Here is a 60948-nt window from a genome sequence, read left to right as displayed (position 1 = left end):
AGATATAACATATATTTACGTTCTAACTAATACAAATGCCCTTAGATCTCCGAGCAATATATAATCACGGTCATCACTTGGTAGTCATCTACTCACCTTCAAATCATCTTCATTTATTTACCATATTTACTCCCTTTGTTTTTTTTCTCTCTTTCAAATATGATAAATCCTCATGCTATTTGATTTTTCATTACAATAATTAAACTTTGTAAAATGTAAAAGAGTTTTATAAATTCTACTTAAGAGGTTAATAATGATCAAAAAGTTTATTCTTAAAAAAATGTAAAAGTATAATAAAATGAATAAATAAATATTTATTATTTTTATAACTTCGTCAAAGTGAAATAAATAAATAAATAAAATAATATAATTTATTTTATCATTTTCATGCAAACTAATTAATTTTATCACTCTTTTATGTTGGAGTTACTAAAGAATGAGGAGGGAAAATACTGAATTTATAAACTAAATTTAGATTTATCTGTTGAGATGATCTTAACTGATAATCTCAACTTGTCGACCTTGAAAAGTCAAATCGAGCTGCTAGGTTGTCAGAAAGATTAATGCTTCATATTATTGGGTCCGGAAGCAGAGTTTCTGAGTTAGGAGTCGGAAGTTGAGTCGAGAGTTAGAGTTGTCGAGTCAAGAAAGGAATTTGTCGAGGCTTGCGCTTAACACAGTTTTCTTAAAACAAATTTGCCCCGCCTCTGGTTGTGCTTTGAGATTCTCTTAGGTCATCTATTTCTCATGATACAACGGCAGAACCACACACACAACCAAGCACTGGTTGTTAGTGGCGATCGAGTGCTATCATGAGTAGTTCAGCTGAGCGGATGCACGAATGAGAAGAAAGAATCGAGGAACAAAGGTGAAGGAATTCTTTTGTTTTTGCTTCTGCTTCTCTATTTTTCTTCTTCTACTGCTCTTGCTCATGACCTCCTTTTATAGGAGGGCTCACCCATGGTTGCAATGAATGACCGAGTTATGGTCATTTAATGCTAGGTTTAATGTTGACTATTATTGGTGGAACATTATGAAATCTCTATTAACGTATTTAATGTCAGAGATTATTGTCAAGATGTTATGAAATAGTCATTAATGGGTTTAATGTTGGATATTATTGTCTAGACGTTATGAAATTACTATTAATGAGTTTAATATCAGACATTAATTTCATATTAATACTTTCATTACACTCTTGAGCAAGTAGCGAAAAGAGATTCAGGTGGTAAAACGTTGGTTCATTCGCTTGGATAAATTTTGCCTCAACCGATCTCACATTCGACGCTCGCAGGTAGTGTTTGCACACAAGTCAACTAATTCAGACCCTGGATTTGTACCCCCTTGCACACCCACGCGCGCGAGAGAGTTTTTCCCCATGCCTTTGTTCACATCATCAATGCATATGATATAAACCAACCATAGTGCCTTAAAACTTTAAACATGGGACTAAACTCATACACGAAGGAATCTCCTTCTTCCTTTTCACCTCCTTTTCTATTCACATTTCTAATAATCTTTCACATAAATGGAAACAGGGTAAGTGATAGCATTTAACAATTGAGTCAAGTGTAGGATTGGTAGGTTTTACCCTTTGAACTTTTTCTTGTGAATATATATTTGCTTACTGACTGATAATAGTAGGCACGTTACGTTGTCCTTGAACTGTTATGTCATCTATGTAAGCATTGACATATCTTATCCAAGACTCTCCTTAATACAACTTAGTTTTAATGAGTGTGTTCATTCTTGATGATGAACACGTCTGGTTCTGTAATAAGTTCTAAGAATTATGCCTACAATTCTCTTTAAAGTGGTCCGACTTCTTTCTTACATAGGTGATCTCTTAAAAATATTCCGTAGTACTCTACTAGATCATTAAAAGCCATATGCTTAACCCTTCATCCTTCACTAATCTATAGCGTCATTCCCCCATAGTGAGCATCTTTATCGGTGCAGTTAGGTTATTCCTTTGAACCTAGTTCTTGGGATCTCTAGTCTGCATAGGTTGGGTTTCCTTTACACTAATATTTCTCATCGGTCTCAAGTCATTCCTCGCGATGAACTTGCAACTAATTCTCTATTTAACCTTTTGGCTAACATATCTGCTAGATTATCTTTTAACTTCACATAATCAACAATGATAACTCCCGTTAAGAGTAGTTGTCTAATGGTATTATGTTTACAACATAAATGTCTAGACTTATCATTATACAAATGACTTTGTGCTCGGCCAATTACTGATTGACTATCATAATGTATGCAAATTACTGACACCTATTTCAGTCATCTAAGAATGTTCTCTAAGAATTATCATAGTCATTCAACCTCTTTTTCATATTTGTCAAGAGCTGCAAACTTAGATTCCATCATAGATCTAGTTATTACAGTATGATTAGAAGATTTTCATGAAATGACTACACCTTCCAGAGTAAATACATATCCACTCGTAGACTTAAAGTTTTTTTTATTAGATATTCAACTCGCATCACTGTATCTTTCAATCGTACTAAGATATCTTATATAATGTAGTTCATATTCATGAGTATACCTTAAGTACCTCAGTACCCTTGTTATTCCTTTTCAGTGTTCAACACCAAAATTACTCGTGTATCTATTCAGTTTATTTACTACTTAGACTAAGACTTTCAATTATTCAAGAATACTCTATCTGAAAGATACTTTCTCCTTAATTCTTCGATAGACGTTGACTCATGTCTATCGGCGTTCATGCCAACGTAGTATCATGTAATATGACTGAGTAGGAACAAGTCCTTCTGTTGTTCTATAAATTTTGACTCCTAGAATCATATCAGCTAGATCCATGTCTTTCATGTCAAATCTTAAGTTCAACATATCTTTAATAGATTTAATTATTTTATCATTGCTCTCAATGATAAGTATGTCATCTACATATAGACACAAGATGATAAAGTTATTCTCTCTGGCTTTCATGTAGACATATTTATCACATTCGTTGATTTTGAATTCACAATCCTTCATGACATTGTCAAATTTCTTATGTCATTGCTTTTGTGTTTGTTTCAAGTCGTACAAGGATTTTACTAATCTACAAATCTTATTTTCCTACCTTGTAACAGAAAATCTTTTAGGTTATTTCATGTAGATTTCTTCTTCTAAATCCATGTTTAAAAAGGTTGTCATTACATCCATTTGAAGTAATTCTATATTCTAAAGAATAGCGATATCTAATAATACTCTAATAGAAGTTAATCTCGACCCCAGAGAATACATATCAAAGTAATTAAGGTATTCTCGTTGTCGGTATCCTTTTTTTAATCAATCTGGCATTGTATTTATCAATCATGTCATCTGATTTGATTTTTCTTTTTAAAGATTCACTTGCAACCTAATGGTTTGCTCCTCTGAGGAACATCCACAAGCTCTCAGGTTAATTTTACAAGATAAAGTCTATCATAGATGTAATTACCTATTTCAAGTGATGTCCATCAAAAGAGTTTACTGCATTTGAGTAAATGTGGGAGTCACTTTCCAATATGAAAGTGATAAAATCCATTTCATAAGATTTTTTTCACCCAATCTCTTTTATTTCATCTGAGCTCAACCTCAACTGGTTCATTATCTTCTTCTTTTTCTTGTATTTCATATGTCTATTTTAAGGAGCTAGCTTCCTCTTGTGTCTTAAATGGAAACATATGCTTGAAAAATAAAATATTTCTTGATTATATTATTGAGTTCTTATGTATATTTGGTATTTGTGATTCATACAAATAAAATTGATACGCACTTCTATTATGTGCATATCCAATAAATATACAATCAATAATTTTTTGTCATATCTTATTCTTTTCGGATTAAACACAAAAAAATTAGCAAGACACCCCCACATTTACAAATATTTGTTGGATGATTGTTTTCCATTCCACAACTCATAAAGGCTTTTGTCTATTTTCTTTCAAGACATCTTATTTAAAAGGTTTAGTTGTTAACATAGCTTTTCACATATGAACTTTGACAGCTCAGAGCTTAATAGAAGAACATTCATCATCTCCTTTAAAGTGCAGTTCTTTTGCTCAGCAACTCTATTTTGTTGAGGAGTATAAAAAGTTGTCGTTTCGTATCTGATCACATGTTTAACACATAATTCAGCGAACGATGAAATATATTCACCATCTCGATCATTTCAACCCACCTAAATTTTTTATTAAATTAGTTTTCAACCTCATTCTTATAGAAAAAAAATCTCTATAACTTGATATTTTTTTATAAGATACACATAACAGTATTTTGTGATATAATTTACAAAAATGATAAAGTATTTATTCTTATCACGTGTCGATGTACCTTTGAGGTTGCACACATCGATGTGAATTAAGCCGAGTGGTTCACTGCTCCTTTTAACATGTTGAAATTAAAGGATGACTTTGTCATTTTCGCTTCAATACAAATTTCACACTTATATTTCAGATTAAGGTGGAATGTTAGTATGCTTTGTATGTTAATTGATATACGCAACACATCGTAATTAACATGTCCTAGTGTATCATCCTATAAATAAGCATATAAACAAAAGAGTTTACAATTTTATTAACTTTAGGCTTAATCGATATTACACTGAGCTTAGACAACCCATTGTTTACATAACCCTTTCCTAGAAATATTATATTTTTGGACAAAATAACTCTATCCGACTCAAAAATAATGTAAAAGTCATGCTTGCTTAATAATGATCCAAACAATAAATTCTTCTGAATCTCCAGAGCATACAACATATTGTTGAAAGTTAACTCCTTACCAGAGGTTAGCTTTAGCGCCACTTTTCCTTAATCTATTGTTAGGACCCTCAGAGGTCGGCTAGAGGGAGTGAATAGCTCCTACACAAATCAAGCAAAACAAACCTTCCTCGGAATTATAACTTAATTAAACTAAACACTTGTATAAAGAAAATAAGAGATAAACTAAAAAGACGAGGCTCACAGATTTGCTTGATTACAACCAGGGAGATTGTTAATCAAAGGAAATTAAATTCTACTAAAATTCTCCTTCAGACAGAGAAACCTCTTTACAATAATGGAAGCACAGAAATAGAAAGCTAAAAAAGAACAATGGACGTGTACAAGTGTTGTTTCACAATTTCTTATTATTGTTAGCTTTTGGGAGCATGACTGCTTATATAGCCTTGCTCGGGGCGCATGGAAGGGTTCTAGGCACCTGAAGTGGGATAGAACTTTATCCCCGATGCAACGATCAAAGGTCACGTCAAAACTGATAAAATTTGGATTATGGACTCCCCAAACTGCTCTGGGCGCCCGGCATGGTTTCGGGCGCCCCGAAGGGCAAAGTCAACATTTTGTTGACTTTCTCTCCGAGCCTCTAGTTTCGGCTCTGCTTGATTCGATCCGGGTCTTCCGCTCCGGCTCCGCTCGCTTGGGTGATTTCGGCCATCTGGAATAGGGCTCACCCGAACCCAACTTCCGGTCTTCTCCTCGAGCAAGCTTCCGCTCCAGCTTCTCGTCCCTCAGAATCGCAGCGTGCTTCCTTCTCGTCTGCCAGCGTACTCTTCCACAGCTTTTTGTCCCTCGGACAGCTGCGTCTTTTCCTCCTTGAACAATCTTCCTCTCCGGCTTCTCGCCCCTCGGAAACACCGCACACTCCCTTCTCATCAGCCGGTGTACTCTTCCACAACACCTCGTTCCTCAGACGCACTGAGTCCGTCAGCTCTCTCCCGTATCGTCCTTCTCGCTAGCTGCGTCTTTTGCTCGACTTCCTATGCTCCTAAGTTCCTGCACACTTATATACAGGGTTAAACATAATAGGACCTAACTTAACTTGTTTGATCACATCAAAATAACCTTGGGGGTACCAACAATCTCTCTCTTTTTGATGTGAACAACCCAAGTTAAGTTAGAGTATACAAACATAAAGTAAAAGAAATAAATTTTACAATAAAGTGGAAAAGTGAAAAAAAAATTAAAAACTATCCCCTAAACTTAATCTTCCCTTCTCCCCCTTTGATCACATAAAAAATAGGGTACAAAAAAAAACTTTAAGGGTAACTTTTCAAAAATAAGAAAGTTTTTTTAATTATATAAAAAAACCTCTGATTTTCCAATAAAAAAACTTATCAAGTTTTTGAAAAATTTTTAAAAAATTTTGAAAATAACTTTCAACGTAAATAATTTTAGAAACTTTAAGTTTTACAAAGTTAAGAAAGGGAGCCTTGGCGCAACGATTATGTTGTTGCCATGTGACCAAAATGTCACGGGTTCGAATCCTGGAAACAGTCTCTTGCAAAAAAGTAGGGTAAGACTGCGTACAATAGATCCTTCCCCGGGACCCTGCATGGCAGGAGCTTCGTGCACCTATTTTATTACCATACCACAACTTTAGAGGTTTTCTAAGACTGATGATGAAACTGATGAAATTAGTAACAAAAACTCACTACTTTTTAGTATCATCTCCACATAGAAAAATTGGGATATCGATTTTTTACTTTAGGCGTTGTATGGAAGGGAAGAGGGATGCCTTTGTTTCACGCTGCAATTCAGAATGTATTATGTGATAATTCACATTTTATGAATATGTTATATTCAATTTAGTTAAATGGGTAACTAACTTAAAATTGAATATAACATGGTCTTCAAAATGAATATAACATAGTCTTCAAAAAAAAAAAAAAAAAACTTTAATAGAAAAATAATTTAAAAATACTTTAAGTTTTTTTAAAAAAATTCTAAGTTGAAACACTGAAAAAATATTTGAGTAACTATTTAACGTATTATTTAATTATAATTAAATATTTTATCAGTTAGCCAATTAAACATTTTATTTCATTAATTGACTTCCAAACTGTAGCGAGAGACCTTCTTGGTTATTGGAGCAGCAACCACTTTTTAGACAAAACCTCTTAAGAAAATCAAACATTTAATTTTCTCGCTGAAAGCCCTAAGTCTAATTAAAGTTTAATTTATATAAGATTTGGGAACCTAATACAGGTTCCTTCCAACTGGATTAATTAGAAATATATTTTTAAAAAAAATTCTTAATTTATCCCTTATGGTAATTAAAATACCAGTTCAAATTATTATATTTTCTAATATTTTAATTTTTCACATTTAAGCATACACGATTTTTCAAGTCTTCTACTTGTATTTTCAATTTTTTATTTTTTAATTTTAATTTTTCAAAATCTTCTAATAGACAAGATTTGGCTAGAATTAACTTTAATTCTTTATTTTCTTTTTCTAGTTTGCAACAGTCTTTAGATAATAATTTAACAAATTTAAATAATTTATCGAGAGGAAGAGATCGTACCTAATTTACCTTGTCGATCTCGTTATCTGTAGCTCCCCCTGAACTGCTGCTTTCTTTCAATGTCGCTCCCCCTTCATCGATACTCTCGATGCTCATTTCGGACATGCTTGCTTCATTTTCGTCATCTTGATGACTCACCATTAACGCAAGTTCGGAGAAAGCCTCAATTTCTAATTCGGACGATGTTTCATCCCACGTCACCTTCAGGTTTTTGTGCTTGTTCATTTGGACGGGCTTCTTGTTCTTACCCTTGTCCTTATTCTTCAATTTAGGGTAGTTGTCTTTAACATGCCCTTCTTTATTGCAGCGGTAGCATCTGATTGTTCTTTTCTTTCTACCCTACAGATGGTTAGTTTTTCTAAATTTAAATAATTTTTTAAATTATCTTACCATCATTACAGTTTCGTCATCGTCGAGAGAAGATTCTAAATCTTGTTCATCCATTTTTGCCTTAAGGGTAATATTGTGCTTTGACTCCTTCTTCGTATCTGCACATCTTGTTTCATGAACTTCAAATATTGAAAATATTTCTTCTAAGGTGACTGATTCTAAATCTTTAGATATATAGTAAACATCTACTAATGATATCCACTCGGTAGTTCTAGGAAATGCATTAAGTGTGTACCTTAGCGAATCCCGATTGCTTACCTTTTCTCCGAGATTCGTGAGTCTGGTGATTAGTTCCTTCATTCTCGAGTGAAGATGTGCAACGGTTTCTTCTGCTTCCACTTTTATGTTGCTTAACTGATTCCTTAGCAGATCCCATCTTGCAAGCTTGGCTTCGGACGTCCCTTCATGTAGCTCAAGGAACTTCTCTCAAAGCTCCTTTGCTGAGTCATAGGCGCCGATCTGATTGACTTCTTGTGGTGGTAGGACGCTCAGCAGATGGAACTCTGCTTTGTGATCATTTTCCACGAAGTGGGTCTGCTCCTTCTTCGTCCACTAATATTCTTCCTTACATTCGGGTGCTACAAAATTGAATTTTATTATTAAAAGCAATTCAAAATCGGTTTTAAAGAATACCTCCATTTTCTTTTTCTTGCTCGCGAATTTTCCCTTGAACTTATGTGGATAGATGCTCGGTCTGACCATTTCGTGTGCTTCGTTCGACGATTAGTCTTTCTGAAGTGTCCTGACTCTGATACCACTTGTTAGGACCCTCGCAGGTCGGCTATAGGAGGTGAATAGCCCTTGCATAAATCAAGCAAAACAAACATTACTCGGACTTATAACTTAATTAAACTAAACACTTGCATAAACAAAATAAGAGATAAACTAAAAAGACGAGACTCACAGATTTACTTGGTTACAACCGAGGAGGTTGTTAATCCAAAGAAGTTAAAGTATACTAAAATTCTCCTTCAAGCGGAGAAGTTTCTTTACAGCAATGGAAGCAAGAAATAGAAAGCTAAAAAAGAACAGTGGATGTGTACAAGTGTTGTTTCATAATTTCTTATTGTTGTTAGATTCTGGGAGCAAGACTGCTTATATAGCCCTGCTCGAGGCGCCTGGAAGGGTTCTAAGCGCCTCAAGTGGGATAGAACTCTATCCTCGATGCAACGGTCAAAGGTCACATCGAAACTGATAAAACTTGGGTTCCGAGCGCCCAGAAGGGTTCTGAGCGCTCCGGACTGCTCCGGGCGCCCCGAAGGGGAAAGTCAACATTTTGTTGACTTTCTGTCCGGACCTCCAGCTTCGGCTCCACTTGCTTCGGTCTGGGTCTTCCGCTTCGGTTCCACTCGCTTGAGTGATTTCGACCATCCGAAATAGGGCTCACCCGAACCCAACTTCCGGCCTTCTCCTCGAGCAAGCTTCCGCTCCGGCTTCTTGTTCCTCGGAATCGCCACGTGCTTCCTTCTCGTCCGCCAACGTACTCTTCCACAGCTTTTCACCCATCCGTCGGTGTACTCTTCTGCAGTACCTCGTCCCTCAGACGCACCGAGCCCATCGGCTCTCTCCCTGCCGTCCTTCTCGCTAGCTGCGTCTTTTGCTCGACTTCCTGTGCTCCTAAGTTCCTACACACTTAAACACAGGGTTAAACACAGTAGGACCTAACTTAACTTGTTTGATTACATCAAAATAACCTTGGGGTACCAACACCTATAATGTCTAAGGTTGCTGAGTTCCCCATGAACAGTTGCTCTCCATCTTTAATATCTTCAAATTTATGGAGCAACTCCTTATTGCAGTAGATATATCTGGTGGTTCCAATATCGATCAACCATTGTTGCAAATTTGAACCCACTATATTCAGTTCGGAGACCTGGAACAGAGGTTGTTCATTTCTAGTCCCTTATTCAGGTCGGTCTCCTATTTCTTCTTTGGTTTCTTGCACTCCGAAGAATTGTAACCGACTTGACAATAGTTAAAGCACTTTCTAGAGAATTTCTTGCTTATACCTCCTTTGGGTCACATCTTGAAAGTTTTGGAGTTCTTCCATTTAGAGTTTTGACCGTGCTCGATTATGTTGGCTTTCACCATAGCCTGAGAGAATAGTTTTCTCTATGAAGTCTTGTTGTCTTCTTCAATTCGAAGTCTAACAATGAGTTCTTTCATGTTTATCTCCTTTCGCTTGTGCTTCAGGTAGTTCTTGAAGTCCTTGCAGCAATGATATATTTTCTTAATGATAGCAGTCACCTAGAAGGTTTCACTCAGAACAATACATTTCGAGTAGTTCTTGTGCAGGATCACTAAAAGCTCCTATACTTGACTAATCATCGTCTTGAAGTCAACCACCATCTTGTAGTCCAAGAATCAGTGCACAATGAATTTCTTAGCCCCCGTATCCTCCATCTTAGACTTCTTGTCTAATGACTACTACAACTCCTTAACCATTCTCTTTGTGCTATACACTGTGTACAGCGAGTCGATAAGGCAGTTGAGGATGTGGTTTCGGCAAAGAAAGTCATAATGAATTCATGCCTCCACTGCATTGAAAGTCTAAACATCAACATCTCAACATGCTTGGGAGGGTCCTCAGTCAAGAACTGAGCCAGATTGAGCGTGGTCAAGTATAAATGCATATTCTGCTGCCACCTCTTGAAGTTCAACCCAGTAAATTTCTCTGATCTTTCTCCATGATTGATTGGAATATTTCCAATCGGGAGCAGATAATCTCAAGTTGTGAGCCTTAAAAGTCAGGCCTAGTTACTAGGTTGTCAAGAAGATTGTTGTTTCGTATCGCCGAGTAATGGAGGAATTCTTTTGCTTTTGTTTTTACTTCTCTATTTTTCTTCTTCCGCACTTGCTCACTGCATCCTTTTATAGGAGGGTTCACCCATGGTTGTAATAAATGACTGACTTATGACCATTCAATGTTGGGTTTAATGTCCGCTATTATTATCGAGATATCATAGAATCATCATTAATGAATTTAATGTTGGATATTATTCGTTTGAACAAATTTTGTCTCGACCGGTCTGATATTCGACGCACACAGATCGTGCTCACATACGAGTCAACTTGATTCAGTATAAATTCAGACCTTAGATTTACATCTCCTATATATTCAAATATGAGAAAGAATCTCTCCCTATATATCTATTCACATCATCAATACATGTACAATAATCTAAATCAACCATAATACGTTAAAACTTTCAATATATAACTAAACTCTTATTTCATTCACATGTCTAACCTTTTATTTAGTGTCTCTGAGGAAACAAACTTGTTCCAAAAAAAACACAAAACTTCAGAAAATTCCGACTTGACAATGAGCATCCACGACCTAATTAAGCTAACGGTGGAGATCATTGTTACGGTAAAATCGCCACGATTTTGTCATGGCCTTGTGGTTAGGCGACCGCCAACATGCCATTACAAAATTATCAATGTCGTAAGTTCGTGAATTGACGGTCACAATTTTAGAATTGGTTGTGACTTGACCGGCTAGACGTACGGCCACAATTTTAGAGTTGGTTGCGACTTGGCCGTGATTTCATGGTCTGTCTCCTCTCTTATCCGTGATTTTATTTGTTTTTTAAATTTGAGTATAAAATATCGGAAAGAATCGCATTCAATAGACATTACCACGAGGACAAGAATTATTTCAATCGGGAAAAAGAGATGATGATGGTTTGTACAATTATTGCTCCAAATAATTTTAAGTCTACTCTTAACTGATCATGGGCCACTGAACGCAAACGTCACGTCACAACTTGCCTTACGATTATCTATTTGTAAAATTAATAGGATATTTTTTAAAAAAAATTATTATTTATTTTTAATATCATTAAAAAAACATTTCATTCTAAAAAATATTTTATATTTTTAAAAACGCCTAATTTAGAAATTAGTAAAGATGTTCTAAGTAATTTTGATTAATTATTTTACATTATAATAATTTTAATTTATATAATTTTAATTAAATTAGAACAATTTTAATTGATATTTAAATAATTTAAAATGTAATTATTTAATAATTTTAAGCAATCACTTTGGTTAAAACTATTACATCAAACATGCTCAAACCACATTGTTGTTTAGATATGATATTTTTTAAAAAATTTATTTTTAAATAGAGCACTATTTTTCTCGTAATAAAAATAAGTTATCCTGCCCGAAAACAATGAAGATAGTTGACTGAGATATGACTCCGCAGTTGATTATATGAAGACTTCGCTCTACTATGTAAAATCAAGAAGATCAGTGTCAGACTGGGGAAGGGGTCTCAACGTTGGTCTTTTGATGCTCAAGTCAGTCATTGAAATAGTAGAAAGACGGCAAAGAACTATAACAGCAACAAAAGTATAAATACAAATGGTGCATACCTTTGTCGGTGCATATCCCCCCTTCTTTATATAGTGCTCTAGTAGTCGACAAGCACGCTTCCCAAGATATGTACACGTTTTCCTAACTGTCCTGTGAAAAAACTATGTTGGAAAAGTGTCTCTGTCACTTTTCCTTAACAGAACGTACAAATCTCTAACATGACAGTGCAAACTTTTATCGTACAATTTGTCAGCTAACTATGCTCTGTTGTTAGCAACACTGACTCTCAGAAGGAAACGATGAGCCAAGTGAAGGGTCCCACTTTCTGGCCGAGTGAGGGCCCCGCTCGACCGTGATTCCCTGTCCGATCTATCTCGATTGTTCTTCTTCACGATCATTCAACTCTATAAGTTGTTCCTCGTGTGACCAGACATATGGTCCGGATAGACTAGCCCTTATAGGGTCATCATAATTATGAACATCTAATATCCTTTCTATAATCATCCCGACAAGATGAATGATCTGTCCCAATGATCCTCCGAGCCAATTGGACCCTTCAAATCCATTCGTCCAACTTTGATAATCTAACAATTTTCAATCTTTGACTGTTTTAATTTTGATCTTCATATCCACTGCTATTCTCATATTTAATTAATATTTAATGACTCCTTTTACCACCGCATTAATAAGAGTGAATATTTATTTGTTTTTTGTTAATATTTTTTAATGACTATTATCCCTAACGTTTTTAAATCACGGATGGTCCTACCTAAATTTAAGAGACTCATATCATGCTGAGTTGGATTGATTTGTGCCGACGGTGGTCTGACCTAATTTGTCACTTTTATTTTAATGCATGAAAAAATATATTAAAAAATTAAGTTAAATTCTTTTGAAATAAATTTAAATATACTCGAATGCGCAGTTAAATTATATTTGAAAAAAAACAAATTTGACGAATCTAATAATACTCTTATATATCTCAAATATTAATATTTGTATCCTTACAAATTTTAAAAAGGAGAAAATTAATATTTTATGTATTAAAAATGGAATGCATTTAACCCATTGAAGAATCCTCAATTTTAAGTTCACTTTTTAAAAAAAACTGCCTAATTATTCAAGCGTCGCGATCTCGTCCTTTTAAAATCGTGCATCTCGTGCCCATTATTTTAACAAAGTTAAATATTTTTCCCAATCACTAATGGCAGCCATTTTACGAAATGCCCATCAACATTTCAGCAATGTCAAACTACCCTCCTCCGAGTTCATTTTATGGGCAAAATACTACACAACAAGAACACGAGGTCAAAATTAACTCCATTGGTTCTTATTTTGGATAATGAACTTGTGTCTTTCGTATTTTAGTGGGTCAGTTTGCTAATTTTAAGTAATTTATCAAACCACACGTTCTAAATTTTTTAAATATTTAAATCAAATTTATTTTACTTTTATAAGTTATGCACGTATTTCCTCCATCTTATTCAACCAAAGTAGCAAAAGAAAAAAAAGAAGCAACAATTATTTAAAAAGGAGCGTGCCTAATTATCAAAATTGTTTTTAAAAATATATATTAATAATTACAGCTATAATAATTGTTACACGATATGTAATAATTACTCTGACATGATAAAAATAAACTGACTTAACATAGAATCCTTTATATCAAATTATTTTATTTTAAACTTCGTTAATTTTTTTGAAGTTGATAAAAAATATTTTAACTTAATTAAAATCACATCAAAACTATTATATAATTTATATCTCAACCTGTAGTGTAATAGTAAAGCATTCATAAAAAGATTAAGGTTTTAATTTCAAATGAGATGAATATATTAGAGGTTGATTTTTAAAGTAGGGATGAGTTGTATTTTAAATTTATCTGATACATAAATTAAAATAAGTTTAGATTATCAAAATAACTATTATATAATTGGTATAATACTTTTGAAATGATTTTAATAGAGTTAAAATATGTTTTCTTAATTTAACAATAAAGAGTATTTTATATATAATATTAATTTTATTAAAAGGACTGTTTCATCTACATGGAATGATATAACTATCCTTTAATAGTGTCCACATCCTACTTAAATCCTGAATGATTAAGTGTATTGTAGTAATTATGATCATAATTACTATATATTTATATATAGTAATAGAATTTCGTAGCTGCTCATATTTATTACAATATATAAATTTTTTAAGATAAATTATTCAGAATTTTTTTAAAAAAAATTAAATGATATTTCTTTAATATTCATAAAATAACCGCTATGAATACTATAATTACATAACAACTAAAAAAATCCCTTTAATTTCTTTTAACTTTTCTTCCTGATTAAATTAGAAGAATATTATTTTCCGTACCTTTCATAATGAAGTTGCACCAGTGCGTATGCCTTTCATAATAAAGTTGCACCAGTGCCTGCACTTCTTTCTGCAGGTAGTTAAAAAGGACCCAAAAAAAAAAACAGAAAAATTATTGGATCAGATTTAAAATCTTGAACTCCAGCCACTCTCCTTTAATATATAAAAAACTAAACTGTTTGACCTTTTCTGTCGATTGAAAATGAAAACGGAAACTTCAGGCCTATTTTGTAAAAAGAAAATTATCTTTCAGTAATATATTTCATTCTGTCTAAGAGTCGAGACCATGGATATTAGGAGCGTGATACTTTTATTGATCATTGGTGGACTTCTCATCAGTGAAACTTATAACCACAGCAATATTAGGAGCGTGATACTCTTATTGATCATTGGTGGACTTCTCATCAGTGAAACCTATAACCACAGCAATGTCAGTACTGAGCAGGAGAGGGATTCCCCGATGATGACCCTCCGATGCTTAAGTCAAACACCAACGATATAGAAAAAACAAAGAAGTAAAATGGCAAAGTTATTGTAGCTACAGTAGTGATTTCGCATACCGTCGTCGAAGCTTGAGGGTCTTTATATAGGACTCCCGGGGAGCGCATGTATGTTTCTCGAGGCGCACACACTCCTCAAAGTATACTCTGAAAAGACGTGTCAGAAAAGTATTTTGACACCATACCTTAACAACCCGAACATATATCTGACAAGACAGCGGAAGCTTCCGTCGTACGATCTTCTGTCTGACCATGCCGCCAAACATGCCGTTAGTTGGCGGCACAAGTTCCCATAAGGATATCCTCTGATCTTTCTTTTATCTGTTACAGGCCGAGCGGAAGACCCGCTCGGCCAGCTATCGGTTGTCCATGCGATCTTGTCCTCGGGCCGAGCGGAATGGTCGCTCGGCCAATATTCCACTGTCCGGACTCCGCTGCTATGCAGAACGGATCGAAGTTGATCTGAATGTAATCTGCTCGGTCGTCACTGTCTGCCGATGTGAGTCCGAGTGGGTTGACCGCTCGGCGCATACCTTGTTTGTGTGAGCACCAGAAGCTCGGTACATGACCGAGCTGTGCTAACATATGTTTCAAGCAGACTCGGCGATTCTTCCTCCCAATCGGAAAAGGAGGTTGTACGATCGGACGATAATACCAGAGCGTTCACCAATCTTAACTTTGACCTCTACCATATCATTGACCATCCTACTAAACGGGTCCCTCCTCATCACCGGATCGATATTCATTCTTTATTTTATTTTCAGTTTTTTTTTTCCATCTCTCTCCCCGCCGTAAGAAACACGCCTGAGCAAGAAACTTTAGAGGACCAAAATGCAAAAAAAAAAAAAAAAAAAAAAAAAAAAATTCTCCCTTTCAGTTTGAATTGCTTGACGTATGTTTTCGGGGGAAAATGTCAAGCTTGACGACAATTACAAGAGACAGGGGCTGTGCGGTTTACGTTTGATGAGCTGTAACCGTTATAAATACCGGCGTCATTGACACCTTCCTCTCTCCTCCTCGTTCCTCTTTTAGTTTATAAATTGCGGTTCTTTCCATTCTGTCTCCCTTCTCCATCGGAAATTAATCAGCGAGCGATAGAGCCGAGAAATCCCTGGAGGAGGAAGCCGGAAGGCGAGCATGGAGGGCGGAGAGAACGATCGGGCAGCGGCGGAGGTCAGGACGCCGCTTTTGGGGCCCGCCGGCCGGATGCCGCGCAAGAACTCGGTGACCTCAATGAGGGGCGAGTTCGTGTCCAGGCTGCCGGATAAGGTGAGGCGCGGCGTCGACTTGGAGAGGCCTTTCACGCTCGACGTCTCCCAAACCAGAGATCTCATTGAAGGTTATCGCTGTCTGCTCATCCACATACCGCCCTCTCAGATTTGCGATAAAAACGCTGATTTTTGAAGTTGCTTGGCGCTTATTATCTTAGTTTTCTTTGGTCTGTTCGTTTCCTCGTGTACCTTCTAAATCTATCTAGTTTTTCTATTTGTTTTTTTTTGCTCCTTTTTGAAGATCAGTGCAAGCTTTTTGCCTGCGGATGACGTTGATGGAAAAAGGCTAAAAATCGCTTTTGCCCCTTTCTGCCCGTAGAATATCTGGTCTTAAAGGGGAAAAGAAAACCATTACTTTAGCAACAAGTCTGCTATTTTTTTTAGCTTTCTTTATAATTAATAATGATCTAATTCAAGTATATATTTTTACAGTTTTTTCTTGTTGTTGTCTGTCAAATTGTTGTGTAGATTAGCATGCTGATCACCTACCAATGTTCCTTACACCTACAACATGCTTTTTGTGTCTTATTGGCTTCGAATCGTACCTATTTGCATATTCATAGTAACAAGATGTCCAACTATATCTTACTTTATGCTGAGAGTTCCACTCTTTTTCCTCAGAATGGATAATAGAAGCTGTGAACGTAGAACAAATTTTTGTGTTATGCGATTGAATGCTTATACTAACCATCATCTCATTTTGAATATCAGGGGAAAAAGAATACTACGAGAAACAATTTGCAACCCTGAGATCCTTTGAGGAAGTTGACTCCTTGCATACAAAAACCATTGACGAGGATAAAGATCTTGAAGAGCAAGCACAGAGTGAATTTGCCATAAAGATATCTAACTATGCAAACATTGCTCTCTTGGCACTAAAGGTGTTGATCTTTGTAGTCTGAATCTTTGCTGTTGTTGAACTTGTAGAAAAAGGAAAGTTATAGTTTTGTCTTACCAGGGCTATAAGTTAGTATTACCAGGACCCATTGACTAAGAAAATTTTCGATGGTAGTGTATATTGGTCAGTTTCATATACCTAAGCTAAAATTGAGGTGGATTTTGACTGTAGATTTATGCTACTATACGAAGTGGTTCAATAGCTATTGCTGCATCAACACTTGATTCGTTACTGGATCTTATGGCTGGTGGAATCCTCTGGTTTACACATTTGTCAATGAAAAGCATAAACATATACAAGTATCCTATTGGCAAGTTGCGTGTTCAGCCAGTTGGAATTATCATATTTGCTGCAGTTATGGCTACTCTAGGTACATATTTTCTGAAATATTGCTTGTGTTGTGACTTCGTAACATTCTTGTGCTTTTAAACTTGTTTAAAGGTTTAATTTGACTGGTGGATTTGATTTCCTTGCATGCTTCTGTTGCAATGAAATATATTTTCAGATCTTATTTGGTTGCTATTTGCTACAAGCTGAAGACAAATTATCATCCTTTTTTTCTGTATAACTTCACAGTGTCATATTCACACATATACTCTTTTCATCAGGATTTCAGGTTTTTGTTCAAGCTCTTGAGCGTTTGATTGAAAATACACCCTCCGAAAAGATGACCTCAACACAATTGATATGGCTATACTCAATCATGTTGACAGCCACATTCATAAAGCTAGCTTTGTGGCTTTACTGCAGAACCTCAGGAAACAATATTGTCCGTGCCTATGCTAAGGTTCTACTTCTGATTATGTAAACTTCATGGTTTCGCATTTGATTCCGTTGACATCATACATTAACATTATGCTGATTCTAATGGCTTGTTGAATGATATCCAGGACCATTATTTTGATGTCGTCACCAATGTTCTTGGCTTGACTGCTGCTATTCTTGGTGATAAATACTACTGGTGGATTGACCCTTCTGGAGCTATCATTCTTGCAATATATACAATTACGAATTGGTCAGGAACTGTCTGGGAGAATGCAGGTTTGCCTTTCTAATTGCAATGTTGTTCCAAAACTATTTCAGCCAGCATTTCTTTCTGTGCTCACATATGCCCCTTAGTATGAATCTGAATTATCTACAGCAGTTTAATATTGAAACGTATTGGTTTTGGCAATCTTCCAAGGCAATACAACAGGACATGATGCAGCACATAGTATATCATATGATAACCTGGCATTTTCCCTTCCTTTGATTTTTTTTCCTGTAATTTCTGCTCATGCTTCATAGTTTTATATTTCACTAACTATTTGTTGCTTGTCTATTTCTTCTTGATTTTAGTTTCACTGGTTGGGCAGTCCGCTCCACCAGAGATGCTGCAGAAATTAACTTACCTCGTAATAAGGCATGATCCTAAGATTAAACGAGTCGACACTGTCCGAGCCTATACATTTGGAGTCCTTTACTTCGTTGAGGTCAGTTCCTTTCCTCATTGTTACTTCTTGTCATCCTGATAATATATTATCCTTGAGGCATTTGAGCTTCCTTGCAGTGGAGTAGAAAACCCATTGAGAAGTTGAAGAAAAAATATCTAAAATTACATACAGTTACTCTTTAATCAAATGAGAAAATTATCTGATATTTCACATATTTTGTTCTATGAGAAGGCATGACATGATATTTAACAAGTCCCCACCATTTGCTCCTGCCAAACTAAAATCTCATGGGTTTTTTTTTTCTTTCTAATTTTCTCAATCTCCTTATCCGGGTTTTGCAGGAGACTAATGAAAAAAAAATAATGTAATAAAAATGATCAAATTAATTTGAATATTATTAGTGATATAATCCAACACAGCACTTAATGATCAAATATAGCTTGATGATTATGATGACTCCTCACTTGTGTTAACAAAATTATTACTTGATTGTTATAGTAGTTATGAAAACATTTAATTTTGGTGTTGTGTTATATAAAATATTGATTTCGTAAATTATTAATAACAAAATTGCACTTAGCCTATTTTGATCAAGAGATATAAGCATAAATAAAACTTAAACATCCAAATAAGTGGTCAGACATATAAAAAGATTTAGTGAAATAAAATTCAAAGCCAAGAAGAAGCTCATAAATCTTGCCCTCATATGGGTTTTAATCTGATCCTCTCACATATCAAGTGAGACACTTTTAATGTTAAGAAATTATATTATAATATATAATTTAAAATAATGAAGAAGAATAAGAGGAAGGAAGTTAGAGTAGTATCAACTCCTCTTAATTAGGATTTTATATTTATATATTTTAAGGGTTTTTGACTTCTTAATTGTTTGAATAGATATTCTCAATACTATATGATTTACGTGTATAATATAATTTCCACTATTACTTAAACATTAATTATAAGATAGTATCTACTTATAAGTTTCTCTTTGAACCTATAGGTATTATGTTTATTTTTATGTAAAATTAAAATAAATACATTTGTCTGTATTATTTGTTCAAAGTGATGACAGCTTATATTTTCTGAGCTCAGCTGCATATATGTCAGAGCCTCCTTTTGGATAAACTGTATGTCCTTCTATCCATAGGTTGATATTGAACTTCCAGAAGATTTGCCTCTGAAAGAAGCCCACATGATCGGAGAATCCCTGCAGATAAAGATCGAAGAACTTCCAGAAGTAGAACGAGCATTTGTACACCTTGATTTCGAATGCGACCACAAGCCAGAGCATAACATCCTCGTCAAGCTACCTAGCAGCCAACCTTAATCTTGCTTCTTGTTTGTGTTTATATATTTTGTGCTATGCTAGTTAGCATACACTTCGCCTTCTGTCTGTGGAAATTTTATAGCTTTACAAGGCAGTCATGAGCTGGATGAATCGTCTGAAAGGTCGAAAACAAATCAACAACGGCCCTGACTCTGGTATCAGCTCAATTACTAGGATCTTGATAGAATTGAATATGATTGTTGAACTTGTCATCCCTGCAGAGGTCGTTTGCATTAAATGACTCCATTTTTTTCTGCTCATTGTCTTGTTTTAATCATAATTCAGACAACATAACTTGGGGGAATGATTACCCCATCAAGACATCTAACAAGACTGCCAGATGCTCAGGAATGATTCTTGTTCACATAAATCAACTAGAGCATTTTGTTTGGATCATCTGTTACAAAATCTTTTTGAAGTTGCGGGGTGTGCACAATGGCAACTTTCAACCACCTCTACATGATGAACATGCGTAAGACACTGTCTATTTTTTCTTCTTTCCATCATTATTTTAAATAGGATAATTTACCAGATGAGTTTACCTTCTTATCTAGACTTATATTATATTTTATAGCAACAGTCAAGATGAAGATCTAAAAGAAGCCTACCGAGGGTGAACTAGAATATACTTGTTTAGTTATTAAAATTATGTCAAATTTTACAAGCCGTCAATAAAGTCAGCACAGTCAACCCCCAAGCTTATGACTAACTAGTACATAAATAACATGGGAAGCATGTGACGGCATGTGTACAACACCTACGATGGTACAGTGTAAATCAATATAGATGGGACAAGCATTGGTTGATGTGCATGTTAAATTGAGATGCAGGAAAACGCACTTTGCAAATGGTTGTGAGGTTAACCACAGCAAGTATCATGACACGGTCCGACCGTAGCAAATGGAAGCCAGGTACAGATTCTTTCCCCACTTGTCCTGCACGTCAAGATTGGAAATGTGGTGTCGACTGCTAGCACACATCAATTTATGGACGACGAAGAATAAAAAAATGTACCTTAACGTGAGCACTTGGAAATGCCGACGTCCGTAGGGTCTCCTGAGTCTCATCGCTAGGCTTCCGCTTGGGCACACTGAGGATGAGTGCAGCTTGGTCCCAAGTGGCAGCCATAGAAGTAATGCGATATCCGCTGTCCCAACGCCTGTGGACGCCCTCGCTTGGATACAGGAAGTCTAACTCAACAACCTGGCCATGAGCCAGAACAATTTAACAAACACTTCGTTGGGCCAAAGAAAATTGGAATCCAAATAACACTAACAGAATAAGCTGGGAGAGGTTTTATGCATTGAACATGTAAAGACAATTTAACAGGACTCCCATTTTGCATTGCCCATTACTGATCAACTCAAGCGAAGTTATTCTACCTGTTCTGTAAAACCAGCATTGCGTGACATGACAATGCCCCATCTGCTGCCAGCAGTTGCCATGGATGTGACGTGGAATCCTTCTTTCCACTTCTTCCTTATCCATTTAAATGGAAAAGATTCGCTTACTTTGTAAGACTGCTGCGTGTATTGAGTGCCTGAGGAGTTGAATTGCAAGCATAGTTAGAGATTAAAGACGTTTACTAACCACCCCGTGAAACATATCTTTGATGCTAAACGGGTATTAAATTTAATAAACTCAAGAATATTTCAGCTCCACCCCTGAAGAACAAAAGAAGAAACGATGGGTTCTAGAACTTTGATAACTTATGTCAAAGGAAATCCTAAATCTCAAAGTTGGAAGATTATAGTGCAGGAGAAAGTTTTTATAGAATCCACAGCAACTTAATATATGGAAGATGATGTAATTCTTTGAAGTTGTGGTACACCTTTGCCATGCCTCTTAACAAGTTCTTTTTATCTAAACTCCTTTAGAGAAAGTTCCTTATTTATTTTTCTGGCTAACCATTTTTAATGGACTTGTAATCAATGAATGCTAATGAACATTTCTCTGGTGATAAAGATAGCATATTTAATAATGTCCTCAGAAGTTTGATATAAGATTTTTTTTTTTATCAAGACTAACTAATATATTATTTCTGCAAATAATAACTCAGAAAGAAAAATTAATTGTACATTGTATGCACAATGCCCATAAGCAATCATCTCTGATATGCATACTCTGATAACAATCAAATTTTCTTAAAAAACTAATTAGCAATCAATAACTAGTAAAACCATCATAGATGATAAAATTTGTCATTGTTAGTTTGTTAGTCTCCAACAATGCTGAGAAATCTAAAAGTGCAAAGAACTGAAAAAATGCGAATGTTAATTAAGACAAGACCAACCTTTTGACATGACTACAAGTGAACTTCCATTATTAGCACCAGCAAGTGAGGTGATATAGTAGTTTTTCTCCCATTGATCCATAATCCATTCCTGCATTACTTGTTAATCATAATAAATGACATCTTAAGATATATCATACTCAAAATTTCACAATTTACCATTAATGATACCTTGTGAAGAAAAAATGGAGACAACTCATACACTTGGGATGTGAAAGCAGTTCCAGCATCCATGATGAGGGCCCACAAGTTAGAACAAGATGCAACACAACTAATAAGGAGGCCATCTTCATTTCCTCTCTCCACATGTTGTGACAAACGTGCATCAGCTACATTGTAGTGGTACCTAATTACACGGTAAACTTTTTTATATAGATGCATAGTTAAACACTTCAATTCAAAATGAATACAAAACTGAACATGTAAGAGAACATAGAACTAAAAAAAAAAATTAAGAAGAGAAGACAGCAGGATTTGAGAAGACAAAATCATCTCATATCAACCTTTGTGCGTAATGCTATATTTATAGTCTAAAACAAAAGATGAAAACATGGAGTCAATAGTGAACTCCCAACACCAAAAGGTATTTTGTATTTACTCTACCCCACCCATCTAGGAAGAACTTGACACTATTGAGCAAATTGAGGTGATGAGTGAGATGCCAACTTCCACCAACAAACATTGGTATGAAGCATTCTGCCACAATTACAGGAGGTTTGTGAAGTTTATATAAAACTTCGATGCAAAAGAAGAAAAAAAACTCTTGTGAAACTTAAATTGGCCAAATAAAAAAAAACTCACTCAGACTCTAATTTCAATTTTTTTTTTTCAAATTTTATTATTTCTATTTTAATGCTTTCTAGTAAACCTAGTCAATTTTTGTACGAATCTTGAGCAAGTTATTATAAATCCTAAGCCCCCATGACATAGTTATAATCATTTGATAAATAATACAATTTTTATTCTCATATATTTTCTCCCTTGCAAAATCAAATTAATCACGAAATCATTGTAGCAAAAAGGTGATTACGCTCACCTCAGGCACCCCTTACAGTGCAGGTTATATGAAGGGAGGTAAATCATGGGGTCCGCTTATAGCCGACCGCCAAATGGCTAGGGGGTGGGAGGATTTTTTCCCCGGGCATGCGCCCACCGAGAATTGATCCATGTCCCATTGTAGTAAATCTACCACTCTTTAGCTAACTAGGCACTCTTGTGAGGACATTAATCATGAAATCATGATGCTATGCCAAGTGGTACTATAGTTCAGCTACACTCTAAGTCCCCACCCTACATTATCATGCTCTCATATGTTCACTAGGTCTCCATCCTCGCCCCCTCTCAGCCGATCGCCGGCTGCTAGCCCTCTGCCGGACTAGGCATCAAGCACTGCCGTGAGCCCTGTTGTCGGGCACGACTTCCTCTCCTCCACCGAGTTCCCAAACCGATCTCTCACCGTGCCCTAACAAGATCTTGAAGGTAAGTGTTTACCTAGGTTAGGATTTGGGCTTAGATCTTCCTCTTTGCTCACTGTCCTTCCTCTGTTCTGCACCTGTGCCCTAGGTTTCTGCCTTCGGCTCCGATCAATTGTCGCCGCACGAAGCTGTGTCCTAGTGGCGATGTTTGAGGTAGGCGAATTGTTTAGCTGTGGATTTGATCCGTGATCTCCAATTTTGTGCTTGATCCATAATCTCCCTGCTTGATTGCTTCTTGATCCGATTGATTCCAGTAGGTAGTAGGTTGTACTGTTCGGTGGATCTGGAAATTTGGGTGTTGTGGGGTGTTCCTAGTTCCGGCAACAACTCCATCTAGCAGCTCATTTTGTTCCAGTAGCCACAACAGCGGCTAAATCGAGGTAAGGTGTAGGGATTTAGTTGATACATGTTGTAGATTATGTGTTGGATGTGACTGAGACACATGAATTTGTAGTAGTGTCACATTTCACTTGTTACCAATGAATTTAATTGCCCATCTTGTGCCAAGCTACAGAGTTTGTTAAAGACAATCCACCACCCATTATCCATGAGCTTTGATGATGTTAAGGGTCAAGTGGATGTGTGCAAACGCTCGGGGCTACGGTGCAACGATTAGGCTTTCCAAACGGTTAACCAGACAACTAAGGTTCGAATTCCAGCTGCAGCGTACTGTAAGGATTTTCCTTCAATGGGACGACAAACCTAAGAAAGTTGGCATCTTTGATTAGCCTCCAGGAGTACTTTCTGATTTACGCCGGTAGGGAACTTTCGTGAGGCCTATCACCCATGTGTACAAATGGTCTGTGATGGAGAAATAGATAGGAGGCTTATGGAAATATATGCCTCAATGCAAGAAATAATAGGAATTGGTGGATGGCTTAGAAGTTGTGATCAACATGTGAGAGAAAGAACCAACTCTGCAAACATTTGTAGGGTAGAGGAATTGAGACAATAGGAATAATAGCAAAAAGAATGAGGGGATTAAAGAGATATGGCACGCAATAAAATAATATAATAACAATAAAGAGGAAAGAAGCAGGGTGTGATCTAGAGAAGAAAAATTAAACCATCAGGACCTATCAAAAATACCACCCAAACAGAAATAGAATATGAAAATAAATGAAGATTGTACTCTATTTGATTTATCTTGTCTCCATTTGGAGAGGCCCTGAACAAGAACAACTAGGATCGGCTTTCTCAAAAACTCTATTTGATTTATCTTCAAATGTATAATTTGAATGTCATTCTACTATCTTCCTGTCAAGCAATGTTCATTTGGAAGATGTTGGTAACAAGGATAGCAGTATAAAAACAGCCATCAATGATTTAAGCACCAAATAATCAACCTAACCACCAAAACCGAGCGTCCATAAAATGAAATTAGTTTATTACTTGGAACAAAAAATTTGTTTTAAAATGTACCTTTGTTTCATCGGAAGCCTAGCATTATACACAGAAATCCACTGGGTGGCAGGTACACCTAGGCGAATTTTCTTCTTCGGTTGATTCTCTTCTCCATCATCAATAGTCAATCTACCACGTTTTTGACCAACCTGACAAATTTATTATGAGTAATCATAATTTCACTAGCAAATTCAAGTCAAAAATGAAATAAGAGTAAAGAAATCACCTTTTGAGCACCATCAATGCTAATTGGCCTAACTACTGGATTTGGACTAATTAATCCATCAAACAAAGAAATAAGTTTTGAATAATTTGGTTCCTCATCAAATTTCATGTTAACCACAACCTCAAGAAATTGCTTGAATGCCGGAGGACAAAGGCAACATAATATTTCTGGAGATGTTGCCATTTTTTTCTTACATACTAGAAAAGATTTGTTATCACCCTGAAATGTCAAAAATTGTATAAGAAAAGATTCACTCTCCCATCCATAATAAACAGTCAAATATAGATAGAATTGTGTTTCTTAAATTCAACGACCTGATATCCCTGCCATGCTAATCTTCCTCGATGAAGGAAAATTAGTGTGTATGCAAGAGACTCCAGATCATCCCTCCTGCTTGCTGTTCTTCCTAGATGTGCATTAACACTAGCATATCTAACAGTTCCTCTGTAACAAATAAACCACCAATATAAAAAATGGTATCCAAAGGAGAACAAAGAGGAAATTCCTATCATACCTAAACACATCAGGTCGTTGGTCATAATCAACATGGGCTCCACTACTAGCATCCATCCATCTAGTAGCTAAAAAAACATAAAAGCACAACTACTTAGAGGAAGCATAAATCAGACAAAAAGAATAAACTAGAACAGCTTGTTCAAAAGAAAAAGTCTTAAGAAAAATAATTAATCACTGAAAATCACTCACCTAATCCAAGGTCAACAAGAAACAACTTTTTTTCTTGGGGTGTTGATGGTTGACCAAGCAGAAAATTTTCGGGCTTTACATCCCCATGGACGTATCTGAAAATGTGATTTAAATTAGTTCATATTTCTAAAGAGTTTTAAGGGAAAAGATCAAAATATCTACCCTTTTGAATGCATGCTTTCAAGGATTGAGATGGATTCAACAGCAATACAGGCAACCATTTCCGAAGACATCCTGAGAAATTTCAGAAGATTCAGTATTCGTCCAAAAATTAATGGCACAGATTTGTCATTTTATAAGGAACTGGATCAATCTCACTAATACCACTAAGATATTTGCATACTTCTTTCTAAAAGTAAAAGTTTCAAAAACTTTTGTTTTACAAATAATTCCAGTTCTAAAATGAATGATGAATAAACTTGAAAAAGTGAACCCAATTTCTTTATTATTCCAGAAAATGGCATATCAGATGCAAAAAAAGAATGAACGCTTTAAAATAAAATGATTGATAATATAAACTGATTAAGGTTTAAAATTCAATTTAATTTTATTTCTCTTTGAACACAATTTCATTTTATTTCTACATTTGCCACCTGTGGTATGCCTGGTCTATTTTCCTGCGCCATGAGTTACCAATAAAAGTGGCATCTCATCATTCTATTCATTCAAGCATTAATAAAGGTTCCTAGTTCCTACTACCATTTCTCCTTTCATTGTTGCAAGATTTCTGACTGAGGCATACAACAATGTCAAACATTGTCAGTCACACAAATAATATCGTGTGGCATCAATATAAACAAAATGAAAATATAAAAGATTCAAAAAGATAATAATAAGATAATGCAAATTTGATATATATATTGGAAATTTTATTGCTCATTAAAAATAAAAAATGAAAGATCTTATTTATATTTGATAATATAATCATATTTTGAGATCAAATATAAAAAATCACAAAAGAAAAGAAAAGCATTCAACCTAAAACAAGAATATACTTGATTAATACACAAATCAAGGTATTTTATCAAATCTAGCAACAAAAATATTGGATATGCTTAGAGAAGATCAATGCATAGTATTCAACAAAACAATTACCGACAAATTCAATTAAAAAAATGAAAGAATTCAAGAAGGAAATTGTCATGTGGTCAATGAAAGAGGTAGATAATTTACTAAAATGAAAATGCTGAGTGACAGAGCAATGTAATCACAGAGACCGTATACTCACGTTTGACCTGAAGAATTCCAGGCATCCCATAGACTAGGTCCCAGCATGTCCATTACCTGAATAGCCAAAGAAATCCGGCATTAAAGCGGTAAAAGCTTCTAGCACAGAGTTTTGTGCAGACAAATCATGCAGCAACAAAAAATAGCATAACAGCCAACTCTCTGACTAGGAAGATGCCAAGAATGCACACAGGATAAAAGGAAACTCATACCATAATATAGTAGTCACCTTGCCGGCCTTTGTAATGTACCCTAGGCACTCCATAGCTACCACCAAGAGCACTAAGAAAAAACAAGGTGTAAATCCCAATTATTTATGTAAGGCTATAATGCTAGCAATAGAACTTATCCCTCCATTAGAACTTATGTAAGATTATACTGCTAGGCTGCTAGCAATACCAGGTTCTAGAAATCATGTTTAATTATGTTAAATTGAAATTATCTTCAGTTTCTCCTTATTCCTTAAATATTAAACCCTAATCGATTCAAATTATCTACCTACATAGCTCATTAGTCATCTTTGAACAGGACGATACCATATTTTTCCTAATTTTACATATTATAGCTACACCTAACTACTCTTTCAGATTGTGATTCTTTTTTTTTATAGGAACTCCACATGTCTGTCCATTTAACTTTCATGTGTTTCGTCGCACAACAACCAAATAAGCCTAAGAGGTACCGAGAAATTCATAACTTCAAAAAGCTCTAACCATTTTAACCATTCATTTCCATTGTCAAGTTTATAATATTTTTGGTTTAACATCTCCTTATCATTGACTAATAGAATCGGGAATCTTAAATTCACAACAGTGAAGATTCTTCTCAATTCAGATTAATTATCCTCTCACTTCTTCAATCAGTGTTGTTGAAGGCACATTTTACATATTCAGATTTAGCACCACTTCTCTTAAACTTTTAGTTTTAAAAAATTTTCTATATGAGGCAAAAAAAAATGAAAAGAAGTGAGAGCTAAACCTGTAAAAGAGGATAGCAAAACGAACCTGTAAACTTGCCATTCATAAGGAGGGCCATAGTTGCAGCCTTTACTAGTTCGATGTTCAAATTTGATTGCGACCTATTTGCAAAGGCATGCACTAAATTTGAGACAACCATCAATATGGAAACAATGTAGATTAGCAAAAACTTTTTATCTCAAGCTCATTTAGGTCATCATTGGCCTTATATAAAATTCGACCTTACAAAAAGAAAGCAATAAATACGACACAGAAATACCTCCATAGCGTTAAGACCTGATCGCTCAATGCCTCCAGAGACTCTCCGACCAACAAAAACCTGACCAAATCCACCCTTCCCAAGCTTTCTCTCAATCTTATATATAGGTGAACCACCAACTTGGACCTGAAATTATGTCCAAATATGACTACCCTTTACCTTCACATTCAGGAAGTAGAAAGAAGAACAAGGAAGATCAATAATGATAAGTAAACAAGAACATGCAGAAGCATCATGTACAAGATGATTTTGGATAGTAGTAGTTTATGGAATTGAAGTAATAGAACAATAAATTGTGAATTAAGAAATTACATGACCTAGGTTTGATTAAAAGTGGATATAATGACAAGTGGATAGTACGGTAACCTTGGAATAAAAGCCTATAGTAGAACATTCAAAACATGAAAAAAATAAGCTGGCATACAAACTTAGAATTAATTCTAGGAAAAGATCATATTCACTACCTAATGGACACTGAAGTATCAAGATAAGAAGATAACAAGAAACGCAACAAACAGTGCAAACATGTGAGAAGATATATCCACTAAAAAAGTAACTAGTTGTGTAAACATGACATAAAAGGAGGATCAAGGACAATAACAAGTGAAAACAACAGAAAGTGAAAACAACAGGAAAATCAGCTCCTAGGAAAAACTGAAACTTACATTTGTGAATGTCTAACGAAGAATAATTTACAGGAGATTTTACTTGAAAAGGATAAATTTAAATAAAGAAAAGCTATTATTTAGTTATATTGAACTGCGAAGTTAGGTTAACTGTGAAGAGAAGTATATTAGGTGTTCATTACTGTACCAGAAAGGAAAGACTAATTGAAGATATATCAGAGTAACTAGTGATGAAGTAACAATAAGAAAGGTATAAAAAAAAATTACACAATCATGCAAGAAATTAAGATGCTAGATTAGTAAAATATCATGCTGAATCAAGAAAGAACTGTTGAAGCATATCAAGTAGGAGATTATCATGATAATCTCTTTCATCTAATGAATCTAAACTGAAGGCACCACAGTATTTTCTTTTTTTTTTTCTTTTTTTTTTTTTTATTGTCAAGGATGATAAATCATTAAATTTTCAGAGGCATCCAAATTACAGAATTAAAGTTCAATATGCTTGCTTGGACCTGAGGATATTATGTGCAATCTTTAAGATATTACGATGTCACTAACATGTTCACTGAAACATAGACACCAGATTACAGCATAACACCATATCAAGTGACCTATTGATGCTATGGGCATTCCTACACGATGCTGTGATGTTTAATAGAAGATTGACTGTATGACAAAATAGAAATCAAGACTTCAATTTGCATGGATGTGTATATCGATATAATGGCATTGGAGCAGATCAGAAGGAGATGACAGAGGACTTTTGGCCCTTGAGGGGGCAGAGTTGAGGGAACTAACAGTTGGAGGAGGAATCAGATGAAAAGTGGATACCAAGATGGAGGAAGTTCTACAGCATGTCCACTATCCCCCATGAACCAACAGCATAAAGGATTGAAGTCATTACCATTCGATAAAATTAATATTCACTATATATTTTTATGACCAACATAAGACATAGGACTAAAACCTCATAGAGACAATGAAAAAACAAAGAAAACAGACAATCATGCAAGAATTAAGAAGCCAGAATAGTAAAATATATATCGAGGTAAATCCCATAGGAGATTATCATGATAACCTCTTTCTCTTTAACAAAGAGCAATATGCATTAAACCACAATGAATAACAACAGGGCAGGCAAGAAAGGTGAACCTTTTCAGGGAATGGAGTGGTGTTCCCTTCTTCTTCCTGTCCTGCAACCCTATTGGCGCTCAATCCACCACTATCATCACCCATCGTTTCCTTCTCTTTTACTTCTTCTGCGGGTCTCGCCGTCCCCTTTCCTTTCGTCTCCTCTTCCAAAACGACCACCTCCTTGAACTGATCCCCCTCCTTCCCCTCCTCCTCCTCAATGAAGACCAACCTACCTGTGGCAGATCTTACTCTCCTCCTCCCCCTAGGCGCAGACGCCGGGGCCCTACTCCTTCCCCGCCTACTTCCGCCAGCAGCGTCCCCGGAAGGCCCGGGATTATTATGTATGGCCGTGGTCCGCGCTCTGGTGTTCTGCGAAGGACGATCTACAGGCGACAGCGTTGGAGCACGGCCCCTACGACGCGCCCCTCTCCGCAAGACTGGCATTCTTCACCCATGCAATCGCGCCACGGCGACCTCAATCCGACCATTATCCCTTAATTTCGTTCCGATTTCCTACCCATTCCGACCCTCGACCTCGAATCTTCAGATACACCAAAGGCGACCCCGGAAACAGCTGGCGATCGGCAGATTCTCCTCCGGTCGTCAGGGTTTCGATAAGATCAAGGCGAAGAGGATGAAAACAGATCTAGCAGAAGGAAAATAATCACTCCCTTCTTGGCGATCGGTCCATGGAGGCTCGATCCCAGGACCAGGGAAGACCAAGGTTGGGGAAGCGTCCGCGAAGGGAAAACAAACAGACCACGTACTTTCCACTGTTTATATGTGTTCTATAATATACTTTTTTTTTCAAAAAAATATATCTTAATTTTAGTCGACAATATAGTTAATTTAATCGAGTGTGATTATAGAGGAAATTAATAATATTTAGTCAATATAAAATTAAAAAAAAATCAAAACTTTAGTTGAAGATTTCATTTTGTTTTTTTAACCAATCAGATAAACTTTAGATGATCGTCACAGTAAGGTAAGGTGTAGCTGAGTTAATACACGAATAATAGAGTCACTTGGCAAAACGATAGTATAGTTTATTCTTCTTAATTTATCTTATACACAAATAAAAAAAATCACCGTCGATCCACAACTATCTATGAAAAAGTAAATTAAGATATTATAATTGGTCAGTATCAAAGATGATTTTTTTTCCTTAGACTTTATCAAAATTTAAGTTCTTGTTATAGTAATTATGTTCCAGATAAATCAACCTTGACCTGAAAGATTAAATAATATTCATCAATGTGGTAAAAAAAAGACGAAATCGTTTGTCCCAGTGGATAAATAAAAATAATTATAATCGATTTATGACCATATCTCAGATAAATTAAGAAATTATAATTGAGGAAAAAAATTTTATCAGATTTTAACCAAATTTAAATTCTTATATAGTAACTATGCTCCGCACAAGTTAAATAATATTCATCAATGAAATTAGAAAGAGGTGGGCTATTGGGTCAATCGCTTGCCCATAGCGTGTGGCAAGATGCCATGATCTCCCCAACCTCCCGCCGCATTTCCTCCCTCTTCCTGCGCGCCACTTCCCTCCTCCACTTCCTCCAACTCCACTCGTTCCTCCTCAAAACTGCCTTCGACCACCACCCTGCCGTCGCTTCCAAGCTCATCGCCTCGATCTGCCTCTTCTCCCTCCCCCACGCCCGTTCCCTCCTCTCCGGCCTCTCCTTCCCTCCCCCTGTCTTCATCTGGAACACTCTCATCCGGGCCTACGACGACTCCGAATTCCCCCACGAAGCCATCCGCATCTTCTCCACCCTCAGACGAGTTGAGGTCGTGCGCCCCAATCACATTACCTATCCGTTTGTTCTCAGGGCCTGCGCCCGCGCTTCGTTGCATCGAGTCGGAGAGACGGTTCATGGCTTGATCGTAAAGGCGGGGTTTTTGGATGATTCTTATGTGGGGAATACGCTATTGCACATGTATAGTTGTTGCGGGTTGTTGGAATGTGCTCACCAGGTGTTTGATGGAATGAGTGTTAGAGATGTTGTGTCGTGGACTTCCATGATCCAAGGGTGTCTTTCTTGGTAGGTAAGCTTTTGAAGCATTCATTTGTTTTTTCCGTTCAATGACCTTAAAGTGCGCACTTATTTCACATTATGATCAACATGTTAATGGCACTTCATGCATGCATCTCGATGCCTAAGCTGTGAATCCTGGATAGGTAGGTATTACTTATTGGCTACACACTCTGAATTGAGTATAAAGTAGATGAACATTAGTTATATGTCCTCTATGAATCAAACCCTTGCAGACCAATATGCAACTGAATAAGTGACTGGAGAATAGATTATAAGTTGAGGAAAAGCAAAGAGTGGTGTACCTTTAAGAGGATTGTAATGCTTTCTTTGGAATTTGTCCCTGTTTCTTACCTCTTCGATGTCCTTGTTGTTTTGTCTTCACATTTTGTTATAGGTTTCCCTTTCATAATGGTGAAGCTATGCACCGACACTGCTTCTCCAGTCTTTTTACTAGTGTTGTTTTGTCACGTTACTCCATGTGATATATGCTTGTGTAGATCCAGTTCCAGTTCCTTCTTAATTGTTGCTTGACACCATGCCATGGCAACATTTTGGTTACTTTTGAATTGCCTTCATAATTATTCGAGTTGAGCATTTCTTGCCCCTTCCCTTCCCTTTATCCTTTTTTTTTCCTTTTGTCTCTGTTCTCAATAACATCATTGAAGAAAACTGGACTCTTATTTATCTGGAATCAGTTTGGAATTAGCCATTATTCCTTTTTTGCTTTTTGTAACAGCCTTATCAAGCATATACAAATGCATAAATAATGATCTGGTGGAGTTAGCGACCTTGATAGAATATGCATATTGATCCATCGTAAGTATCATAACTCATTTTCTTGTAGGTAGATAAAGCTCTAGGCATGCCCAACAATGAGTAAAATGTGAATTATCAGTACTTTCTTGAGTGGATGATGTGAACAATTGTTATTTGAAGTAAATAACTAATCTTAGCATGTAAAATGCTATGGTATTTGGTCCTTTAAATATCTCTTTCTGTTAAATCTTTTTGTTCCTTTGTTGTTGTGTGGAATCCTACAAACACCTACAAATTTCTAGTCACTTCAATTATGACATTTAACATAATCTTCACAGCAAATTAAGGTTATATTGTTTCTGACATGTGATACCTGTAAAGCTTCAGCCATGCTTTTTTGCTTAATTTTATTCAGTTTACATTTATTGCTTAGCAAGTTCTGATATTTGGCTTCCGTTTTTCCCCACAGCGGCCATCCTCCCGAAGCCCTAAGGGTGTTTTTTGAAATGAAAAGAGTGAATGTTAAGCCCAACTCAGTTACTTTGTTAAACCTTCTCTCTGCTTCTAGCTATCTTGGCAGCCCACGTATTGGACAATCTATTCATTCCTACATTATAGTTAACAATATGAAATTGGATGTTGCTCTAGGTGCTGCTCTAGTTGGCATGTATGCTAAATGTGGTTTGTTGGAGGAGGCTTACCAAGTTTTCAAATCCATGGAAAAGCAGGACCTGCAATCATGGACAATTATGATCTCGGGATTTGTTGATCATGGCCAATGGAAAAGAGCGATCAATCTCTTCTCGCAGATGGAAGCTAGTGGTTTTAGACCAGACAGTACGATATTCTCCATCATTTTATGTTCTTGCAGTCATCTTGGTATGGTTGACGAAGGCCAGAAGATGTTTGCCAGAATGGTAGAAGAGTTCCATATTACACCCACCATCGAACACTATGGTTGTATGGTCGATTTGTTCGGCCGTGCAGGTTTATTGGAAACTGCTTACAAATTCATTAAAAACATGCCTATCATTCCAAACAATGTTATCTTGAGATCCTTTCTTGGGGCTTGTCGAGAAAATGGCAAATTCATAGGCATCGATGAAGACTTCATGAGGATTCTGCTGGAAAAGGAGCCTGGCTTAGGATCAAACTACGTGATTGCTGCCAACATGTCAGCATTGTCAGGTAAATGGAACGAAGTCGAGAAGATGAGAAGCAACATCTCAAAGAAAGGTTTAAGGAAGGTTCGCGCATGCAGTTGGGTGGAAGGGAGTCTAGAACTTCCTGACCGACGACGACTTACGGAAAGTCCCAGATGAGGATGTTAATATTCGAGGGATTTCTGTGCTTAAATTTACTCAAAATTGCATCACTGATCTGGATCAAGGTCTTCTTTACACAATTTTGTAAAGGATTTCTTGGTGCTTGCCTTTTGATGAATACAAGCAATTTTATCAACGCAGAATACAAGAAGGGCAAGGTCCCTTTTGCGAGCAGTCGTAGAAATGGAAATTGTATGTGTTGGAAGACTGAAACAGATATCTAAGAGAGTCTCACTAGCCAGCAAGAGACAAATTAAATGTTCAATATTTCTTCAGAGAATTTCAAAGAGAAAATTAATGATGACTGCTATCTCCGAGTTATCAGAAAATTTTAAAATAATGTGCCTGTGTTCTTAGACTTCTCAATCATTAGCCCCTTGAATTTAAGAAAAGCATAGCCCTAATTATATGAGCAACTTGCTCGTAATCTTGTAAAACTGGGGCATGAGTTTGTTTTACTTTAATGGATCCCTTTTGATGAAATATTAAATTTTTGGCTAGAACAATTGTCTGCATGTGAATCTCTCGTTTGTTAATACAAGTCAGCCTGCATCTATCATTATCAAAACTACTGTTGAATATTCTGCCTGCATGATTGATAAAAATAATCACAGTTTAGTTTTTGGGCATGTATAAATTATAGTTTATATTTACTCAAAAGATGAATCAGAAGAGAAGATCGCCTATCTAATATTTTGTTTAAAAAAAACACTAATTAAAAATTATTAGAAGAATTATACGAAAGATTTAGTGTTTTAATAAAGGTGATTCTAAAGAAAACTCTATGGCTAAGGACAATTCTAACATAATGTACACATAATCTGTGATATAATAGAAGTCAAATATTATACATTATATATTCGATTTATTATATATGATTCATCGATCTACTGGTCAACTGTGGACTCGTTTGAGATTCTAAGAATTTTTTTAAGGTCGTAAATTGAGTTCTTCTCATAAAAAGAAGATTGTAAAGCAGTTTAATAAAAACTAATGAACAAGAAACAAACAATTTAATTATTCTCTCCAAAAAAAAAAAAATGTAGCAAGAGAAATGGGATGATCACAGGCGCAGATCCAAACTCACGCTCTCCTTGGCAGTTGGCATCAGTTGGAAGCTGAGTTGGGTTTTGGGAGATGCAGACGGAGTAGAAGCCGCAGCAGCAGTTAAACTGCTACTAGCATTGGCAATGCTTTTCGACTCGGCTCGATCTTCTCCTCTTATCATCCATGGCACCGGCGGCGTCAGCGAGTCCACGTGGGTCACGCCCCCGTGAGCCCGCCAGATCCCCGGCATCGGGCTGGCGCTGATGGGCTGGCCCACCGCGCCGAATCCGCCGAAGAAGCTGGTTGCATGGTGGTGCCATGGAGGAGGTTGCGGAGGAGCGGGGTACTGGTGGTGATAGTTGAAGAGGCCGTAGACGTGGTGGCGGCCGTCGATGACCAGAGGGCCGTGGTGGGCCTGGAGGTGAGCCCGCTTCGCGTTCTGGCGCTCGCGCTTGTGGGCGTTTTGGTGGCCGCCTAGGGCTTGCGAGGTCGGGAATTGCCGGCAGCAGTAGTGGCATTCGAACTTGCGCGCGATCTCGCCGTTGGCGGACGTGGCGGCGGAGGCGGCGCCGATGGTGGTGTGGCCTTTGTTGGTGTCTTCTTCGGTGTTCTGGTGGTGAGGGACTTCGATGCCGAAAAGGCGGATGGCTGAGGCGTTGCCGGCGTGTTTCGGTGCGGCCGGGCGGATGAAGGGAAGTTGTGCGAAGGAGTCTACCGTGTTCGTGAAGTCGCGCGCCTCGCGCTCGCTCATCTTGTTGGCCGCCGCTTGTTAACTGTTTGTCGAATTGCCTCTGTAGGTTTGAACTCCTAATAAGAGGGAGATGTTACAGAAAGATCTATATAACTCTGTTGATCCAAATTCTTTAAACCGCGATGTTCCATATCTCCCCTTTGACAGTAGCTTGGAGGATGATGGAAGGGATGAGGTATGTTATCTACTAAGAGTGAGGTAAAGAGAGAGAGGAATATGGACAAACGAAGCAGACCCCATCTGTTGAAAACAGTACTGACACTGGATGCAGCAGTTGTTTGCTGATGCTGGTGGTGGAGTGACTGAGCTGGTCTGGTGGGGGAGCTGGCTTTTGCCCTGTCAAACAACAACCAAGTACCACAGCAACAACACCATCACCTCGCCATGGGTCAATCTGCTCAGTCTGTTATCAATTTTCTACTTTACGAGTTTGGCTTTCATGCATGTGCAAGAAAGCAGCACAGGTAGCAGTAGAGGAGGAGTAGACAAGTACGTGACTGGTTCTGCTTCTCTCCTTCACACACACAGTATGTGATACTACATCGGGTGCTACCTTTTTTTATAGCTGTAGCCTCTTCATACTTGGTGGCTGGATGCTGCAGAGCAAAGAAAGTGGTCCTGGAGAAATAAGAAGGTATGTGGACGTTCTTGATGATTTATTTACCTGCCTACATGCTCATTCAAGTCTGTATTTGCCATTTATCTTTACCTAGCTGTTTTTAAATAACATGCATTTATCTTTACCTGCCTACATGATATATATTTTTTTCTTCTCTGATGTTTGCTGCTCATACTGGGCTAAGATTTTAGTAGATGCACCATAAATTACTCATGAACAACCACTATAAGTTTGTCACCAAAGAAAAATATTGCAAAGGTGTGTTTTACAGCTTAAGTTAACAAGTAGTTTTAACATGCAGGTAGATATGATCAATTCTGTACAATTTGAAATTAATGTTTAGTATAACAAAGGAACCTCCTTGTCATTGTCAAGGAAAAGGACCAGCATTGGCATTGTCCACAAAAATATCTTTTTTTTATAGGTATAATGCCCATGAAATTTACTTCTTTGCATTGGTATGAGCCATAAAAGCCAAATTGTGTCCATATGACCCAGTAAGGTTCATGTAAGGTTCATTCCTTTTTCTTGTAGTATGTAGAATATTTCTGTTCATCCAGTTGTCCAGTTATGTAGGCTTCTGTACATGTGGCTAAAATTAGTAGTTCTATGATCTGAATAAGACATCAATGGATGTGCATGAGACCCCTTGTATAAAAGCAATAAAACAGGACCATGGTAAAATATATATGAACTGCAAAATCTATATACTAACTGGCCATGGGACTCTTGCCATTGTCGTATAAGGGAAAGATCAACTTCTTGCTCTTTGCTGCAAAAGGTAGTTTGTATGATGAATCTTGTTCCCTCGAGTAGTAATATAGCAACTTTATTGATGCAATGCCAAAATCATACCGTTAAATCATCCATAAGATTGAGACAAAATTGATGAAGCAAGGAGATCTCATGAAGATAAAATAATACTTTGCTGAAAGAAAAACTCTTATTGAAAAAAAAAAAGATTGCATACAAGGAATCAAAGGGAAATTTATCAATTAAAACTGTTGCAATATATGGGACTCTATCAAACTTTTTTTTTTATAAAATAAAAATTAGATTATTCCAATAGTGAATCTAATTGACTTTTTCTAAAAACGAAATAACTATTAAGAATTATCCTATTGTTTAAAAAATGTAAAAACTATGAAAATTTAAATGACTTAGAAAACTTTGAGCTTTTCAACAATTTTAAATAGGATTTGAAATTTCCAATTGCATTATTCTCCTCCATTGAGGAGAACTTGACTCCAAATAGGCAAGTTGTCAACTCGTCTTCTTGATTTGTATCTTCCATGGATAGAGAACAAGTGTGTCACTAATTTTTTTAAACAATGTTACCTCATTATTCTTCTCTTTGAATGTCTCTTCTAATAGGCAAGAAATTGATGCACTTTGCTCCTCTTTTTGTTGTATTTCTTTTTTGTCACCTTTTCTAATGAATAAGAAAACATCTGAGTTTGTTATATGATAAGAATGTTGCCCAACCCTTCATTGAAATCATGGGAATGGGGCGTGAATGTTGTAAAGGTGATGATGAATCTGCATAGCATATAACAAAGTCAATATTCAAAGATAAATGCTTGAGTTCGTTTTTAAAAATTAAGCTTATGTTTAAATAAATTAAAAAGTTAAATAAATAAACATTACAATTAATTTTTCTCATAATATGGCTAAATAATGCTTCTACACCATATGTTATAAAAAAGTTCAAATTTATGAACGTAATATGAAAATTTATTTATATAATCATATATTCAATACAATTTCATGTGGAGGCATGACAAAGGTGATTGGAGAGGAGAGACTCGTGGTCAGGAGGCTCATCAGCGAGATTGTAAGGAATAGTTGTGACGACAAGGGTAGTTCAGCACAACAAGGAGAAGACAATGTTTGTTAAAGCGATGAACAAGCAACAATAACGGTGGGCTACTAGTGGAGATGATGGCGATAAAGAAAATGAATCCAAAGTGAAGCGCTAATAAGAAAGAGAGGAATAATGCCCTCGGGGCCTTGGTGCAGTGGTCACGCACTCCAGTAGCTAACCAGACACTTAAGGTTCGAATCTTAGCTATGACACATTGTAAAACAGTTTTCCTCCAATAGAATGACAAACCTAAGGACGCTGGCCACTCTAGACAGACAATCGCGAGCACTTCCCGATTTACTTGGTGGGCAAAATGTAGGGTCGGACTATGTCCCCCAAGGATTAGTCGAGCTGTAAGATCTCGTTACTTGTTATAAAAATAAAATAAAAAAAAAATAAAAAAAGAGGAATAATGGTGCCTTGCTAAGAGAGGAAAATGGGACAGTGGTGGAGTAGTATTGAACAGAATAATGTGGAGTAGTGTTGAACAGAATAATGGAGATGGCTGAGAGCAAGCACTGAAAAAAATAGAACTATGATGATCATAGAGTGAGGTCTAGAATTGAACTTTTTATATTTGCTTCAATACCAATTGATGCAACATTAAAATCAAACCCTCAAATCACCCAAAAGATTGGAATGAAATTGATAAAGTAAAGAGATAAATATCTCACGAAAAAAAAAACCTCACCGAGAGCAAAAAAACCTCTCATTGAAAAAATGTCTCACTTGGAAAATCAAAGAGAAGCTTATTAATTAAAACTATTATAATATATGGGATCCTAAGAGCATCCGCATCACCTTCCCTAAATACAGAATTTACCTTAAATTTTACATTTTACGTACAAAAAAAAACTTTGCATCAGCTACCCTATCCATTTCCTAAATTTATATTTCATGAACAATACTTCTCTAAATTTAGAGAATGAAATACATTCCCTAAATATTAAAATATCATTTAATTTAGGAGAGAGAAAAAAATAAAGGGAATGGATTGGATAATGAAAAGTAGATATTACACAGGAGAGAAAAAAAATAATTAAAAAAAGTGGAAGAGTGAGAAAAAATAATAAAATAATAAAGATAATGAAAATTTTAGGATAGCTGATGAGTGTGTAATGAAAAATGATTGTCTAAATTTAATAAAGTGAGTGATTTATCCTAAATTTTAGAGATATTATAGAGAAACTATAGATACTCTTAACATCTTTCTATTCTCTGTAAAAACTTTAGTTGATTTTTTCATGAAAATTAAACAGCCATTAAACATTATCCCATTATTTTAACATTTGGATAATTTTAAACTTTTTAATAATTTTAAGTAGAATTTAAAAAAAGTTCTAACTGTGATATTTATCTTTGTGCTATTGTGCAAATTGTCCCTGTCCCTTCCCCTTTCTTTCTTTCTTTCCCTCTATGTCTACGTATCTTTATAGAAAAAAAAAGAGGTTGCTTTAATCATGCATGCGAGACACATTCTGTGATTGTTTCCTCTTACTGCCATGCTTCATTTTTATGTTCTCTTCTCCCTCATTTTACACTTGCAATGGTCCTGTGAAGTGGACGCAACACACTAACCATGAATCCGTATCCAATGAAGTCATCTGGCCTATTCATCCCATACATAAAAGAACCCTTGTAATTAATTACAAACTAAAATTATGTTTTAATTACCTACTAACACATTATAACCATGCATTACTCTGGTATTCTCGCAAGCTTATTTTTCATAATTCCAACTATGTACTCAATTGGATCACCTACTCATTGTCTTTAATAGTGGACCAAAGATGTACTTGTTTTGTCTCCTGGGAAATCAGCTTAATCATAGCAATAGGAAGGGTTTAATAAGCCAAGGCTCTCGGATAATTATATGTTTATACGATGAATGCATGCAATGCAAAAGCCAGCTTGGTGAGCTTAAAGGAACCATGCCCCCTAATAATTCCAATGCATACACGCTCCTGATGTGCATGACTACTATGAGAATATTTCACATCTTAAACTGAATCAATTTGGGGTCCATCTCATAGATCTTGCCTAGCATCTTTGTTTCAGATGATTAATTACACGTTCTATAATGGTCATTCAATTCTTTCCTCTTCTTCCTTTCTTCTCTCAAGCAAATGCTGTTTATGTTTGAAAATATCAAACTAAGATGCACTAATTGCAGAGAGCAGAACCATCAACCATTTAATATGGAGAGGACTTGGAAACTTGCCAAGATATGTGGCTGCAGAGAGGAGAACAATTCACTTTTAACTACAGAAGCTTGATCTATCGAGGCCAATCGGAGCAGAACACATATGATGGACACTGACATTTGAATCAATTATTGAACTGCTTTGAACAAGAGGATGTTTTTTGTGCATGATAAACCACCATCAATGCCACCAGAACTGGGTCTGCTCATTAATACTCACTTTGGTGGTCTTCTCAAGGCATGAATCGATTGTGTTGTCGGTAGAAAGATTTAATCCTAGGACCACTATGGATGGAGTATGATCTCTAAGCTAAAGTTCCCTTCAACCAAATAAATTGCAGTTGTCTTTTGAGTGAAGCCAAAAAAGAAAGTAAAGCGATGTGGTGGTGGCTCTTTTCTCATGTGCTATGAATGCCCATGAGGGGATGTGGGGACTTGGCTTCAAAATGATTAGGCCTTCTCATTTAAGTTGATTGTGTAGCTCTTGTCATTTTCCACACTCGAACTCTATTACGATTATCCCTGACTGTTCCTAGTTTTTCCTCCTAATTTATGTGCCCAAGTTTAGTGATGTGAATTGTGATTAGATATCTTAAAGTTAGCTTTGATTAAATTGTTCTAATAGTCCATATATCCTACCTAGCAGGAGGTAAGCAGGATCCCATGTGAGGCATGAAATGTGTAATTAAGAAAGCCACAGAGAAGAGGGTCTGCTTGCTTGTATACTTTATTTGCAAGATAGCTCCTCCACTGGACCACCCTCGTATTCACATGTAGATATCTACATTTCACTTTTACAAACCTTGGATGCTGTGGAAATTAAGATAGACCAGCCTTGAGGGGCTGATTGATGATAGGGAGGTTTAACTAATGCTATAGGGAAATGTCAGCAGTACATGGATCAAGACCACCTACACAACCAAGTCACTATCCTAATAAATCGAATTGGACTGCCCATTTGCAACTGTCTCTTTAGGTGATAATTACATCTTGCTGCTTGACAGAACTCAGTGGGGGATCACACTATTTGAATTGTTCCATTTGAAAGTTTTTTCCCCCATTTACTATTCCACTTTTTATATTGATTGTAAGTGACCACGCTTGTTTAAATATCATATCTACCTCAGATCTAAAGCAGCAATGAGAGGTGGTCCTTCACAAAAATTCTCTTCTTCACTGGAATACTTATCGACTTATCCACTTTCACCTCACATACGTTTTTTCTCTTCCTTAGGATCCATCATAAATAGAAGTGGCAAACTAATTAAGCCACGTAACTGAGTATAGGAAGTCTCATAAAGAGTCGCTATTTGCATTAATTTTTCTAGTGTTGGCTTGTGTGTGTGATCATGATCATCGTCAGTACCCGTCTTCATCGGTGTCACCGATCTCTCTTTGTTGCCCTTAATTTATTGGCGTGTTTGCTCGAGATTTCTATCGAGGACTTGATGGTCGAGTAGACCTGCAGCATTGATGCCAAGGACAGGGACTAAATTAGTGCAGCACTAGGTCACAGGTAAGACACGCTGGTACTGAAATAGCCACAGTTGTATAAATGCCGTTAGTAGTGATGCCATGAGAATTTAACTGTAACATGCCATGATCAGGTAGAACACGATCAAAAATGGATCTGGGAATCGGTGGGTGATATAATTGATTTATTTGAAGTCCTTTCTCAGTCGCTGTTCATGCTCAGCAAATTCTGAGACGGGTCGAGGAACGTGAATTATATGGTGCCCAGCAAGGACCACAAAGAAGACCACAAGGCATCATCCCTGTCAGCTATCTTGATCACTTCCCAACAGGCTACGGCCCAATCCTTTCTGAGCCCACACTAAAGTCTATTCTTGGGCCCGTTGAAGTATCAATCCCGGTCCATATACAGACTTTCTTAACGAACCTATTTGAATTATCGATCAATTCAATTCTCGTGGTAAATTGAAAATCCCCCTATAATTGAAAATTAACTTCTTTGAGTTTGGATAAAAAAAATAGTAGAATTATCGATCAATTCAATTCTCGTGGTAAATTGAAAATCCCCCTATAATTGAAAATTAACTTCTTTGAGTTTGGATAAAAAAAATAGTAGTTTTATAAGCTCGACGAGGCAATTGCGTCGATTTCGATGCTGACTTGAAACAAGATTGTCGTTGCTTCTCCTCAATATTCACGAACAATTATTAGTTCACGACGGCAATTGAGGCGAGGCGATGCATTTTAAGATCTCGAGCACCGGCAACGTCCTAAGCTCTTCCTGGATCGCGTGCAAATTAAATGATTGATTTAGCTAAGTTTTGATCCCGACGAGTCATGGGCGGCGCCGCGACGTTGGTCGGAGTGAAACGAGTCGGCGATTCCATGCCGCGGGAGGAGTGGGACGACACCATGCCGCTCCCCGGCGACATCGTCCAGGGCGTCGCCCCAGCCTGCAGCGCCGGAGACGACCAGGAGCAGCGCCTCGCTGCTTACTCCGCTGCCAGGACTAGGTCGGAGCTCAGCAATTTGTTGAGCCTGCTCAGTCGCCGGTCCAGCTCCGTCTGGGTCAAGGTCCAGCGAGGCGGCGTCGCGCTCGAGCTCCGCGCCCGCGTCACCTCCTACCGCGGCAGCAACCTCTATCGCCGGTACACCGTCATGGCTGCCGGCGACGATCGCCATGTCGCCGTGCTGGGGGATATGACGCCTCAACGATGCACCGAGCTCCAAGGTGAGAGCCTGAAGCCATTAAAACGCTCCAAATTGAAAAGAAAATTTCAAAAATTTCATCTCTGTGAAACAGAAATGAGCAGAAGTGTGGTGAACATGGACGGAATCAGCAGCGCCTTCGACAGGAAGAAAAACATCTGTTACGACTGGAAGAAGAAGAAGGCGATCTACTTGCCGGATCGCAACGCCACCCTCGTGAGCTCCATCCTATTTAAGCCCTTCCCCACGGACCGTTGCGTGGACGCCGTAACGAGGCGAGCCATGGCCTGGTTCTCTGCCGCCGTCTCCTCAGGTGCGCCGCTCGTCTTCGTCAACGTTCAAACAGAGTTGTTTTGGAGTAGTTCTACAGTAGCGAGCAGACACAACCAGCAGGCTTCGAAGTCTTCGTTGCTGCCAGTCAAGCAAGTGTTAGCCGTACGCCTCTGGTTTCTTCCGGGAACCCACGAGATCCCAGTGCTCGTCTCCCCGGAGGAAGGAGAGACCAGGTTCGGACTCGACATTAAGAGAACAGAGGAGGTAAAATTATCATAACACCTTGCATACAGTGTCTGTATACATATTCTCCATTGAAATTATAATTTTATTATTACTGTTCTCGTCAAATACCATGGATAATCAAATCATTGATCAATGAACATGCTGATACATGTTGATGTACATGAAGATTATCGGTGAAGGAGATGAAAACGACTAGAAACATACTCCAAAAGAGAGTTCGAATGAAACGGGGGATGAATCCCGATAGATCATTTCAACACTCAAGTTAAGAGATACTTAGATATTAAACTAGAAGAGGAAGGAGAAGGAGACTAAGAGAACTTAGTAGAGTCAAAGAGAGAGTCTAGTCTCATCTGCTTATCTTCTTTAGTGTTTATATAGTTATTAGAAAAATCTTTCATGTCAAATGTTGCATTCTTCTCCATCATTATTTATAGACTAGAGAGGAAATCATATCCAACAGTTATTTTTCCATTCACCAAGTGCCACATATTGGGAGGGCATCCAGGAGACCAAATCATAACCACTCAATTATTTTTTTATTTATACAGTGTCACATGTTCTAAAATATTAATAGTTGTTATCCACTCTTTTGGGAGTCACAGTCTCATTAATGAGATAGTTACGCTGCCTTTTTATCCACGTGTCGCATATTTTTGACAGACCACGTAAGGTTTGAGTCCAATCTAAGGACGGATGAAAATATATGATTTATGTTGAGTGGCCTTGAGGGTAGATGACGTAGACAACATAGGTCGAGGCAGGGATCGAGGATGTCGGGATCTATGGTCCAGATAGAGAGGATGTCAAAATCCGAGGCTGAGATAGGTATGATATCTGGATCTAAAGTCGAGGCAAGGAGGAGGTCGAGATTCAAGGCCAAGATAGGGACAGTGTTGACGACTGAGACCGAATCAGGAAGAATGTTGGAAACTAAGGTCGAAATAGGCATGATGTTGGCGAGTGAGGTTGGGGTAGGAAAGATGTCCGGATCTGAGGCTGAGACAGAGCCAATGTCTGAGACTGAAGCTAAGATAGAAATGATGTCGGCGACTTAGGTCGAGACAAGCACGATGTAGAGATCCAAGGCTGAGATACGGAAGAGATCAGGTTCTAAGGCCGAAATCTATTGAGGCCGAGATAAGAAGAATGTCAGGATCTGAGATTGAGACAAGTACAATGTCACAATTGAGGTCAAGGTAAAAAGGATATTGGGATCTAAAACTGAGGTAAACACGATGTTGGTGACTAAGACTAATACAGGGAAAATGTCAGGATCTAATGTTGAAACATCCTGATATCGATGATGAAGGCTGAGTCTTAGATGAAGTCAATGGTTGGTGCCGAGCTCAGGATGATATCGATGGTTGAGATGGAGACCGGGATATAATAATGGTCTTGTCCTTAATCGGGATGCGTGTATTGAATCCACCTTCATAACTCAGTATAACTTTAATATAGAACACGTGGGGCTGCAGAGTATGCCGCCGCATCAATTACTAATTTTGAATTTTGTCTAGACGTATTAATAAGAATGAGCGGTGTTTTTATGGGGTACAATATACTGTTTTAAACTATAAAAAATTAAATTAAAAAAAAAATTATAGAGGCTAAATTCAATTCTTCTTATTTTCTCATGAAATCAAACCCATCCGTTAACATGGCGCGCAGGGCTTCATCTACATCAGCTCGGTGTCCAGAGGCTCCGCCGCTGACCGCGCGGGGCTGCTCAGCCTCTGCGATGAGGCGAGCAAAAGCAGGAATTTGTTGGTGATTTCTCGGTTGGAAGGAAGAGGAATCATCCCGGCGGAGGCGTCGCCCGAAGGCCTCATCCGTTGCTGCGACCAGGCGGGCATCAAGGCGGCGCTTGCCACTGCCATACGAGAGCTGGAGGAGGTTCGCCTCCATGTCATGGCTTGGCCTAACCACAGGCCTTGTTCGGCCAACTGCAAGATGGATGCTGGTCATGGACTGCTGCTGCCACCTGCTGTCACTTCTTCTCCCCAAAATCTTCACGCAAAAGCTTGATACCAATCGATTGTAAACATCGGTGACACACATCTCTCTAGTGATTTATGTGACCTACCAATGAAGCGTTCGAGAAATCAATTCCTGTCATCCCTAGTTTGGAACCTTAAATTAATTTCTGCACTGAGACATAGGTCACTGATACACCTAAAAAAGCACCCTAATGATACAGCAAACGCATGCATGCACCACGAGATACAAACTCACTCTCCGCCCCATTTATCGCCTACCATCATTGATCATCTTCAATAAATAATAAAAAAAAACACAAGCAGCCTTTCCATGGAAAGATATGGAAGATGGGCATGCAACAAGGGCTAGACGACAAGAAGCAGATATTATTATAGCGCATCAGCAGTATACTCTTTTGGTTGCTGTGGATTTGTGGTCCATTCCATGCCAATTCTATTGTAAATTCACTAGAGTCAGGCGCCGGGCCCTCGGAATTGTTGCAACAGAAGGAGAAATGTTTAGGATCTTTGCCATTCTACTGCCAGTCACATTCATCCAATGATTTTTCGACAGGGTTTGGCTTCCATTATTTGAAATGTTAGCAGAGCGAATGCAGCGGCTGCAGTGAGTGGTCCAAAAGCGAGTAACTCAGTGAATGGAAGCAACCATTTGCGTTTGGGTGGAGGCTCTCTCAGACGATCGAGCCGCATGAGTGTGCTAAAACATTTCGACTTGCCAATCATTTTGTGTGGCTCAACAATTAGCTAGCTTCGATCTCAATGGAAACACAATTGAGTGGCAGTTACATTAGTGATTGATAATTGTGCTTTCTCGTATTATTACAACAGTGCACCCCTAAATTAACAAAGCCATTCGTAATACTACTATAGTTGTTTATTACTAAACCCACTTAAACACTATTTAGCACCCAAGAGTAAGTAAGAGGATTAAGGTAGATAATGCCACAGATAATCTGGGGGTTGGTTATGTTTTGAGAAAGCGTTGAGATTGAGAAAAGGAGCGATTTGAGTCGAGGCGGGTGGTTTCATACACCGGAAGCTCGTCCGTCCGCCCCCCGCCGCTGCCGCCGCCTCCTCTTTCCGTCGCCGTAAAATTCTCCAACTCGAACAGATCGGAGCTCGAATCGCTCATCTCCTCCTCTTCCTCCTCCATCCCCCTCAGTAGCTCCTCCACCCTCCTCCGCGCTTCCAATGCCGCCGCCGATAGCCGCCGCGACGACGGATTCGGCTCGCAGACGCTCCTCTTGCCGCACGGCCGAGGGTCTTCGTCGACGATCACGCTCACCGGGTAGAACCTCACCGTCCGCTTGCCCCCCTCCGCCGCTCTCTCCCTAGTGGAGGGCTTCTTGGTCAGGCACGACCGCGAGTGGGACGACGCCATGGAGCAGGCGGAGTCATCGCATCCACCTGCGCCGGCGACGGAGGAAGACGGCGACTGCTTTCGCGGCGCCCCTGATACTGCGGATAACAGAGACCCGAGGAAGCCGGCTAGACGGGCACCTGGAGACGCCGGCGTCGCCGATCTGGAACCTCTCAGGTCGCGGAGCTTGCCGCGGACCGAACCGGACTTCTTTTTCTTCTTCTCGTCTTCCTCTGCCAGCGGCGGCGGACGAGCTGCGGAGCGGAGCGGGGCCACGCCGGTGCGGATCGGCCGGAGACGGGTCGCCGCCGAGTCGGGATCCGAAGAGGAGGAGAAGCCTCCGTAGCTGGAGATATCGGAGGAGCTAGATGTGGAGATAGGCGGCAGAGTTCGGCAGCGGCTTGAACCCCTTTTGTTCGCTGCCTCCGCGGGAGGCCGAAGAGTCGTAGGAAGGCGATTTGGGATGATGCCTACGGGAGCGCAGCAGCGATCGCGTGCGGATCCACCCCCGAAGGCAGCAGCGTTGCCGTCGGACTCGTCGATGGAGCGGTAGATTGCGTCGAGGAGGGTGGAGGAGAAGGATGGATTCTGGTAACCGCCTTGGTTGTTATCCTTCGCCCACCGCTCTCCCATTCCTTGTTTAATAAATTCAGTCCTGTCTCTCCAGAGGCGAGGAAACCACGAAGGGACTTGGAGGAGGAGGAAGGAAGGAGGACAGGTCGGCGGTAAGCGAGCGGATCGATTCACTCGCACACAGCAGTCCTTTTTGAGGCGTGTTCACGCGCGATTACATGCTTACGTGGATTTTCCCCCCTATTTTCTTCCATCTCTAAAGTTATGTTTACTCTAGAGTGTGAATGAGGAAAATAAATAAATCAACTATAGAAAATTATCATTGGAGGAAGAGAAAAGAAAGAATGAAGAAATCTTTTCCTTTACATACTTGTTTACTTTGATAGAGGAAGGAGAATACTTATAATTTTATAAATAAAAAAGAATACATGCGTCATTTTTTTGGTACATAGTATAATTTTGTGAGTTAAAAATGTTACATGCGTCATTTTTTTTTTATATATGATGTAATTTTGTGAATGCAAAAGGGGTACATGCGTCATTTTTTTTTCCATCTCTAAGTGCTGAGCCCGGTCGATGGGGTCCGTCGGATTCGTGATGAACGGCATCCATCACGCAATCGAAGTACAATGACCCCTTCTGGTCTTTGCTAATCGACCTTTTTTAAAAATAAAAATAAATCTAATAATAGTATATCATTTATTTTTAATAACCCTTTTTAGGGAAGGAAGGCAGTGAACTGTGCATTTAACGCATTTTTATACGATCTCATTCAAAAGAGAAGGTTCAAACTAGTTCTTTATTTTTTTTTAAAATTGAATGATCAGTCACTTCTAAACTGCTAGATATGTCACGATCAAACGTAGTGTGAGCATTATTATTGCATCTATTTACTCTTAAAATATAGCACCCTCTTCCGGAACAAACTCGTCCGTGCACTATCACATTATCTAAGACCAACTGTCAATTTCAAATTATATTCTCTTAGCCATATAGGCTTTAATTGCGTTCTACTTTGTGCAATATAAATTGTTCCAAAACTATTTGGCGAAACCATTGGTTGTAGATGACTAATTAAATTAATGGAAGCACTTACATTGGAGTATAAAGACGTGATGCACTAATCATTTGCCCCCGTGGAACCTATAGTGGGCTTTAAGAGTATAGGATGGTCCTCGCGACGTTCTTAATTGGAGAAGGGGAAGCTTCTGAGACCTTGGAGCACGCTGTCTTCGCTAGATTTAATATACGAGATAGAGACGTGAGAGTGTGGGAAGACGGAACATTGTGGTTTAGAAAAAGAAAAAGGCTGCACAATCGTGCACCAAGATGGCTTTGCTCGAGCACCCTTCAAAGTTGCTTCACTTATTACTCTGAGTGCCTTTCTTATGAGCAGTAGATTCTAAAGGATCGGAAGGTATTACGTTACCTAATGCCTAAAGTACCAACATGTACAGTTGGATATCTCGTGCCTTGGGCCCTTATTAATTGCTGGCGCTCAGTCCTTCACCCTGATTTACAAGCAGACATGAGCAACAGCTCCATCATTTTGGTCGGATTAGAGTACAGTGTAAGCTGGAATTGATGGGTGGGCACGGACGAGGACGCGATTCACAGTTCTTCACTAATGAGACCGCTTTCTTAGCATTCCGTGGGAAGCCAAGCAAGAGCCTTCATTGCTGTACGTGGTCCCGGGAACTGGGACCTCCTCTTTAACCTCGACGCCATAATATCTAGTGCATAGAATGAGAAGTGACGGGCGATGTGGAGGAGGGAGAGAAAAAAAGGAGTCACCTCTCACAGTTTCTATCTTTCCTTTCCCCTCGTCGGACCAAAGCAGAGTGTCGTGGGATCGAAGGCGTGAAGGGAGAGAGAGGCGAGAGGGGACAAGGAACATTTTAAAAAAAAACGCTAAGGCAATCCCGAAGGATGGAGGGGGAGACGGAGCAGAGCTGCAGAGGGAATTAAGGATGAAGGAGACAGCGCATATCTTCTGTTCCCTTCTTCTACAGTGAATTTGTCCTTCGCTCTAGCAGGTCATTCATTCATTCATTGATGGAGGATCCGACCCGTTTGTGGTCATTCACTGGCCCACGCTGCATTCACTGCTTTAGTAAAAGGCAAGGCATATGATGGAGAATCCGATGGGAAACAGATCCGAGGCGGGGAGAGATCGACCAGGTGGTGGCTTTCGAGAGACATGGACACGAAGATTAGAATGATACACATGCCGGCACGCGTGAGCTCCGACCCACGTGCATTCCTCTTTTCACTTTTCTTTACCATGATTTGTTCTGTCCCTCTTTTTATCTCTTCCGACGAGGCGTCGCATTCGAACCCAACCGTGAATGGGTTTCTTTCTTTCCCGTGCGCAAGAACCGTAGACGTAATTAATAAGCCCGCTGGCTGTTATTTCGTGCATGTGGGTTTGGAATGAATGTGGGTCTCGTGAGCTCCTTCAATTCTCTCGAGCTTTGGCTCTGCTACTTTAGACTCTAGTGAATCCGTCCTTTCGTCATTCTCGATCGGCGTCTATTCCGTGCACGGGGCCGGCTTAAAAACAACATCTAAAAACTAAATTTACCATTAATTAAGTATTATTAATAAAAATTAATTAGGTATTATTTTAAAAAATTAAATACGAAAATAGATGAAAAAGAATATAATTGACTGATATTACCCTAAAAGCTAAAAGCTAGATATAATAATCCTAAAAATTATATAAAAAAAATCATTTTAGCTGATTAGAATCTAATCATTTAGCATTGCTCATTAGAATAAGCGTAGTAAAATTATCATTTGTTGGTATATTAGTTAAATCAGTTAATTAAAAACTAATACTACACGTAAGTGTTATTAGAATTTGTCGAAACTATCTCTAATTAGAGATGAGGTTGAATTGAATCGGATTATATATTCTCAGTTCTCATCCCTCCGTCTCCCTCTTATTTTCATATCATTGCCTCTCTGAGCCAAGGCACGTATCCCCCTTGGTGCTAATCTAAAATGTCACAATCATCTCTCCCTCTTTTAATTTTCTCTTTGATCTCGTCCAGAAGTTGAATCGGATGAAGGGATCGGTAACAAAGGCAAAGATGTTGATAGTGGAAAGATTGAGGGCCAAAACTCGAAGATGAACTGTAAACTTCGGATCTTCACGTGGGGCAAGAAAGTATAGTCGAAATTGATACTCACGAGTATGCGCACACCATAGAAATATCACACGAGAGCGTTAAGGTAAGAACTAGGAAAAGGTCCTTGACATTGTAATATATCAAATATATATATTTTACATATAATTATATATATATATATATAATATTTAGGAGAGAAATACTAAAACAATTAAAATTTGATCTAACAGAATTGTTAGATAAAATAAGTAATAATAAATATAAAAAGTTTATGTGACTTTTAGGAATTTTTTGGAATTTTTATAGATTTTTAATGAGTAGTTTTAGCTTTTAATAAAGATAAAAGATAAAAGGGTACCATATAAAGTCGGTATAAAATACTCCATTAATGTGGAAGTTGATTGAAATATAAACATAGGTTTTAATTGTTTAAACCTATGTTTTAATTAGTGAACACATGGAGTCGTCGCCTTCTTTCCCCCCTACAAATGTGACACAGCATGCTCGACAAATGACATCATCTGCACATTGAGAATTACTGATCAGCCGTAAAGATCACCGGAGAGACTGTTTGTTCAGTTAGTTAGACTTATTGTCTCTTTCGACTAGATTTGAGGGGAAGACTTGTGTTGCGGTGATAAAAGAGAGCCCATCGAGCATCAATCAAGGGCGAAGACAGCAGTCAACATGGAGGTCAAAGTTAGGGAAGTCAAAGCCAGAGGACCAACGGGCTCACCAAAAGTGGAACGAGCGGTATTCGTCGCCAACTGTTGATCGGTCTAGAAATGTCCGATCAACCAGCAGGTTTATGGGAGCAAATTATGTTGGGACCTTGACGTCCGCTAAAGGAGGTGAATAGCGTTTCACTCAGAACGTCGCTTCCTACAATGGTTAGTGTGCACAGCAGAAATACAAGATAAACACTAACAAAAGGAAGCAAACCTAACACGTTGTTTAACGTGGTTCGGAGATGAAGCTCCTACTCTATGGTTGTCCATAAGGTAGACGATCCTGATCCGTCGGTGGATGACTCCCCGGAAAACCTCCGGCTAGCTCGAGTAGCTCCTTGCGGGTGGAGAAACCTCGCCACAAACTCGCACAAGCTCTTGATCACTCAAGAAGACCTTGGAGACTCTAATAGAGGTTAACCACCTCTATTTTCGTCAACCTTAACCAAGTTTCCAATTCTTAGTCATATAGGCCACGAGTTGGAAAACCTCGCCTACTAGTTGACTGCCAAAACCATCAGTGGACTATCCTATGTGGAGATTCGCCGCTCACTTGGCTACCAGGATTCATAAACTCTAGTACTTAAGCCTGGAGGTCTAGAGTTCGAATCCTGGGGGAGGCAAAAATCGACTGGCCAGGGGTGGAAAGTCCTAGTGAGTAAGAGCACGGCCAAGGGTCGTCGGTCGACGACATGAGAGGTCGCCAAATGGGTCGACGACATAAGGGCCGCCAGTTGGGTTGCCACAAGGGCCGCCCAAGAGGCCAAAGGGTCGGGTCGTTACAATAAAAAGACGCCTTTTTATTGTAATGACCTGACCCATTTGGCGGCCCATTTGGCGACCCTCGAGTCGTCGACCGTCGGTCCCAGGGTTCGAACTCTAGACCTCCAGGCTTAAGTACTAGAGGCCAAAGGGCCGGGTCGTTACAACTCACTTGGCTACCAGGATTCATAAACTCTAGTACTTAAGCCTGGAGGTCTAGAGTTCGAATCCTGGGGGAGGCAAAAATCCACTGGCCAGGGGTGGAAAGACCTAGTGAGTAACGGCACGACCAAGTACTTAAGCCTGGAGGTCTAGAGTTTGAATCCTGGGGGAGGGAAAAATCCACTGGCCAAGGGTGGAAACACCTAGTGAGTAACGGCACGGCCAAAGGTCATCGGTCGACGACATTAGAGGTCGCCAAATGGGCCGACGACATAAGGGCCGCCAGTTGGGCCGCCGCAAGGGCCGCCCAAGAGGCTAAAGGGCCGGGTCGTTACAAAAATGTACTTGCACCTTAGGGAGCATGTACGTCGCTTACTATAGCACTATATTAAGGAGGGTTCATGCACCAGCGGAGGTATGTGCTATTTATTATTTGTGCTTGTGCTTTCACTGCTACTACATTGCTCTACCTCATTTCTACTATTTCGATGACTGACTTGAGTATCGGAAGGTCAATGCCGAAGACCCCTTTCTTGGCCCAGCACTGACAGTTCTTGTGTTGAAAATCGGAGTGGAGTTTTCGCGAGGTCAACCCAGGAGCCACATCCTTAGTCAGCTTTCTTCATGATTTTCGGACAAAATCAGGGTGATAATTGATAATTAGATTATTAATCAAGTTATTAGTCTAAATTATGATTAATTGATGTAATAGTAATCAATTAAATTGATAAATTTAATTAATGATTCAATTAGTATGATTAATATATAGGTCCGAGTAGGCCGACTAGAATGGGGGTTGAATAGCCTGAAAAATAAATTAAGACCTTTCTCGAACTTTAGAATCAGATTAGTAGCAACAACATAAAAATAAACAATAAAAGAACTGAAAGAAGAGACTCAGAATTCTGCTTGATTACAATCGGGGTGGTTGTTAATCCAAGACAATGACAGTACTAGAAAAACTCCTTCGTATAGGCGAAGAAGCCTCTTATAATCTTTGAATGCTCAGACTATTGCTAGAAAGTTGATACAAAAGTTGATTGATTATTTTCTAGCTCCAGGGACCTTTTATAGCTCCTGAAAATTCTATCTATAGCTCGAGGGTGCCTCTCAAGGGTATGGAGGGCGCCTCCGACGAGGCGGCACGGATAAAACTTTATCCGCTACGAACGACCACTTTGGCCAGGTCAAGGGCGCCCTCAATGCTATAGAGGGTGCCCTCTATATCATAGGGCACCCTCTATGGAGGGCGCCCTCTACATTATGGAGGACGCCCTCTACCTGCAGCGTATAAATAGATCCAGCTTTCCTTTGGATCTTCCGCTGCTCTGTTCGCTTGAGTGATTGTGGTCAACTGAAATAGGGCTTACTCGAACCCAATTTCCGGCCTTCTCCTCGAGCAGTCTTCCACTCCGGCTTCTCGTCCCTCGAACGTCATGTACATTCTTCTCGTCCACCGATGTACTCTTCCGCGGCACCTCGTCCCTCAGACGCACCAAGCCCGTCGGCTCTCTCCTGTACCATCCTTCACGCTAGTCGCGTCTTCTACTCGACTTCCTGTGCTCCTAAGCTCCTGCACACTTAGACATAGGAATTAAACCAAAATAGGACATAACCTAACTTAGTTGATCACACCAAAAATAACCTTGGGGATCCAACAATATTCCCCTTTTTTGATGTGAGCAACCCAAGTTAAGTTAGGGTAAAACAATCATAAAGTAAAGAAATAAAATTGCAATACTAAGTAAATAAAGTTACAATTATGCAATAAGGTGCAAAGATTTTCAAAATTTAAAATTTGGAACTATCTCCCCTACACTTAATCGTACCTTCTCCCCCTTTGATCACACAAAAATTGAGGTACTTAATAGAATCTAAGGGTAAAAAAAAAAGTTTTAACAGGAAAAACTTTAAAAAAAAATCTAAGTGAAATTTGAAAATATTTGTAAGTGAAGTTAGCAAGTTAAGTAAAATATATTTTAATAAATGTTGAATCATTGACAAAAATTGAAATCTTTTAATTTAATTAACTATTTTATGTTTATCAATTTGTCAATTAATATTCAATTCAGAAATTAGCTTCCAAGCTGTGGCAAAGCACTAGGTCTTTTTGTTTATTGGATCATCAACTATTTCTAGACAAAGCCACTTATTGAATTTAAACATTTAATCTACTATTTGAAAGCCTAACAGAGATTTTAATTCAAATATTCTTTACGAGCCCAATATAGGCTCCTTCCTACTGTATTAATTAGAAATTTGCGGGGTACATAACTTTTAGAAATTTTTTTAATTTGACCTTTATGAAATCTATCAGTTCAGATTTCTATATTTCCTAATATTTTCATTATATGAACATGCACGATTTTTTAGATTTTCTATCTCTATTTTCAATTTGTCATTTTCTATTTTTAGATTATCATATAAATCTAGTGGGCATACTTTGGACAATTGTATTTTTAAATCTATGTTTTCTTTTTCTAACTTGCAATATTTTTTAGTTAATAATTTTATAAATTTAAACAATTTGTCAGGTGGGAGAGATCATACCTTACTTACCTTGTCGATCTCATTGTCCGTTGCTCCCCCTGAACTGCTGCTTTCTTTTGTTGATGCTCCCCCTTCATCAATGCTCTCGATGCTCATTTTCGGACAAGCTTGCTTCGTGTTCGAGTTCTTGGTAACTTGCCATCAATGCAAGTCCGGAGAAAGCTTCGACTTCTGATTCGGACGATGCATCGTCCCACGTCGCCTTTAGGGTCTTGTGTTTGTTTGTTTGGACAGGCTTCTTGTCTTTGTCTTTGTCCTTCTTCTTCAATTTAGGGTAGTTATCTTTTACACACCCTTCTTCATCGCAGTGGTAGCATTTTATTTTTCTTCTTCTTCTACCCTGCACTTGATTAAATTGCTTATATTTAAATAAATTTTTAAACTTACGTACCATCAACGTTGTTTCGTCATCATCGAAGGAGGATTCTGACACTTATTCGTCCATTTTTTGCTTTAAGAGGAATATTGTGCTTTGGCTCCTTCTTTGAATATGCACATCTTGTATCATGAACTTCAAAAGTAGAGAATAATTCATCTAAAGTAACAGATTCAAGGTCCTTAGAGATATAATATGCATCCATTAATGATGGTCATTCTTTATTTCTAGGGAAAGCATTAAGTATGTACTTTAGCGCATCTTGGTTGCTTACATTTTCTCTGAGATTCGAAAGACCGGTGATTAGCTTCTTGATCCTCGAGTGAAGATGTGCTACATGTTGGTGCAGCGGGGTCGGCAAGAGAGGGGTGAATTGTCTACACAAGAAGAATACCTCCTCATTTCTTTCAACTCAAAAAATACAATAATAATAAAGAAATAAACTAACAGAAATAAAGAGGAGATGGAAAATTTAACTTGGTTACAATCCAGGGGGTTGTTAATCCAAGGTGATGAAAAAGCTCAGAAAGATCTCCTTCTCTGAAGGCGGAGAAGCCTTTTACACATTGAAAGCTCTAAACTATTGCTAGAAATTGAATATTGAGTTGATTGATTAATTTCCTAGCTCCAGGGGCCTTTATATAGCTCCTGGAAATCTTATCCCGAGTGTTGAAGGCGCCTCCAAGAGGGTTGAGGGTGCCTCCAAGCAGTTTGACCGGATAAAACTCTATCTGATTGCAAACAGTCATGAAAACTGGGTCTGAGGTGCCTCAAATGCCATTGAAGGTGCCTCAGACTGGTCTGAGGCGCCTTCAAGGTGTTGGAGGCGCCTTCAATGTTGAGGGTGCCTTCAACCTGCATGGTATAAATAGCTTCCAACTTCTCTTTTTCCTCTTCTTCCGAAGCTCCGATCGCTTGGATGATTTCGGCCAACCAAAATAGGACTCACCCGAACCTAATTTCTAGCCTTCTCCTCGAGCAGGCTTCCGACCCGGCTTCTCATCCCTTGAATGACATGTTGGTGCAATATCCCTTAGGTCAAGGTTGACTGGTTTGACCAAGTTTGAGTCTTGGTCATAGTTTCGATGTTTGACAATACATGTAGACACATGGACAATGCAGGTGCAGTTGTTCATATGGGGAGATTCTGATTAGGGGCTGATCAGTGTGAATGAAGAAGAGTCAAGTAGGTATACCTGACTGGATGGAAATCCTGGTGAGTGAAGCCAGGTGAAAGTCCTAGTGAGTGAAGCTAGGCAGATGGAAATCCTGGTGAGTGAAGCCAGGTGAAAGTCCTAGTGAGTGAAGCTAGGCAGATGGAAATCCTGGTGAGTGAAGCCAGGTGAAAGTCCTAGTGAGTGAAGCTAGGCAGTATGAAAATCCTGGTGAGTGAAGCCAAGTGAAAGACCTAGTGAGTAAAGCTAGGCAGATTGAAAACCCTAGTGAGTGAAGCTAGGTGAAAGTCCAAGTAGGTCAAGAGAGTGAACGGATACTTGGCATGAAAGAAAAGTCCAAGTGGGTCAAAGGGATTGACCGGACACTTGGTGAGGGAGTCCTAGCAGGTCAAGGGAGTGACTAGATGCTAGGCATGACGTACCAACAGGTTAAGTTTGACCGGATGTTGGTTTGGGAGGTTTGGGACTTGGTTTTGGGCAAAAACCAAGCTCTGGATCGATCGGTGGATCGATCCGGATCTTCTGGACAGAGCCTCGGATCGATCCGGAGGTCCCAATCGATCGATGGATCGATTGGGAGGATCCAGAGGTCCCAATCGATCAGATCGATCCGTGGATCGATCCAAAGCCTCCCCGATCGATTGGGAATAATCGAATCGATTGGGATCCGACCGTTGAGTCATATTTGAGCCGCAGACGAGCGTTGTCTTCGGCAGTTCTTCACCGATTCATTTCAGATCTTCACCAGCTCCTCCACAGCTCTTCTCAAGCTCGAGATCGCCAGTTCTTGAAGGTTCTTGGAGGCTCTTCCAAGTCAAGAGGCGGATCAAAGCAAGAAGAAGAAACTAGGGTTAGGGTTTGTGCACTCATTGTAAGCTTGTAAGCTTGTATTTCTTTACTACCCTTTCTTCTTCTTGTATTAAGTCTTGTAGGGCTTCTCCGCCCTTGGTAGTTACCATAAAGGAGAGTTTTATTTAGTGGAGGGTGTGTGTGTAGGTGTGGATCCTTGGACTAGTCACCTCTTGTGAGGTGGATACCAAGTAAACCAACCGTGTTAGCGTTGTGTGAGTTATTTCTGTATTTTCCGCTACACATCTTCGAAGAAACAAGCAACGCCGAATAACGGGCACGCGACGAGCTATTCACCCCCCCTCTAGCTACTTTTGGTCCTAACATATCATGCATGTTCTTCTCGTCAACCGGTATACTCTTCCGTAACTCTTTCGTCCTTCAGACACACCGAGCTCGTCGACTCCCTACTCGTGTCGTCCTTCTCGCTAATGCGTCTTCCGCTCGACTTCCTGCGCTCCTAAATTCCTGCATACTTAGACATAAGGATCAAATAATAAGCAGAACCTAACCTAACTTGGTTGATCACATCAAAACACCCATGGGGGTCCAACACTACAATCTCATCTTCTTCTAATCGGAGGTTGCTGATCTGGTTGCGAAGTAAGTCCTGTTTTGCAAGTTTTGCCTCCGAGGTTCTTTCGTGAAGTTCCAGGAATTTTTCCCAGAGCTGCTTGGCAGACTCGTAAGCTCCGATCCGGTTGATCTCTTGTCGCAGTAGGATGCTCAGCAGATGAAATTCTACTTTTGCTTTTGCCACGAAATCGGCTTGTTCCTTTTTTGTCCAGTGGAATTTATCTTTATCTTCGGGTGCTGAAAAACCAACCTCCATTATCAAACATAAATCAAAATCAGTCTTGAAAAATACTTACATCTTCTTTTTCCAGTTGGCGAAGTCCCCTTTGAACTTTGGTGGGTGAATGGTTGATCCGGCCATCTCATGTGCTTCGTTCGGCGGTTAGTCCTCCTGAAGCGGCCTTGGCTTTGATACCACTTGTAGGTCCGGGTAGGTCGGCTAAAAAGGGGGTTGAATAGCCTGAAAAATAAATCAAGACCTTTCTCGAACTTTGGAATCAGATTATTAGCAACAGCATAAAAATAAACAATAAAAGAACTGAAAGAAGAGGCTCAGAATTTTACTTGGTTACAACCGGAGTGGTTGTTAATCCAAGACAATGATAGCACTAGAAAAACTCCTTCGTGTAGGTGGAGAAGCTTCTTACAATCTTTGAACGCTCAGACTATTGCTAAGAAGTTGATACAAAAGTTGATTGATTACTTTCTAGCTCCAGGAGCCTTTTTTTTTATAGCTCCTAGAAATTCTAGCTACAGCTTGAGAGCATCTCCCAAGGGTATGAAGGGTGCCTCCAGTGAGGCGGCACAGATAAAACTTTATCCGCTATGAACGACCACTTTGGCTAGGTCGACGGTGCCCTCAATGCTATGGAGGGCGCCCTCTACCTGCAGCGTATAAATAGCTCTAGCTTTCCTTTGGATCTTCCGCTGCTCCGTTCGCTTGGGTGATTGCGGCCAACCGAAATAGGGCTCACCTGGACCTAATTTCCGGCCTTCTCCTTGAGCAGGCTTCCGCTCTGGCTTCTCATCCCTCGAACGTTGCATAGTTCTTCTCGTCCACCGGTGTACTATTCTGCGGTACCTCGTCCCTCAGACGCACCGAGCCCGTCGGCTCTCTCTTGTGTCGTCCTTCTCACTAACCACGTCTTCTGCTCGACTTCCTGTGCTCCTAAGTTCCTGCACACTTAGACACAGGGATTAAATCAAAACAAGACCTAACCTAACTTAATTAATCATACCAAAACAACTTGGGGATCCAACATAATATAGTTAGTTGAATTGTTATTATTCGATAATTATAATACTGGTTGATTCATTTACTAATAAGATTCTGATTAATTAATATTGATTAATTGATTTATAGTTGGATTAAATTGATGAACTAATTAGGAGTATTTGATTTAATTGATGTATTAGTATAACAGTAATTGAATTTAATTAGAAGTTAGTGATTAATTTAATTAAAGTGAGATCTAGTTAGTTAATTGATTAATTTGTGATAATTGAGTGATTAGTGTAAATTATGAGTAATCAAGTTATTGATTTATTTACTTAACTTGATAGTTGATATTTAATGGAATTTTTAATCGAATTGGTGATTAACTAATAGAAATTTAAAGGATAATATATAAATTAATCTATAGGCTCATAAGTCTATTTGACTTTCTAATTAAGATTATTCTAGTTCATAGTGTTGCATTGTATCTTATACTAGTAGGATTTGAGTTTGAGATGAATCAGCTTAGACTTGAAGATGGTTAGAATAATTTATAATAGAGGTGAATACTTTCTATTTTAATCTCTTTAATTTTTTTTATCTTAGTACATAATTATTTATTATCATTTATTAATTAGGCAGCAATTACTATTTACCTTAACTCTATTTTATTAGCTTCTTCAGTTGATACTTTATTACTTGTTCTTACATTTAGTTTATTACTTGTTCTTACATTTAGTTTATTTAATTTATTTAATATTCATGTAATCTCATTGTTATCCATGCATTTATTGCTATTTATACTTGTGTCATTATATTTGTCTTTACCTTTAGATGTGATTATTTATGTTGGTTTGGTTATTATTGTGTATATACATTTAACTTTGGAATGCCCACTAGACCAGTAGATGGGATCCTACGGTCTGCAAATTACGGATCAGAGGATGATCCACTATATTTGATTGGTAGATTATGATGGATCCTACCTGTTTAATAGGCAGGGTCCATCAAAATGGACCAATCCATCAGTGGATCATCCTCTTGTTCGTAAATTGTGAACCAGAGGATCTGTTCTCCTAAACCAGATAATGGTAACGTGTATTGTCGCTCGCAGTCCGTAGCTAGATAACTACGTGTCCTATTTGCCTATTAGACTAGGTAGTGGTACCATGTATTGTCGTCCGTAGACAGTGACATTTATGTGCTCTGATTGCTCACTGGACCAGTTGTTGGTAGCATGCATTGTCGCCCGTAGTCTGTAGTTGAGGAACTAAATACCTACCTCGTCCTATCTGCCCACTGGATTACATGATGGTATCGTGTATTGTCGCCCGTAGATAATGGATATCTTGACTGTCCAAAAGACTCATTCGCAGTAGTATGTTGTTGCGCACAATCAAGAGTTGTTATTTGTTTGAAATATGCTAAGTTTATGCAAGTGATTTTTGGATGTACTGTATGTACTCTTGATTTATTAGTTATACTTGCGGAGCTGGTGAGTGAAAGATTTCGTTGTTAGTTATGATTTGTTTA

The 60948-nt window shown here is 38.4% G+C and overlaps 7 protein-coding genes across 7 annotated transcripts; 4 read left to right on the top strand and 3 right to left on the bottom strand.

The window, feature by feature from the left end:
- The first annotated feature begins 15869 nt into the window (after window positions 1-15869).
- Window positions 15870-20071, top strand: LOC122025195 (metal tolerance protein 4-like). The gene is made up of 7 exons (XM_042583965.1): window positions 15870-16218; window positions 16862-17031; window positions 17220-17418; window positions 17657-17835; window positions 17939-18089; window positions 18387-18520; window positions 19632-20071. Exons 1-7 carry the CDS (start codon window positions 16017-16019, stop codon window positions 19809-19811), a joined length of 1215 nt encoding a protein of 404 aa, XP_042439899.1. The 5' UTR covers window positions 15870-16016; the 3' UTR covers window positions 19812-20071.
- Window positions 20072-20425: 354 nt separating this feature from the next.
- Window positions 20426-30910, bottom strand: LOC122025194 (casein kinase 1-like protein HD16). The gene is made up of 16 exons (XM_042583964.1): window positions 30159-30910; window positions 28378-28503; window positions 28146-28219; window positions 27354-27423; window positions 27143-27198; window positions 26077-26148; window positions 25915-26009; window positions 25724-25790; window positions 25524-25653; window positions 25210-25428; window positions 25002-25132; window positions 22276-22450; window positions 22105-22195; window positions 21194-21351; window positions 20826-21014; window positions 20426-20746 (listed from the first exon to the last, which is right to left on the bottom strand). The coding sequence occupies exons 1-16, from the start codon at window positions 30582-30584 to the stop codon at window positions 20687-20689; spliced, it is 2139 nt and encodes a 712-aa protein (XP_042439898.1). The 5' UTR covers window positions 30585-30910; the 3' UTR covers window positions 20426-20686.
- A 689-nt stretch (window positions 30911-31599) lies between these two features.
- On the top strand, window positions 31600-34764 carry LOC122025627 (pentatricopeptide repeat-containing protein At4g21065-like). The gene is made up of 2 exons (XM_042584460.1): window positions 31600-32194; window positions 33414-34764. Exons 1-2 carry the CDS (start codon window positions 31644-31646, stop codon window positions 34264-34266), a joined length of 1404 nt encoding a protein of 467 aa, XP_042440394.1. The 5' UTR covers window positions 31600-31643; the 3' UTR covers window positions 34267-34764.
- Window positions 34765-35199: 435 nt separating this feature from the next.
- LOC122022447 (zinc finger protein 8-like) lies at window positions 35200-36440 on the bottom strand. The gene has a single exon (XM_042580459.1). The coding sequence runs from the start codon at window positions 36065-36067 to the stop codon at window positions 35333-35335; it is 735 nt and encodes a 244-aa protein (XP_042436393.1). The 5' UTR covers window positions 36068-36440; the 3' UTR covers window positions 35200-35332.
- LOC122022448 lies at window positions 36333-41309 on the top strand. The gene is made up of 3 exons (XM_042580460.1): window positions 36333-36556; window positions 36633-36701; window positions 40724-41309. Exons 1-3 carry the CDS (start codon window positions 36333-36335, stop codon window positions 40824-40826), a joined length of 396 nt encoding a protein of 131 aa, XP_042436394.1. The 3' UTR covers window positions 40827-41309.
- A 1656-nt stretch (window positions 41310-42965) lies between these two features.
- On the top strand, window positions 42966-46063 carry LOC122025266. The gene is made up of 3 exons (XM_042584046.1): window positions 42966-43457; window positions 43530-43972; window positions 45626-46063. Exons 1-3 carry the CDS (start codon window positions 43064-43066, stop codon window positions 45980-45982), a joined length of 1194 nt encoding a protein of 397 aa, XP_042439980.1. The 5' UTR covers window positions 42966-43063; the 3' UTR covers window positions 45983-46063.
- Window positions 46064-46656: 593 nt separating this feature from the next.
- Window positions 46657-48065, bottom strand: LOC122024453 (protein BIG GRAIN 1-like). Its single transcript, XM_042583085.1, has one exon. The coding sequence runs from the start codon at window positions 47945-47947 to the stop codon at window positions 46919-46921; it is 1029 nt and encodes a 342-aa protein (XP_042439019.1). The 5' UTR covers window positions 47948-48065; the 3' UTR covers window positions 46657-46918.
- Between the last annotated feature and the right edge of the window lie 12883 nt (window positions 48066-60948).

Source organism: Zingiber officinale, chromosome 9B, assembly GCF_018446385.1.
Source record: "Zingiber officinale cultivar Zhangliang chromosome 9B, Zo_v1.1, whole genome shotgun sequence".
NCBI classification, from domain to species: domain Eukaryota; kingdom Viridiplantae; phylum Streptophyta; class Magnoliopsida; order Zingiberales; family Zingiberaceae; genus Zingiber; species Zingiber officinale.
This window is presented reverse-complemented; position numbering and strand designations above follow the sequence as displayed.

Coding starts and splice junctions, on each gene's coding strand:
- LOC122025195 (XM_042583965.1), top strand. CDS start 16,017: ATGGAGGGCGGAGAGAACGATCGGGCAGCGGCGGAGGTCAGGACGCCG. Junction 17,032..17,219: donor TTGCTCTCTTGGCACTAAAG/GTGTTGATCTTT, acceptor TTTTGACTGTAG/ATTTATGCTACTATACGAAG. Junction 18,521..19,631: donor GAGTCCTTTACTTCGTTGAG/GTCAGTTCCTTT, acceptor TTCTATCCATAG/GTTGATATTGAACTTCCAGA.
- LOC122025194 (XM_042583964.1), bottom strand. CDS start 30,584: ATGCCAGTCTTGCGGAGAGGGGCGCGTCGTAGGGGCCGTGCTCCAACG. Junction 25,791..25,914: donor TCTTGTTGACCTTGGATTAG/GTGAGTGATTTT, acceptor ATGTTTTTTTAG/CTACTAGATGGATGGATGCT. Junction 25,429..25,523: donor TAGCATGGCAGGGATATCAG/GTCGTTGAATTT, acceptor TTGACATTTCAG/GGTGATAACAAATCTTTTCT.
- LOC122025627 (XM_042584460.1), top strand. CDS start 31,644: ATGATCTCCCCAACCTCCCGCCGCATTTCCTCCCTCTTCCTGCGCGCC. Junction 32,195..33,413: donor ATCCAAGGGTGTCTTTCTTG/GTAGGTAAGCTT, acceptor TTTTCCCCACAG/CGGCCATCCTCCCGAAGCCC.
- LOC122022447 (XM_042580459.1), bottom strand. CDS start 36,067: ATGAGCGAGCGCGAGGCGCGCGACTTCACGAACACGGTAGACTCCTTC.
- LOC122022448 (XM_042580460.1), top strand. CDS start 36,333: ATGCAGCAGTTGTTTGCTGATGCTGGTGGTGGAGTGACTGAGCTGGTC. Junction 36,557..36,632: donor AGTAGAGGAGGAGTAGACAA/GTACGTGACTGG, acceptor CTTTTTTTATAG/CTGTAGCCTCTTCATACTTG. Junction 36,702..40,723: donor GGTCCTGGAGAAATAAGAAG/GTATGTGGACGT, acceptor CACTAATTGCAG/AGAGCAGAACCATCAACCAT.
- LOC122025266 (XM_042584046.1), top strand. CDS start 43,064: ATGGGCGGCGCCGCGACGTTGGTCGGAGTGAAACGAGTCGGCGATTCC. Junction 43,458..43,529: donor ACGATGCACCGAGCTCCAAG/GTGAGAGCCTGA, acceptor TCTGTGAAACAG/AAATGAGCAGAAGTGTGGTG. Junction 43,973..45,625: donor ACATTAAGAGAACAGAGGAG/GTAAAATTATCA, acceptor CATGGCGCGCAG/GGCTTCATCTACATCAGCTC.
- LOC122024453 (XM_042583085.1), bottom strand. CDS start 47,947: ATGGGAGAGCGGTGGGCGAAGGATAACAACCAAGGCGGTTACCAGAAT.